General features: G+C 38.5%; 1 protein-coding gene across 1 annotated transcript; it reads left to right on the top strand.

The window, feature by feature from the left end:
* The first annotated feature begins 32,498 nt into the window (after positions 1-32,498).
* LOC140245454 (uncharacterized) lies at positions 32,499-47,501 on the top strand. Its single transcript, XM_072325031.1, has 5 exons — positions 32,499-32,539; positions 34,544-35,875; positions 36,913-36,985; positions 46,350-46,408; positions 47,088-47,501. Exons 2-3 carry the CDS (start codon positions 34,670-34,672, stop codon positions 36,919-36,921), a joined length of 1,215 nt encoding a protein of 404 aa, XP_072181132.1. The 5' UTR covers positions 32,499-32,539; positions 34,544-34,669; the 3' UTR covers positions 36,922-36,985; positions 46,350-46,408; positions 47,088-47,501.
* Positions 47,502-72,089: the final 24,588 nt, after the last annotated feature.

Genomic DNA, 72,089 nt, shown 5'->3' on the forward strand with positions numbered 1-72,089 from the left:
TTCCAGCGGGGTTACGTAGGGCGCTCATGAACTCGAACTGCGAATCAAATTCAAATTAAATAGCGAGCACGTACGTACGCGTGCAGTGATCACACGTGATCATGTATGTAAATATGTACAGTATGCGAGTCTGTTCATCCTGTACACATTGGCCAAGCTATAGAATTTTAGCGAAGTCAACGCGCTTGCGCACTTCAAAATTTCAGCTCAATTTATGAATAATTCATGTCCCATAGCGTTTCTATGTACGAAAAAAATATTCGCTGCCCGCGAACGGAAAGGTGTGACACGGCCTTAAGTAGCATGCATGCGTCTAGTAGGTAAGAAACAAGTGCGAAAGTCGCAAACATTCTTGTCCGCTCGCGGAAAATTCTCCTGCGTGCCAAAAATCCCTCCTCGGAACAAGCCCGCGTAGCTTGCCCGGAAAGGTGTGACACGGCCTAAAGCAAGAGGCATTTTGTGCATTAAATCATTGAATGTGACTTTCACACTCTATCTTTAATTCAATAAACGAGATCATAATCTTTTTTTTTTTTTAATCTGAACGTCATGGGCGTAAATCCCGGGGGGGATGGGGGGGGGGGGGATATATCCCCCCCTGAAATGGAGGAGGGGGGGATGGCCTGTACAATCATCCCCCCCTGAATTTTGAAAAAAAAAAAATGGAGGAAGCAGAAATGTGATTGTATCAATTTTGGCATATTGCATGACGTTTGTACGCCGGCCTTCAGACAGGTAACAGAGCTGAACAGTATTTTATATCTTGTAGGAAAATGTATACATAATTTTCTCAAGCGCTCGCTCGCTTCGCTCGCTCGCGAAGAAAGTAACATCGACATACAGTGTAAGGTATGGCTCAGACGTTGACAACGTCAAATAGTATAGGCCTATATGTAAACATGCTATGACGCGAGTAACTGGGGACCATCTGCAAGATATGTACGAAAACAAACAAACAAACAAACAAACAATAACAAAAACTATATTGCCATAATTGAACCCCCTCCATTTCCTGAATCATTCCTGAGAAACGACAGTGACTGGTGACTCAATCAGGATACATCTATGAGCATACCTTGAGCATTTAATCAAAGTGGAGAACGGCGCTATAGAAATTGTATGTATTATTATTATTATACCCAGGGAAGATCAGGGGCGTCGAATCTATCTCGGGGGGGGGGGGGGGGGGGGCAAAGGGGCATTTGCCCCGCCCCTACGGAAGTGTTTAGGCAGACAAATCATTTATCCCCCAAGCAATTCCCGAGATGAGGACAAATCTCGAACTTTCTTAATGGAAAATTGTCCAAATATCGCCAGAACTACGCACCAGATCGTTGTATTGCAATCATAAACATGCAAAAGCTCCGCTATATACAGGATCCCTTTCGATAGACTTTGTACACTTTGGAGATTGACGTTATATTTCCCTAATTTATCAAAGAGTGTGCAGCAGATCTTTCACTTAACAAAAGCACCCTCATATGCAGAGGCGTCGATGGGGGGGGGGGGATGGTTCCCCCATAAAAGTGGGACAAACAAAAGCGAAAAATGTAGCTACAAACGGCAGTGTTTGGAGTGTAAAATGTCAAAATTTTAAAGCTCGCTCGCTCCGCTTGCTCGCATTTAATCGCTATGCCATTCTCCTGATGCTGCTGCCAGTGAATGGCAGCAGTTGCGCCCGATGCGCCCCGGCCCCTTAATTTCCAAAGCGAAAAATATAGCTACAAACGGCAGTTTTTGGACTGTAAAATGTCAAAATTTTGAAGCTCGCTCGCTTCGCTCGCTCGCATTTAATCATTATGCCATTCTCCTGATGTTGCAGCTAGTAATTGCCAGCAGTTTTCGCCCGATGCGCCCCCCTTAATTTCCAAAGCGAAAAATATAGCTACAAACGGCAGTTCTGGGACTGTAAAATGTCAAAATTTTGAAGCTCGCTCGCTTCGCTCGCTCGCATTTAATCATTATGCCATTCTCCTGATGTTACTGCCAGTAATTGCCAGTAGTTTTCGCCCGGTGCGCCTCCTTAATTTCCAAAGCGAAAAAATACAGCCACAAACGACAGTTTTGGGGACTGTAAAATGTCAAAATTTTCAAGCTCACTCGCTTCGCTCGCTCGCATTTAATCATTATGCCATTCTCCTGATGTTGCTGCCAGTAACTGCCGGCAATTTTCGCCCGGTGCGCCCCATTAATTTCCAAAGCGAAAAAATACAGCCACAAAGGACAGTTTTTGGGACTGTAAAATATCACAATTTTCAAGCTCATTCGCTTCGTTCGCTCGCATTTAATCGTTATGCCATTCTCCTGATGTTACTGCCAGTAATTGCCGACAGTTGCGCCCGGTGTGTACCCCCCCCCTTTATTTCCAAAGCGAAAAAATACAGCCACAAACGACAGTATGGGGACTGTAAAATGTCAAAATTTTTAAACTCGCTCGCTTTCATTTAATCGTTATGCCATTCTCCTGATGTTGCATGCTGCCAGTAATTGCCAGCAGTTGTGCCCGGTGCGCCCCCACCCTTAATCTCCAAAGCGAAAAATATAGCTACAAACGACAGTTTTGGGACTGTAAAAAGTCAAAATTTTCAAGCTCACTCGCTTCGCTCGCTCGTATTCAATCGTTATGCCATTCCCCTGATGTTGCTGCCAGTAACTGCCAGTAGTTGCGCCCGGTGCGCCCCCTTAATTTCCAAAGCGAAGAAATACAGCCAAAAGCGGCAGTTTTGGGACTGTAAAATGTCAAAATTTTCAAGCTCGCTCGCTTCACTCGCTCGCATTATGCCATTCTTCTGATGTTGCTGCCAGTAATTGCCAGCAGTTGCACCCGGTGCGCCCCCCTTAATTTCCAAAGCAAAAAAATACAGCCACAAACGGCAGTTTTTGGACTGTAAAATGTCAAAATTTTCAAGCTCACTCGCTTCGCTCGCTCGCATTATTTTAATCGCTATACCATTCTCCTGATGTTGTTGCCAGTGATTGACAACAGTTGCGCCCGGTGCGGCCCCCTTGATTTCCAATTAAGCGAAGAAGTATAGCTACAAACGGCAATTTTTAGCATGTAAAAGCATTAGGGCCTATGTCAAAATTTTCAAGCTCGCTCGCTCCGCTCGCTCGCCTTTAATCGCTATGCCATTCTCCTGATGTTGCTGCCAGTGATTGACAGCAGTTGCGCACGGTGTGCCAAAGCAAAGAATATAGCTACAAACGGCAGTGTTTGGACTGTAAAATGTAAAAATTTTCAATGTAAAAAGATTTCACCGTTGGAGGGAGAAACCCCCCTACCATACCCTCCCCCCCCCCCTCGCTTGCTTCGCTCCCTCACGATCTCATGACCGCTCCCCCAATCCTGTCTACGCCGGTGATAGGCCCCACTATTTAGTAGGCCTTCGCAGTGATATCGCACAGGCGGAGCAAGAGCTGAAATACCACGATTTAGTAATTCAATAATATATTGTGAATATTTCATTTTCTATTGTTTTTTTAAAGAAAAAACAAACAAAAATTTCACCAAAAGTGTGCACCAGATCGCTGAATTTCAGGTCTGAAAATGCAAAATCTTCCTCGTGTGGGAGAGGGACACCCCCCCCCCCATACACACCCTCCCCCCGTTAACCCGGTCGCTCCGCTCTCTCTCACAGATATTTCAAAAACAAAAAATGTCTTCATACTTTTAAGGTCTGATTTTCCGCCGCAAGTCATCTGACAAGCAAAAAAAAAAAGCAACAACAAGAACAAAAAGTCTTCATATTTTTGCTACCACTTTCCTCTCACTTTATATTTCATGCAAAAGAGTGGGACATCCGATCCCTGTAAAGTGTGCGTGTGTGTGTGGGGGGGGGGGGGCACCAAGCTCCCCCCCCCCCCCCTCAAGGCTGCGCCGGTCCGGTTATGGGCTTGTAATCGTGGTGATGGTGACCATCCCCCCCCCCCACTCCTCAGTACGGATTTACGCCGTTGATCATTCTATAGCTCAACGCTTAACATGCTTAATGTCAATTCAATGTAAATCCTTCTTTTCATCATGATAATCATATTCTTTTATTTTATCTTTATATTCATGACACAATTTATAATACCTTGATTCTCTGTAAGGTAATGCTTAATTTTTCGTTGTCTGCACACATTGTTACGATATATGGTTGGACCTACTACTCATCGACCGCCTAATTTTTATTTGCTTGATAAGAATATTTAAACACTGAAATTCACGTAAAAACTTGACCTACGTGATTGAGAAAATCCAGCACAATCAAATGCTGTTGTTCCCTATTCAATTCGACGTTTCAGTGCAAAAATATTGCCGTCGAATTTGAGTGGCCTCTCTTCAGCTCCCCGCGGTGCCACTCCTTATTGAGATCGACCGCTGTTTTTGCATTGACTATGCACGCAAACCGAGTTGCATTGAACACCGTGTTGTACGAAGCTTTTTAGAAAATGCATTGACATAACGTGGCGATTCGGTTGAAATTTTCATTCGAAATTTTGTCCTTGATTAAAACCATTAATGAACAGTGAATTTTCGCGTTTTCCCACACATCCTCATCAACGGTCAAAGCCAATGTGCTCTGCGCGCAGTGCAGTGCGTACTTAGCGTTCTGTGCGCCAAAACTACGCGGTCGGTTTCAAAAAGGGTGGTCGATATATAGTAGGGCTACCATACTATCTTCTGATTTCACATCGATTTGTACAAACTCAATAGTAATGATCACACAATGCGCTTGTATTCAGTAATTTTTTTTTCGAGCAAATCTAGTCACACTTAATTCACACAACTTGGTAAAATTCATTTGATGACCGCGACCATCTCATAAATTAATCTTAATTATTGTTGTTTGATTAACAAAAAAAGTATAGTTCGTTTGTTTCATCTCTCATGAAGCGTGGTTTCTCCACTGCATAGCTTTACAGCGGACTAAGAGAGAAGTCAGTATGATATGGATAATAAATGAGAACGGGAATATCTTCACATTTTTTTTTATTTTCATTTTCATTCTTTACTTTAGCGCAAGTTGACCCCTGTCCAACAAGACATAAAAGTTAAATATTTTACCGATGATACTCTTATCGGAAAAATGAAAAAAAAAAAAAACCCTTACCATGCTGCATCTTCAAACGACTGAACAGCAGAGAAACACTTTTTTTTTTGATACTTGGATTTGAATTCAGTGCTCCATGTTATATGCAATGCTTTCGAAGTGACCTTTTTATATCCACTCTAAACTGTCAGTTGCAGATTTCTCCACAATACACTTGTGGCATTCAAGATAATGACCATTCACTTTCAGCGCAGAGTTAAATTCATATATTCAATATATCGACTGTATTAAGTGCGCTGGCTCAGGTGATTTTAATCTTGTTTTCTACCTTTTAGAGCCCTATTTCTCCAACGATATTCAGTTCAGTTCAGTTCAATTTAGTCTTGTTTATTCACAATATACTGCCATGGCAGCCAAAAAGCTGAATTGCGGAGTGATATACAATAAAAGATAAGATGCCATTATTGGATGAGAACAATACATAATAATCATATACATACACATAATCTTCATAATATTTGATAAGACTGTGAGAAAATAATAAGTTTACTTCACAATATGAAAAATACATACTAAGACGGCAACATCCAACATAAATAAAAATATTGATTGCTAATTCGTCATTAACCAAATCTATGGCGTTAAAATACTTGCATCTCTTGTGAGTATAGGACGCAGAGTTTACTATAACATGGTGAACTCGTATAACCTGAACCAAGTGGCATAGCAGCCCCTGTATGCCGTGTGCTTTGAATTGTGACATAGACTATCGGTGACTAGAGAAACACTAAGATGCACTCACATACACACACGACTCACACACACACAGACACACACTTACACGCACGCCACACACATGCACACACACACACACGCACGCACACACGCTCACAGGCACACACGCTCACACACACACACAGACGCACACTCCCACAAACACACACTCACACACACAGACGCGAGGATAAATAAAAAGTAAATAACTTTCGGTTGTGGGATCTGCAGTACGAAGAGGTACATAAAAAAGCAGAAAAAACAATCTATCATGTTAAATATATAAACAAAACTGTAACATCTTTTCTTTAAAAAACATATCAAATTCATCTCCAACATATCAATTTCAAATAACACACGTTTCATTGCAGCAGAACTTCAAATCCCTTTCAATAACCATTAAGAAAAAAAAAATGCAATCACAATAGTGAACATGGCAAGGTGAATCACCGTAATAATAATAGCACAAACATTGCAGCAGAACTGAAATCACTTTCAATAAATATTAAGAAAAAATGCAATCACATAATGAATATGGCATGGTGAATTACCGTAATAAGATCCATTCACTTCATGTTGAGGTAATAATAACACAGACAAACAAAGCTACGCAGGTCATGACTGTTTCAATACTGTAAATGTGAGTTATGAATGTAGTGGGCAACAATGACATTGTCATTAGAAACTTTAAAACAGAAAAAGTTTAGGTTTAACATGAAACACTAGTTGAATGTAGTAGAATGGCAAAATACATTTTAGATTTTTTTTTTAATTCTTTACTAGTGATACTATGATTGACGTAACTATTGCTCTCATGTTTTAAAGATGAATGGCTATAATACCCAAGCAACGGCAGTTAATAACGGCAAAATATATTACCGTCAGAGTAATTATACACATAAGAATAATAGGTTCTTCGTTATCCAGGGTAGCCTATTCGGTGTTGACACTACTCTACCAGAGGGTCCTGCCATAATTATTATTACCCCAGCGTTGCCAGGTACCCATTTATACACCTGGGTCGAGAGGGACATGACAAGAATCTTTACAATTATTATTGAATACGGTATTGTCTCGATAGATAGCCTGCCACACGATTTCTTCGACAAGAACTGACCCATGAAGACACGTGATCAAACCTACATGAGCGCACATAATCGTGCAATGTATTATTAACGCAATGTATAATATTGTTGTTGTTTTTTATACTGGCTTCAACATTCTACGAGCGATGCATGTACCACGAACCAAAGTGATTGCGGGCCAGACCATGTCTCGTAACACTGCCGCGGCACGCCGGTGCAAGTTTAGTGACATTCTTAAATCAATTGACATTGGCATTTGTCGAAAACTCAGCTGTACCAGAGGACCCATACATACGTCAGTTCGTATGTTTTGCGTAATCTCTTCGGGCTGAATACACAGATCTTGGCAATCAGTGCATAGCGATTTTACAATGTTTCTTTCAACACGTGGTAGAGCGTGGGGTTGGGGTGTGCATCCCCTCCCCATTTTCGCTCTTTCAAAAAAAAAAATGACAGAAATAACAAAACTTGTGACTTCAATAATGTAGTACTCAGTATATAAATCATGGGCAATACTTGATATTGCAAATAACTAACATTTTCTCGTTGATGTGTGAAAGCTGTCCATTCGGCCTTACATAATTAGAGAGTTCACTATAAAACATGGTCACTCGAGTACGAGTGTTCAACTCACTGGCAGAGAAATACTTGAAGTAAAATTACTTTCGAGAACGCTCGCACCAAATAACAGACAAACAATACCAACACAAAGATAATGCACAACAGAAGGACATGTGCTTTCGCAAAACTTCTTCATCAGATTTTTTGAAACTGCTTTTTGGTAATATGCGCTATGACTAGATTAGTTCTGTAAACACGGATTATCATTCCTGTCGTGTATACATGTGTGATTACCAAGCGCATGTCCGGAAACAAAATAAGCCTATTTTGGTGCGGTGATTAACAGTACAGTGATTGTGTATCAGCATTGCGATGCTAATTACAGTATTTTTCACTTTGTAGGTCTCTGGTACCATCACATATCAATAATGTTGTTGAAAATTTGCTCACAGTTATTTTTCTACTTTGGGGGATGGGGAGTACATTGATATTACAGATTCTGCACTAGTTTACACGGAAATAAACTGTTTGACTAAATCAGGACATCATAGGCTGCGTTTATCAACGTTCCCCTGTTTAAACGGCTTTCGATAGCCCTTTCGATAGCCCTTTCGAAAGCCCTTTCCATAGCCCTTTCGAGAGCCCTTTCCAAATCCCTGACTGCCTGTCTTATCAATGTGCCGCTTGTTTTCTAAGAAGGGACGGCGAAAAGCAATTACAAAGACATAATTTATCTTCCTTTGAGAGTGACGAGTCATGGTGCAATGTCACATGAATCAATTGTCTTCCTATCTGTGAGGCAGCTCCAGTTTAGCACATACTTCAAATATTTCTGAGTGGCGGCATGAGACTTTGGCTGCGTTTATCAACTTTCCCCTGTTTAAACGGCTTTCGATAGCCCTTTCTAAAGCCCTTTAGAAACGGCTTTCAAAATAGTTGCGTTTATCAACTCTCTTCGCGAACACGATCTTTTAACTGGCCTGTCACTGCACAGCTGCATTGCGCTATTCGACCCGAGGAGAAGTACAAGTACTGAAGTACAAGACCACAAAGCCGTTTCAAAACAGCTTTGCGTTTATCAACTTCCAAAAGGCTTATGATACAGGTTTCTGAAAACCTGTTTAGGAAACCTGTTTGGATAGCCACAAATTTGGGGCTTTCGAAAAGACTTTCCTAAAGGGCTTTCAAAACAGCTTTGCGTTTATCAACTCGTAAAAATTCCTTGAAAGCTGTTTGGATAACCTGTTTCTGTCGAGAAAAGGAGTTGATAAACGCACCCATAGTTATCACGATCCCTTCTCTTTGATGACTCGTATACTTTAGCCATCCAAATGCAATGACACAGTCTTGTTCCTGAATCCCCGCTTCAACATGGAAATACTAATCTGTCTTGCTTCTTTGAAAGTGACGAGATAGAGCAGAGGCTGTAGCCAGCAATGCGAAGAGCTGATGGCATCGAAGAAAGGAACCGAAGCAACGTCTCCGATAACGTAGAAGAAAAGCAAAGGAATCCAGCAAATGTAGAATGAGCCCGTCAGGATGATAATGGATGCAACCCCCTTAGATCTAGACGTGGTGTCGTTTCCAGTACGTTTCAGTGGTTTTTGGCGTTTTTTCATGTTTTTTCTTTGATCATGTCCAAATAGACTGATATCTTTTCTTCCCAGGCTTAGATCCGTCTCAGTACATCCGACCACCAAAGACTGACTTCTTCCATGGGCCTCCTTGTTGCATATATCACTCGAAACTTGACTTGCACTTTTGGTCAATGCAACCCGCGGGTGCAGCTTTGTACAGACAGTTACTTTACCCAACCCTTTCTCGTCTTCGGTAGACAGAGAAATCGCCCGAGTTCTCTCGTTTGTTCTATTGCTTGTCGCAGACGAGGTTTTATTACACTCGGGTTTAACAGCAACACGTCCTTCGAAGTGAGATATATTTGTATGGCTAGGAACACTGATCATGCTGCAAGGGGCAAAAGTCTTGAGAGTGCCTTGCAATAGCCGTTTATTCGGTGATTTATAACAGAGTAGCATCTTTTCGTTGGCGATTCGCCTCGATTGCCTTCGGGCAGTAACGACCAGTGCGATGTCGATGACCGTAGTGACTACGAGGACGAGGGACACTGGGATAGCTATGTATAGAGACTGTATGATCGTGATCCAAGACTGCAAGAAAGGCTGATTTCCAGTGTAGCAGTTTTCTTCGAAAAGCTGCACGAACGGATTCCCCGGGATGGGGACAAACACGGCAGAGTAGGCATAGATGAAGGCGTGGAGAATGAAAAGGAAGCGTTTGGTATGTCTGACGTGGGGTAAGGAGTGGTACCGCAGGGGCTTGGAAATAAGAGTATTTGTTGTAGGACACTAAACAATGATATATCGTGACTGAAACAATCGATGATCGGTATGGGAATGGAAATATATAGCTTTGGATTTTGCAGAACTTTGTGTCTTTCAGGGTGAACCACAACGGTGACCATATATTCCAGATGAGACCAAGAAACAGTGTATGGCGCATGGGAATTTGATAAAGTAACCGAGTGGGGTCAGTCAAGCTGCGTTGGGCGCGAATAACCACCAGAGCAAAATTACTGAAGATTACAGTCAAAACTAGATTTACGATGAAGTAAGCTGCGAATGAATTGAAAATGCTTAGCACATCCCAGCGACTGCTTATTTCAGATCTGTTAACCATCTTCGTCATCAACCAGTAACATATTTCTCATGCCGTCTGAAATTCACATAATTGTTGAAAGACAGTCAATGAAAACCAACTACGGTCAATGAAAAAGTGTGGCACCACGGCTGAAGAAACAAGAACGTCTCGCCTGAGTTGGGAACGTTTCTCAATGGAGATGTAGTGACGACCATGCAAGTATTGAATACGCACGTATTCGATCATGCAGTAAACCTTTCACATTATTGAGAAGAAATCATCAACTGTAATCAATTCTCCAAACTTGAGACCGAAAAACAAACAGGGTAAAATGAAAGCACAATCACGTACTGAGTAGAAATGAGTGTTATGCAAACAGCATTCGGACGTCTAGCGTGGTCATACCGTAGACCGCGGTCATTACAGGGTTTTTTTTTTATTTCTTTTTAATTCCCTGGAGTCTTTCTCTTCCATAACCACCAAAACAGTGTACCCAGAATAAAGTCTTGCATAACAGCGTCACTTATTTTTTTTAAATTCCGCTTCGAATGTACAAATCAGGCGCCATTACTTCCTGAAGTACAATATTCTCTTGATTATTCATAGACATGTTCGGACATCTTCGATACTGTCTTGACAGTATAGCAGATTCAAGTGCTGTAGGTTTAGTATCTACTTCGCTTTGGAAACACCACGTCTTACTTGGCATTTTAGACGTCCTTACTGGTTTCTGCCTATATGATAAGCAGTATTGTTTGTCAGCGTTGTGACAATAAAAGCTAAGAGAGATACTAGAATAACCAAGTAGAGTGCCTTAATGATCGAAACCAAAGACTGCATGAAGGATATGGCGCCTCTTAAGCAGCTCCTCTTGAAGAAGTACTCTACGCATCGGTTACATGGAAATTGCGTGAAAATGGCGGCAACAGGGTATAGAAGGATGCGTGAATGACGATTAATCTTCGGTTTGTATGCTTCCCGTGAACAACAACTGTACAGCAACCAGAAGTAACCTATATACAAGCGACCTTGACACGAGGTACTATGTGATAACTGGTTTCAACCTTTACGAGTAGGCAATGTGTTTGCGAGTGTTGTGACAACAACAACGAGAGGCATTGGAATAACCAGGAAGAGTGACATAAAAGCATTATTTACTTGCAGATGAAACAAATACCAAGCATCAGTGCTTCAAACTAGTTCTAAAATGTTAGTTAGGGATAGAAATACCCAATGTAAAAAAAAATTTAATCATTATAATCATTGTTAAGTATCGTTAATTATATACAAATGTGAACAATAGTTATAATAAAATTGTTTCTAGACTAAACCGTCTACAGTCTTGGTTTAGTGACAAAAATTGTGATATCTCCTTATATCTTATTCTTTATTGCGATTTATTATTATATGGTAGGATGCTTCGTGATACAGCTGACCTCGACATCTGCATCAAATGTAAAACTCGAACATTTTAAAATCACCGCTCCCGATGGTAAACAATACTTTTAATGAATGAAACCAAAGATTGCATGAAGGATATGGCGCCTTTTGAGCAGTTCCTCTTGAAGTACTCAAGGCATGGGTTACCTGGAAATTTCATGAAAATGACAGCATAGGCGTAAAAAGATGCTTGAATGATGATTAATGATCACTTCGTGTGCTTCATGGGTAAAAAAAAAAAAAAAAAAAAAAAAAGGTACCGGAGAGACCTTGACACGAGGTTCTGCTTGATGAATGAAACAAGACAGTGACAGATTGGAACTGATAACATGGACGAAGCATGGATGTACGGGGAAAAAATAAAACTTTGTCCAAAGTCACCCCACAGTGAATGAGAGCTGCTTCAGTGCTATGAGCTTGAAATGACATAAATGAGTACGATTCCTGACGTGTCTTATGTATGGCAGAACGAATCGCACGAATCGGAGATTGCTCTTAAAATCAAAGTCAGATTTTATATGATTCTGCTGGGAAAAAAACTAAGAACCTAATGTTCATAATAGTGTCCAAGACCAAAGTGAACCGACGACTACTTTTTCTACTTTGTCGACATTGTTATTGCACCTTTTAAATTCTGACAGCGTTCTTGGTCTTCTTCTATTGTCTCCATTGAAAAGATTATGCTTTTATTGTTAATATTAAAATCGACTTAAATTCTATTCTTCTGCTGAAGAGATATATTCATGCTAAAAAGCAAAGCAATCATGACACAGATGCAGTGATTACAAATAATCATTAGATCTGAAATACTGGAAGAAATGTAAGAAATTTGCCAATTTAAGAGTGGAACAAGAACTTTAATCTTCTGAGATGAAAAAGATTAGTACGTGATTAGTTAAGAGACTTTTGAAAATTCTGGAACCGAAGCAAATAATTACATATGAACAAAACGGGCTGAAATGTCAGCTTTTTTTTTTTTGTTTGTCTTCCTCATGTATCATAATTCGGGGCTTACCAAGCCAACTTTGACAAGCTTGGCCTTTGCTCCTTTGTTGGTTTGTTTGTGTGTGTATGTGTGTGTGTGTGTGTTTTTTTTTTTTCCAAATCTGTAGCACGTTCTTTAAAAAGCAAAATACCACAGGCAGACGGGCTGGAGGCCAGACTACAGAAAATGTTTTATATCTGGCACTTAACGGGTTAAATCTGTACATATATTATGTTTCTACCTCATGCATAGCTCTAATATTTCAGTCAATTCCACATTTCGTTGACACACGAGTTCATCTCAAGCAGAATTCACAACAAACAATCGTTACACGTGAATTCTATGATCATGTTAAAAAAAAAAAATATGGTACCGACTTATCGGACTGATTAAAAGCAAAAGATAGCAATGTTGATAGTATGTTGATAGTATGGAATTAACAGGCGATAAAAACCAGATTTGCAAGATATTCTCCGCAAAGTACACGTGTGATTGCAAAAAAGATGCTGTGTGTTATGATTTGATTTATGCTTACGCTACAGCGACTCTCGGTATGACACAAACGTATAGTTTTTTTGTGGTCATTTTAAAACGCTTTTATTTTCTTGTTGAGCAAAAGACACGTTGTCTCCACATATTTCACAGGATATACTATCTCTTGATTTTACATATACAGACTCAGTACACAACATGATCACGCAACATGCATACATGTTATTACATTTTTCCTATTTATTATTATCATTTGATTTTGTTACTTTTTTTTTGCAAATATCATCACACTTACATCTTTCAACCACATGTTTCTCTTGATTCATTATGAATTTCAGTGACACAATTTTATCTACTCATTCTACTTTTTACCTCACACAAAGATTGTTTTGTCCACTGCATAAATTAAGAGACGACTGAAAGAGAAATCAATATGATATTGCAAATACATGAGAAATAGAATACCCTCACATCTTTTACATAAACCTTCGTAAAAACCCAACATGACATCGAAGTAACAAACATATGTCATTCATGATAATCTTCGTGAGAAACTTATCTGCGTACCATGCTTCATCTTCAAACCATTTAAAGGAAAGTTCACCTTAAGATATAATGTGGATTGAGTGAATGCAGCAATATCAGTAAAACACATCAGTGAAAGCTTGAGAAAAATCAGACAATCCATTCAAAAGTTAGGAATGTTTAAAGTTCATGCATAGTCCTTGCTGGATGAGAAGATTACAACAATTTATGATTTCACTTGCGTTTAACGATATAATGAGGATTCCACAAAACGTAAATTTCTTTGGGGAAAAAAGTAGACACTTGCTTGTTACTTTTATATTATGTTAAGGGTAATATTACTCTTTTGCCTTCTGAAAGAGGCAAGATAAGCTCTCTTTCGTTATGCGAGAAAAGTGAAAATAATTATGTTGAGTTTTCTGAGCATTTTCTTTATATCGTTCTACCCATGTGACATCACAAGTTGTCGTAGTCTTCTCATCCAGAAGTGACTGCGCAGAATCTTTAAAAATTCATAAGTTTGGAACTGATTGTCCGATATTACTCAAACTTTCACTGATGTGTTCCACTGATATTGCTGCATTCACTCAATTCACAATTATATGAAAGGGGATGGCGCTAGTAACTGATCAGTGGGAATCAGTGGGAATGCTGGGGGATGATTGTCCCAATCCTTGTGGGATTCATTTAAGAGTACATCATATATCTACTGTTGTGTGAAAATTGTTTGCTTCAGAATGGTCTCATATTCAAGTAATGTACAGTCGTGCCGTTAACGATCGCCACGTCACTGTACAGGCATGCTAACCTGGAAACATTAAACTGTACATTACTTGAATATGAGACCATTCTGAAGAAAATTATTTTCACACAACAATAGATATGTAATATACTCTTAAATGAATCCCACAAGGATTGGAACAATCATCCCCCAGCATTCCCACTGATTCCCACTAATCAGTTGTCATTCCCTTAAGGCAAACTTCTCCTTTAACAGGAGAAAAACAGTTCTCCAACTTTAGTTTGAATACAAAACTCCCAAGTAGTGTGCTATGCTTTCGAAATGAAAAAAAAAAGTTCATCAGTGCTTTCAATCACAGAATTTTTCGAAATATACTTATGACATTCATGATAAAATCTTTTCGCTTTGAACGCAGAGTTTAATTCGGATGTTGAAAATCAATTGTATTTCAAAGTACACTGATGATGAATTAAGTCTTCTACTATGTATCCCTATCTATCCAATTAAAATGATTGCAATAGTCTTATTCAAAACAAAAATGGTTATACCAATGCAACAGCATGCAGTAATAGTATCACGGAATGTTGAAATAGATAAAAACATGTGTACTACATTTCTTGCTATTGATACTACGATCGAAATATAAACTTTTGTTTTCAGAAATTCAAATCAATGATTAGAGTAACTGCGGCAGTATGCGGTCGTGCAGCCGTTCGTGGCAGGTACAACATACACGGTAATATACCACTATAAAACACAGTACTGCACTGTTACATGCACACTACACATATACTAACACACTAGCAATCAACAAAAACCAACCGATAAAATGGGCATGATCTCTGACGAAAGCGAAATTTTCTCACCTAAATGACAACATATCGCATCCAAAATGAAATTTTCGGTACTTCTTAACATAACAGTTAAGAAACAATGGTCCAAGAAACTGGATTTTTGTCGTTTTCTCGATGTTCATGGATTTTGAAAACATATCCTCACGTAAAATAGAACTTTCGCGAGCCGATGTGGGCCGCCATTTTTTTTTTCGGAAAGTGGATGTCACCATCGAAAAAAAAAATGAGAAAAACACGAGAAAGACATCAACAACACCGCCAGAATTGCGATCTTGTTTGCGGCCAATGCATGTGCGCCCGCTATTTTCACATGCTTTCGCAATGGGAATTGGCGCTTACGCAATGTTCGCGAGACATGTGAAGGCGTTCAGCTAAAGATCGCGGAGCACGCGCGTATTGCATAGGGATTGTACATCGTGCCGCAAGCAGAAATACTACGTCGCATATCGCCCTTATCGGCGAAAATTGTGCCGGGTTTTGCCTTGGTAAATCATGAAAACTGCGTTGGTCAATGGTAAATTTCTTTTATGAAAACAATCGCGTTAATGAATAATCTTGTATATGATATATGAAATGGTTGAAAATAATTTGCCTGATTTGTTTACAAGTTGGAAAAACCCTTAACAATGCTTAAACTGCCGCAAACGGGATATTTTACTCTATATGATTAGAATCATATGTCAACGCAGAAGCATGAGATAGAGATTGACAAAAGAATAACATATACTTCTGAGTATCTATACGTCTGAAGTCACAACTTTTTTTCCCCATTATCACCAACATTATAACCATCACCAAGAAAAGTGCGTTATTTTTTTCCCCAATGATTAGGATTATGACAAGAATCTTTGCAAGTATAGAATACGATGTTGCCGCCTTAGACAGTCTGCGATAAAATTTCTTCGATAAGAACTGACTCGTGAATACACGCGATCAAACCTACCTAAGCACACGAAAATTTCACTACTTTCTCTACGACAGACTTGAAGGTCCGAATTAACGAAGGTCAAGAAGGTGGTACTATCTTTGTCCTTGGTTTAAACCATGGACAAACATATGGGTCGCCAAGTGTCGCATGGCCTATTTCGTTACAAAATCAGTCATTTCGTCGACGAAATAGGCCATGCGACACTTGGCGCCCCATACAAAAGTACGGTCTTCTTGCCCATGGTTTAAACCATGGGCAAAGTTTGTACCACCTTTGTGAATTCGGGCCATTCTGTCTATTCTGATTGACGATAGATGCGACGTGGAAATAATGTGGTTGCTAACTAGGCCATATTTTATGACACTGGTGATGCTACTTTTGTAACATTAAGTCTTTCGGTATTGACATAGTTGGCATCCGTAAAAAATGCCTACACAGTTGAAGCAGAGGACCTATTTTTCGTTTTATTTCTTCTAGTTGATATTCAGAACTCAACAATGAGTAATAAGTGATATCATGGCGTTTCCCTCCACGCGTGGAACACTCTGTTCTTTCAGAATTGGGACAAGTAACGTTACAAGCCTCCTTCATGAAGGACTTACAAATACATTCAGTGTGTAATGGTGATTATAAACTGTGAACACCGAGCGAAAACACTCGCATATTGCATTAATCGTATTTCTCGGCACGATTTGACTCGTTTCAATGTTGCATGACTGGTATTCTAATTCGGCCTAAGATTATGACAGAGTTTGAGCCTAACACAAGGTCAGTGCGAATGGTCATCTCACAGGTTGACAAACATGTTAGGAAAAATCACTTTCAAGAATAATGGCGCTGTGATTTTTGCGTCACGTTGTGACTCCCCTCCCATTAAAACCCAATAGCACGAAATAAATAACACCAACAGAATACGAAAAAAATATAGTTTCGTGAACCTCTTCCCTAAATTGTTTGAAATTGATTTCCCTTAGTAAGAGCCAGACGAACGTATTTCCGTATTTGAGTTACAACATTCTTGGGTGCAAGGCTAGTGACTAGCATTCCACCATGATTAGCAGATCCATTTCCTGGAAGTGCTTGTGCTAATAATCATTCTTATCGCATCTTATTTATTTATATCGCAGAGTCATCCCTATACACGGTAATAGACTATTTAATTGAGTCAATCTATAACCAATCAGTTATTCCTGTTCCCTTTTGATATAAAGGGGACTTGAGGATAATACTCCATCCGTCTATAAATGCTATGATTGAGCTTTGTTCCTAAATCCCCGCTTCAACATCGAAATACTAATGTGTCTTGCTTCTCTAAAAGTGGCGAGGTAAAGAACAGGTTGTAGCCAGCAATACGACGAGCTGATGGCATCGAGGAAAGGAACCGAAACAACGTCTCCGATAACATAGAAGAAAAGCAAAGGAATCCAGCAAATGTAGAAGGAGCCCGTCAGGATGACAACTGATGCAACCCCCTTAGAACCAGCTGTGTTGTCGTTTTTTATACGTTTCAGTGGTTTTGGACGTTCTCGCCTGTTCTTCCATTGACCATTTCGAACCAGGCCTATGTCTTTTCTTCCTAGCCTTAGATCCATCTCAATACATTTGACCATCGAAGGCTGATTTCTTGCATGTACCTGTTTCTTGTCTATGCCGTTCGAGACTTGACCTACAACATGAGATTCGCTTTTGGTCAATGCAACCCGTGGGCACATCTTTGCACAGACATTTAATGTGCCCGGCCCTTTCCCGTCTTCGGTAGACAGAGAAATCGCCCCAAGTCTTTCATAATCCCTATTGCTCGTCGCAGACAAGGTTTTTTTTTTTTGTTTTTTTTTTGTTTTTTGTTTTTTTTTTTTACAATCAGGTGCCATTTGTTTAACAGCAACACGTTTTTCGAAGTTAGATATATTTGTATGACCAGGGACACAGATCATACTACAAGGTGCGACTGCCTTTAGGGTACCTTGTAATAGCAGTCTATTCCTTGGTTTATAACAAAGTAGCATCTTTTCGTTGGCGATTCGCCTCGATTGCCTTCGAGCAGTGACGACCAGTGCGATGTCGATGACCGTCGTGATTACGAGGACCAGGGACACTGGGATAGCCATATATAGCGACTGTATGATGGCCACCCAAGATTGCACGAAGGGGTGTTCTCCAGTATAGCAGTTTTCTTCGAAATACTGCACGAACGGATTCCCCGGGATGGGGACAAACACGGCAGAGTAGGCATAGATAGAGGCATGGAGAATGCAAAGGGTGCGTTTGGTATGTCTGACGTGGGGTAAGGAGTGGTACCGCAGGGGTTTAGAAATAAGACAGTATTTGTTGTAGGACACTAGGCAGTGATAAATGGTGACTGTCACCATCGATGATCGGTATGGGAATGGAAATATATAGCTTTGGATTTTGCAGAACTTTGTGTCCTTCAGGGTGATCCACAACGGTGACCATATATTCCAGATGAGACCAAGAAATAGTGTATGCCGCATGAAAATTTGATAAAGTGATCGAGTGGCGTCAGTCAAGCTGCGTTGGGCGCGAATAATCACCAGAGCGAATGTACTGAAGATTACAGTCAAAACTAGATTTATGATGAAGTAAACTGCGAATGAATTGAAAATGTTTAGCATGTCCAAGCGACTGCCTGTTGCAGAGCTATTAACCCTTTTGTGAAAATCCATTTTCGATGACAACCAGTGACAGTAATACTGGCGCTATCGGAAATTCTTATGATAGTGGAGAAAGATTCACATTAACGCGGTATCAACTGCAGTCGAAAAAAAATTATGGCACTATAAAGATTATGGCCGAAGAAACAAGAACATCTCGACAAAGGAGTTAGCGTTCCGCGATTCGGAAGTATTATGCAGTGCGGACCATGCACGTAATACGCAAGTATTCGATTCCTATTCACCTAACCTTTCACATTATTGATAAGAAACCATCAACTAATCAATTTTCCTAACTTGAGACTGAAAAACAAACAGAGCAAATGAAAGCACAATCACGTACTGAGTAGAAAAGTGTGTTATGCAAACAGCATTATTGGACGTCCAGTGTTGTCATACACAATAGAGGGTGGTCATTCCAGTTTTCATAATTACATTTCTTGCAACCTTTCTCTTGTACGCTGATGAGAGAGTCTTAGATAACAGTCTCAGTTTCACAATTTCCCTTTGAATCTGCAGACCAGGCTCATTACTCTCTGAATGACGTACGTATTCTCATTAGTTACTAAGTAATCATTATATGCGTAGACATGTTCGTAAATATTCGGTGATAGGACGCATATTTTACATCTTTTTTATTTTTTTTATTTATTTATTTATTTATTTTTTTTTTGGGGGGGGGAAGGGGCTACGACATTGTAGTTAATGTGATGATTGATCACTGACTTAGGGTAAGTCCAAGAAACTCGTATCTCTGTTAGGCTTGCCGTTTGCTCTATATGGCTCATAGTTGTAAAGAAGTTCAGCTTGACATAAATGATCCACTTTTCCAACATGATTTTAAAGCCCATTTACTCTCTGAATTACTGTCTCCATGTTGCAGGGACAGTGGTTACATAATGATTACCTTCAGAAAAACAAGCTTTGGAACTTCTCTGTTCAATAAATTCATATCTTCTTAATCACAGATTTCTATGGAAATCTATTATTGTTGCAACAACACATTCATACGTACGCTTACATAATTTCTTGTCAATAACACGATATACATATGTATTCGGTAAAGTAAGAACATCACCTTTCGAATATCCTATGAATTTTACACTTGAATCCAATACAGTTCAACTTATTATAAATTTGTCAGTTGAATAGATGCACATGTCAATGTATGCATCACTCAGTGATACACACAGACGTACAGTCATGCTACAGAAGCTGCATAAGACGTTAACCTTGGCTTGTGATACTCATGTACGTGTTTACGTCATCATGGCACAAGTACAATTGTGGTAGAAACACGCTATGTGATCTACGAAGGGTAAAGCAATAAATATCCCAAAGTCACTGCCAAGACAGACATTAAAGGTATACTCGGACCCTGTTACATGGATCCATTTTTAAGAAAAATTATTCGAAAGTCCAAAATTAACCAATTCCTCCAACCAAAAAGGTAGGAGTGTCGAAAATGACGGAAATAAAATGAAGCTCCTTGGTCATAGTCATTTCGTCTTTTCATTGGACAGTTGTTCACGGTTGGGTCCTTCTCCTGCATACAAATCCGTCAAAGACAAAGTTTGCTTGCTAGATATATCTAACGAGCAAACTTTGTCTTGGACGGATTTGTATGTAGCCCCGCACAGCCCCGTAAGTACAAGACTAGGGTCCCGTTTATCAAAAGATAAAATCGACAATAAATTTCCTTCACACACAGGCTAACATACACTTATGACAGAAATCAACTGTATAATCAATTATAACTCTTCATAAAACAGGGCCCTGATCTCGATCTGCATTTGAGCGACATTATCAGTCAAATGCAACGTACACGTAATGAACTTCTGTTTTGCAACGAATTGTGAATGACCTCTGAAAAGACAGTACGCGCACGCAATACATTGTTAGACGTATATTACAAGCTTTACATCTTACGTCACTGAGATCGCGACGATCTTCACTCAAACCGATGGCACCTCAATGAATAAACAGTGAGGGGGAAGGAAAGATGGCAGTAAACTCCGGAATTGATAGCCAAATTTTCCTATATCATAAGACCCTATAGGATGATGTGATGGATTTTCTGTTGTCCAGCTCAATTAAACTTCAAGAGCTACGTCGCAGACTTGAATGGACGCAGACTAATCTCTCTAGGTCCTTAAATGTTACGACGTATATGATTGGCTGCAGCCAAAACTATACGGTGATGTCACCAAATGTTAAGTTACGGTACGGATTCTCCGTCTCTATCGACGTAAAATACTAGTGAAGGAATCCGGCTGATATTAACTGACTTGTCAGAAGCAAAACCAGCATTACCTCTTTCACTGGAGGTCTGCTGAGGATAAATGCGTGTGCTTCAAGTGCTGGCAAGGTGATTCCTTTGGAGCTCTAGGTTATCTCAAGTTGTTCTACGAGATCGCAAATCACGATATCGGTTTACTTAAAATCGAACATAAGACAAGCACAATGTTGAACCGAAGAAGAAACGAAAACTGCTCAGGACGGCAAAGTGTCAGTGCAGGGGCGGATCCAGGAATTTCGTAAAGGGGAGGCGCCTTTGTAAAATTAAAGGGTGGGGGGGGGGGGCGCACGCGACCCCATTTTTTTTCTTTTTTTTTTTAACCAAAAATAAAGACGGGGTGCGCACCCGGTGCGCCCCCTCTGGATCCGCCACTGCAGTGGTTACGTCATGCTTTCGAAGACCTTCAGTAGACACAGCTAAATTCAACCCAAATATCTTTGTTAATGCATAGCTTAATTCCTAATTGCATTAGTCACTAATAAGTGATTTACAAGTGTACCGGTGTGAACTATAACTGCGATTTATTGATGACCTCTGACAGCGTATGGCTTCTTATTTTGGTTCCTACCAAATCGTAATATGCTTTTCAGTTTTTGAACTACACTAACCTCCGAACCTTTGATTAGTTGTACTAACTACCCATTGTGAGAAGTTTTATTCCAGTTAAGCAAGGTTCCAAATAAATTTAAGTATCATACGCTTCTTCACAGATTGGCTTTTGTGGTGTGTGTGTGTGTGTGTGTGTGCGTGTGTGTGTGTGTGTGTGTGTGTGTGTCAATTTACCAGACAATGCTAAAGAAGAACAACCGTCTTTGGTGTTTCTTTCATCACTATGGACAAATTTGATTATTTTCTGTAGAAATATTTATGTCTCTCTTTTAGCTACGATGATTCCGGAAAATCTTGTGTGGGCACGACAAGATCATTTTGCCTTGATGATAGTCAACACGCGGATTGATCAGCCTTTGTTTGCACTTTGATTAATCGAAGGTCTCCTTTCATAGAGATATTGCCCAGTATCACGCTCGCTTTGTAGAAAAAAACCCCCAATAAAACAACCATTTCTTCTCCTGGACACGTTGAAATTGTATCCAGCGGCCGAAATTAATTCATGCGTCCACATACGATATCCTGCCCTTTTGAAAGGCAACTGCACTGCCGTGCAAATTGCATCATGTATTGTACCGTAATTTCTTAATGCAACATGATTGACGTGCCACTGCAATAATCAAATGTAACATATCGCGACAACACTGCAATACTTCACTCTTCCTGTTCCTCCATCTCCTCTCCTCTCTTCCCTATAGTGCCATGTCGCCTCATTTTTATGGTTGGTATCCCTCCCCATTTTCCTATCAGACAATGAGAGCAACATACAGCGTGTACGACTATCAGTCTTCTTCAAGAAAGTATCTTGGCCAGTTGACTGCAATTTTATAGAACCATTCCGTTTTTGCTTTCAGAAAGTTTTTTTTTTCTTCCTTTATTCTTATGTGGCGTTGTCTCAAATGAAATGCGCTCCATTTGAAATCTGCATAAATAATTTCTTAGTTAGTTCTAACCACCATCTCCCGAGATTAAGGCTGTAATTGTGAATTTCTGGAGAGTAGTTTTTTTTTTTTTCTTTCAGCTCATCAAATCTGATTAGGTCTTTGATATACTTAAGTTTCCAAAGGAAAGGTTGTTCAAATAACTATCAAAGTATCTTTCAAAATAATAATAATAATGATAATAATAATAATGACTAGACTTGGAATTTGTCACCACTGACAAATTAGGTGATCCGATCTGTTCGGAAATCAATGATTTGCGTCTCCTGGGGGGCGTTTCATCAACGAGTTCGTCGGAGATTTCACCGACAAATTTGCTATCAGCCAATCAGACCAAGGATTTCATTAGCTTTTAACAGTTGTCAGTGTAAATCCTTGCGTCTGATTGGCTGATAGCAAACTCATCGGTGAAAACCTCCGACGAACTCGTTGATGAAACGCCCCCCAGATCCCAGTAGGCATGACCATACCGGTCTATCTTTGTTTAGTGGACATTGGCCGTGTGATGTTTGGATTCTCATTTAGGAAAGACCGAGTCAGATTTGCCATCTATGGTACACATTTCCTTATACATTAATGAAGTCCTGTGGTATAAGTCAGTGATGTTTGGTACCATTTAGAAAAGGGAGTCAGGTCTTTAATTTCAACCACGTTTTTTGACGTGTTCCCCACATCTTATGAAAAACAAAGGACACACTAACGGTAGCCGAAAGTTTGTACACCATATTAAAACCTGGGAGGAATTAACCAAAGCGTAAGTGCGCTAGTGCTCGTTAAAGGGGATCATGTTAGTTTTCACATCTCGAAATATTCCGTCCCATATAAAGATACAGGATAAAACATTTATGACCTTTGACCCTACTTTACATACCCAAGATGTTGTCTGATCAAGTAGTTGTTGTTTTATGAAGTATTGTATGTGACATGAACTAAATATGTGGAAGATGTGGGGGTGATAGGGTATGTTCTTTTTTAGTTTTTGCAAAGTTTGTTGCAGAAAGAGAGAATATTCTCATTTCATCGAAGTTACGCTTTATTTTCAACCACGTTTTGTGTCGTGATCCCGACATCGTATGTATCTGACGTGTGTGTGTGTGTGTGTATGTTAGTTGGTGTGAATGAAGGGAGATTGTGAAAATGTGATAAGACAACTAAGGTTGAAGAATATACGGGAAATGTTAGGAAAAGGGGGAAAGGAAATAAAAGAAAAGTTAACTTAGCAGGCGAGTTTTTCAAAAAGTTAAACCCACAAAAGGTAAATTGTAAGGCACAAAATGGAAAGTTCATTAAAAGAATTAAAAGGGGAAAGCAATTACTACGGTACACAGAAATACAAATTGAAAGCAAAGATGAATCAAACCTGGATGAGAGCAAAGATGAATATATATGAAGACAAGAAGGAATTATACAGATTGAAAACGAAATAAAGGGGAAAAAGAATTATTAGAACGACATGTAAAAAAAAAAGATTGGAGGGGATAGAGAGGATAAGGCCCTCGTAGTCGGAGGGAAAATCAACCCATGAAGGAAACAGAAAACAGGCAGAAAGTAGATTTATACAGTTGAGTTAAAGTGGAAATTGAGCAATATAGAGAAGAGAAAAATCACAAAGAAGTGATTGCTAGGATGGAAGGGGGAATACATTCTACCTGAAATTAAAAGAAGAATTTAAAGAGAGAAGTGGAAGAGAAAGATATAAGTGACAGCATACACTCGCGCACGCGCTCTTTCAACCGCCGCCATGAAGCTGCAACCGAGGACAGGGGAAAAAAAATAGCTTTTCCACGACACCATAGAGGAAGTCGCTGTGTGGACGTCCACATTCAAACCAATTCGTATTGTGCCTGTGTACAGAGCGGAGCAGCAATTCCAGCGAATAGTGATCAAGATTTTCCACTGATTTTCCGACACTTGAAAACGCTGAAAGTGAAAGAGCTTAACGTATATCCGACTTTGGAGACTCAGATGGAAGTATTTTAGGTTAATGAATAACCAGGGTGAGTTTGTGCATGTTTGGGGTCGTTTGACAAACAGGTGCGAAAGTACAGTAGCGCGCGAGGATCCAATGTCAATGAGTATGTTGGGGTACCACCTATCGACAGGGCACCTTCCCATCGACACCCTGCGTATCATGGCTGTTTGCGTATAGAACGAAAAAGTACGCGCGGGATTAAGTGTCATTAGCTATAAAAACAATAAGAACGAAGAAACGAAAATCAAACTCAAACAAACCAAGCTAAAAATTACACATCCGATCAGTAACGACGCATGGCTGTGAAATTCACGTGTATTACCTATGGCCTGTGAAATTCACGTGTATTACCTATGCTGTGAAATTCACGTTTATACCTATGGAGGAGAGGGGGTGCCGATTGCAAGGTTCCCTTTTTAGCTGCGCGAAGAAAACGGAACGCACGCACTAAAATTGCGCTATTTTAAAACGGAGATTCATAATCAACGAGACGGTCACGACATTCAAAACTGCAGTATTTATGGCATATTTGAGGTCAGAATTAGGCGGATTTGTATTATATTTTTAGAATAAACAAGCTACAGATCCTTAGGGTGTCGATACGTGGTACCCCCAACCCTATAGCCTAGGCCCTAGATCCTAATTTATAAGGTAGGGTTGGACCTAGGCCTACTACTAATCGACCGCCTAATGTTTATTTGCTTGATAAGAATATTTAACACTGAAATTCACGTAAAAAACTTGACCTACGTGATTGAGAAAATCCAGCTCTATCAAATGCCGTTGTTCCCTTTTCGATTCGAAGTTTCAGTGCAAAAATATCGCCGACGAACTTGCGTGGCCTCGTTTCAGCTCCCCGCGGTAAATTGCGTTTTTAGGATCGACCGCAGATTTTGCATTGACAATGCACGTAAACCGAGTTGTATTGAACACCGTGTTGTACGAAGCTTTTTAGAAGCCTTTTAGAAACTTCCATAGACATTACATTGTGCTGTCATTACGATTCGGTGAAAATATTCATTCGAAATTTTGTCCTTGATTAAAACCATTAATGAACAGTGAATTATCGCGTTTCCCACACCATCCTAATCTACATTCAAAGCCAATCCATTTTTATGTGCTTTGCGCGCAGAGAAGTGCGTACCAAGTGTTCAGTGCGCGAATTATACGCGGTCGGTTTCAATAAGGGTGGTCGATATGTAGTAGGGCTACCATACACGCTAGAGTTGACTAGGGTCTATACCGTGAAGGCTGATCAGTCTTTAAAGGGAAGATAAACCCCAAGAGCAATGTGGATTGAGTGAAAGCAGCAACATTAGTAGAACACATCAGTGAAAGTTTGAAGAAAATCGGACAATCGATGCAAAAGTTATGAATTTTTAAAGTTTTGGTGTTGGAACCGCTGGACGAGGAGACTACTAGAGGTTATGACGTATGAGTGGACAACGATACCAAGAAAATATAAAGAAAATTCTACAAAAATCCATTTTTCATGAAAATTACAAATTCCATCAACTTGATATTGACATATATTAGGGGTAGCAATTATTCCCCCTGCTTTCTGAAAGAGGTTGGTCCATTGCTCTTTCATAATTCTAGAAAAGTGAATTTTTGTTGAATTTCCTTTATATTTTCTTTGAATTGTTGTCCACTCATACGTCATATCCTCTAGTAGAGTCCTCATCCAGCGGTTTCAACACCAAAACTTTAAAAATTCATAACTTTTGCATCGATTGTCCGATTTTCCTCAAACTTTCACTGATGTGTTCTACTAATGTTGCTGCTTTCACTCAATCCACATTGCTTTTTGGGTTTACCTTCCCTTTAAAGGCTCTAACAAAACAGTTAGTAAGTGGGCTTGGCCTTGGGCGTACTGGCGAAATTTCGGATCGGGTTAGTAGTAACGTAGGCTCATTGGCGAAATATGGACGCCATTATTATTTTAGTTAATACATAGACCGCTAGAGGGGGTATATTACGTGAGGCATAGACCTAGTCATATTATTATTAACATGATTAAAATACAGTGCACTCCCGTTATAACGAAGTGCTCGGGACCGGCAGTTTTCTTTCGCAGAGACTCCAACTCTCCCGTTTTCGACGGGAGATCTCCTGCCGAAAGCCCATTTTTGCAAAATCTCCCGTTCTCCCGCTTGTGATTTGATTTCTCCCGCCCTGGCTCTGTGTCTCCCGTTGGAAAGGATTTCTTACTTATTGCTATCGTATGTTGAAAAAATAAGCCTTAGGGACCTAGGCTTAGATAGCACCAGAGAACATTTAGAACCCTAGGAACTTCGCGCTTCGCATACATCAACTTGAGGTCTCCCGTTTGCTAGGGGTTTCGGGCGGGAGAATCTCCAGATCAGAAGGTGCTTAGGGTTGGAGTCTCTGCTTTCGTTGTAACGAAATTTCGTTATAACCGAACAAATACGATACATATCGAAAACAAGGAAACCACGTGTATATATATCATATTCTGTTTGCTGAATACTCATCATACAGTGGAAAGCTATGTTAAAACTGAAATGTGGTGGGATAACTGGGCAAAATCGTGAAATAGGCCCCATCGCAGTGTGCGTGTTCCCATGCGTTAGCAAGCAACGGTAGGTCTCAGGGTTAGGGCATAGGGTTAACAGGGTTAGGGTTAGGGGTTAGATAGGGTTGTACTTTATGTTTAAATTGGCCATTAAATTAGTCGAGGGACATTAGGAAGTCCTGGCTTTTGGGAAGAGAGGGAGGGCGAATGGTGCTACAACTGTAGTGTACATGTATGCTGTGGAAATCGGCCTCTCCAGTGCCCACCGCTGTATCAGTTTTGCGTAAATTGCGTTTGTTGGGGCCGCATTCACGAGTATACTATTATACTGTGGAAGGAAGCCCCACTGCTGTGCTTACCTACCAATGAACGCTACATGGGGGCTAAATTCACGAGTATAAATAAGGTTAGGTGAGCCGCCGTAGTATATATTACTTTAGTACGGACAAACAGTGGTGAGGCCTATTTCACGAGTATGTCGATAACTGTATTACAATAATAAACTAAGTAAAGTTTTCCTCAGAAACTGTGCGTGACACAAGGAGTGCGAATACACAGTGGTGTGTTGCGTTCACACATGCAGAGACGCTATAAATCATGCTTGTTTCGCTATGTAATTTCGAAAGGAATTCACATTTCGTTATAACGGAGCACATTTCTTTTGTTTTTCTTTGTCTGTGGCGCTTGGAAAAGACTTCGTTATAATGGAAATTTCACTATAACCGTGTTTGTTATAAACGAACTTTGTACCATAGACTTTGATGGTGATATTTTGGGGACCAGAAGGTTTACTTCGTTATAACGAAATTTTGTTGTATAACTGTGTTTGTTGTAGCGGCAGTGCACTGTACAAAATTTAGTATGATGATGGGGGGTGGGTTTCCGGACACGTAAGTTTGCGCATGAAAACTTACCTATTTTATATAGAATGTGCACCCTTTGCCTACAGACTTGTTATAGACTCCTCATATACTGACAACATACTCTGAAAACGTCGTGGGAATTAACCTGCTAAATCGTTGGATTTGCCCTTCAAAGTGATTCCATGTACGTGTCCGGTCCCACCTGCAACCCTTGGTCTAACTGTGACCATAAGTACCAGCAGCCCCATCGCTAGACTCTACGCATAGCCTATGGGGCTGGTCGCAGTAACCATGGTAACCCTTGGTCATACTTAGTAAGTTGGTTAAAAGTCTTAATCTATACTCCTAAATTTAATAAAGACCAACAGTTGACACTAATGTTAGTGATAACAGTGCTTTCTGTCTCCCTTTCATTTTTCTTTTTTACGGGGCATACAGGGGAACAGTTGTAGACTACTTATAACAACGACTGTAGGAGTAGGAGTTTGTTTTGACATACAGTTCAAGTATCATTCCTAATCATGAAATGTAATTGAAGAAGTGTCATTTACTAGTTTGTAACTTTATTTTGGAGTATGCAGTCGAACAATTAAAGTTTGAGCTAGGGTAGGTGCTAGTAAAGTTGGTCTAAAAGAGAAAGAGGTAGAACTTCTAACGTTAGACATAGTTTGTTGGCTGAAACACAAACTTCGAAGAAGTTAAGTTACTGTAAATTTTAAATGACGTTGCAGCTGTATTTCAAAAATGTTTAAACATATTGACAGATATTGTTTCTGCTGAAGCACAGTTTCATCTCTGTGTGCATGCCTTCTAAAGTTGAAGAAATTGAATCAGCTAGAGTGGAAGGTAGAGTTTGTTCTATTGGCATAGACTCGCGTGTTAAGAAGCTTGCGTTATTATTACTAAAATGAGCGCCACTGGGCTCCATGGCCATGTGGGGCTCCATGGTATACTACACCTGTTTGCCTGCGAAGTTGCAAGAGTATGCCCTCTTAGTCCAGTTTTAGCGGTAGCTTCTATAGTCTTTGTTAAGTTTTGTACATCTAGGACTGTTGAGTATTAGTGTTCATGATGTTTTGGGACTGTATTTTCCACCTCTTTTCCATTTTCAGTTTTGCTGTACTGGTAACTGTGACCATTGCCTGCGCTACATTATAATGAAACAGTAACAGTGTTTGTACGTATTTATTAAAGGAAGAAAGCTTGCATATATATTATATGATAAAATGATACTTTTTTTTTGCTTCAGAATCCCTGGTGTATCAACAGTGTACTAGTATTTTGGATCTGTGGTGGACCTTGGACAGAGGATATTGGTAACGTGTTGTTGGGGAAATTATTTCCTTTAGAAGGGTGACTTTATAGATAATATATAGTTTTGGTACCTTCAAAGTTTCCTGATTTTTTGTGTTTCAGGCTAAAGTACCAGTACCTTTCATATAATTGACACTGTGTGAGTTACTTGCCCCAAAGTGCTCTCATGTCTGAGTAATCATGTATTTAACTGTGACCAGCAGCCCCATATGCATAGGGTCCAGCAGCCCCATACGCATAGCGACCAGCAGCCCCATACGCATAGCATAGTGGGAATTCGCATTGTAGCATTCAGGATCATGACAGGTTTAGTATCGTGGGTAAATATCAACTTAAAACCCAAAAGTTTATTCAATTTGAAGATGTAGCAATTAAGTATTGGAATAGGCTTCGGGCATCGTGTGATTCTGCCAATAGTCTCTTTGTGTTTGAATTGATGATTGAATGTGACTCGGTCAAGAGGACCTTGGGAGAGTTACATACACTGAATTGATGGCTAGCACATGCACACACAAACATCTTATCCGTTTATGGATTTGAAATTTGTGTGCATATGATGTGTGTGTATGTGTGCATATGATGTGTGTGTATGCGCTGGCCGAGGTATTCAGTGTATGTACAGTAGCTCTTCCAAGGTCCTCTTGACCGAGTCACATTCAGTCATTAATTTGAACAGAAAGGGACTTTTGACAGAACCATATGTTGATCAAAGGCTGTTCTCAATACTTCAACTTCATTGGTAATTCTTCAAATTGAACAAATTTTAGGATTTTACGTTGATATTTATCCGCAATACTAAATCTGTCATGATCCTGGTTGCTTCATTGTGAAGCCCCATTACGCTATGTGTATGGGGCTGCTGGTTGTAGTTAGCTATGTGTACACGTGTTTTGTATGGGGCTGCATGGTGTTGGTCGGAGTTATGCAATAGTGGTTTTGTACAGTATGTGTACTACCTTGCTGCCGTACGGCGGCGGCTCTGGTACAAAACCATTATTGCATGGTTACTAAGACATGAGAGCACTTTGAGGCGATTAAGTCTCACAGTGTTAGTTATATGAAAGGTACTTTAACCTGAAATAGTAAGTAAGACACGGAAATTCAGGGAAACTTTTGTGGTACCAAAGCTTTATATTATCTTTAATCGCTTATTGCAGGGTGCCATTTAGTCTGATTGCTGTAGAGGCAGATTGTGTATTTTAGAAAGGGAAGGGAATGAGTACCAGTAAACTATTGTCAGGATATCAGTATCTGTGGGTGCTTTTCATTATTTTGGTGGTTTGTTATTCAGAGGCATTGTTATTGTGAAGGGTCGATAATCTGAAACACACAAATTCCTTGTAATTAGAGGTTTGTTAATCTGGGAATGAAAAAGGGTCAGTTAATCCAAACATTTGTGGCGTTATTCTGAAGGTTTGATATTCTGAAGGTTCATTAATCCAAAAATGGAAAAGGGCTTGCTGTTCTGAAGCGCTATTTACTTGAAAGTGAAATAGGGTTCGTTATTTGAAGGTTTGTTTATTCGAAACTGAAATATGGTTTGTTATTCCGAAGGTTTTTTTTTCCTTTTTTTGACATGGTATGCGGTCTGTAACAAATCTTTGGAATTAAGAGCATTGTTTCATTTTTCGTATTAACGAGCCTTCAGTTTATCGAACCTAATTTCATTTTTCGGATTAATGAACCTTTTTAGTAAGAAACCTCATCACTTTTTCGGATTAACGAGTTTTCGAAATTATGAACCTTTGGAATAGTGAGCTGTAATTATAATTTTAATGTACTGATAGTGCACAGGGGTGGTGGTGGATGGGTTAAATGACACAGTGATTTGGATTTTAATGGTGTGCATACTTTCGTGCATTTATCAGTTGTGCTTTATTTTACCAGTTATCAGGTTACACTGTAGTTGCAAGATGCATTAGGGTCCTATGGTTGGTTTGAAATACAATGTAATGGTAATGTATCGTGACTTGAGACTATACGATCTCTTGTTTAGCAGTAAAGGAATATGTGTGCCGAGTGTGTGATTGGTCTTAGTGTTAAGTGGCATTTTGCAACATTGTATCTTCCCAAAGGGAGTAATTGCCTATTGTTGGTTTTTGGTAATGGTATATACATTTATTGTTAGGTTGTTACACAATTTGCTGGATTTAGAAATATCTGCAGAGCTTATTTAAATGGTTATTGGAAGTGTTACTTGGTTGGAAACAGGTATAAATAGGAAGATAAAATTGTAAGTTATACTGGTGCATGGTCAAATTTGAAGGTTAGAGATTGCTGCATTTATTAGTTAAAGAGGATGGCTAGTGTGGGATTAATAGGAATCGGTGGGATTGCTTGGGGATGATTGTTTCAATTCTTGTGGGGTTCATTTATGAGTATGGTCTATTGTTGAGTAAAAATGTTTTGCTTCAGAACAGTGTCATATTAAAGTAATGTACAGTTTAATGCCCCGTCACTGTATGGGCATGTTATGGTATAAACATTAAACTGGACATTACTTGAATATGAGATTATTTTGAAGTAAACAGTTTTCACACAGTAATATAATGTTAAATGAATCCCACATGAATTGGAACAATCATCCCGAGCAATTCTGTTGATTTCCATTGATCAGTTACTTGCATCCCCTTTAAAGGTACTAGCCCACATTTGCAAACCCACGAAAATCAAAACTGCATAAAACAGGTCCAATATGACTTCAAGTACAAGTTATAACAGTATCATACCTCACCTGCTGCTCTTTGTCTATACCATTCGATAAAAGAGAGAAAATCATCGTTTTAAAATCAATTTTATGAAATGGGTCAACCAGACCCAAAATCGAATTACGAGCGCGGGCTATAGCTACGTACATTGTACATGTAACACATACGTGGACCGGAGCTAGCGAGCGTTATACGTATGCATACGGATTACGGTGCATTTTCATTTATTTTTATGAAAGTATTGGACTAATTGGAACGAAATTGTGCACAGGTGTTACTGCAATCATACCCAAACTCCATGCTAACTATGAGACCAATTGCTGCAGGTTTACAAATGTGGGCTAATTCCTTTAACAAGCAAGTTTAGAATGATATGTGATTAATGATCTTGAAGGGAAACATATGCATTACAAACTTCCAATTTCTCTGGGGGTTTTTTCTTGATCATTTTGTAAAATTTTGTTTGCGGTTACCATTTTCTTTTGTGTTTATTTTGACAGGTACTGGTTGCTCTGGAAGGAGATTTCTGTTTCTGTTTGTGAAAGGTGTGTTTGTACATGTGTTTGTCGTTTTCAGTACATGTCATCTGTTCAATCATCTTCATTTTACATACCATCTCATACCATTTCACCTTCACCCTCAATACTCAAGATCTTGAGTCTTTGAGAATTGCTTTCATTTGATTTTCCATCGAGAATCTCATTTATATTGTCATCCTAAAGTCTGTTTATTGGCATCTCATGACAATAAGCCTCTAGCACTTTGTAGCTAGTTGGTGAGTCAAGAAGAGTTGTGGTAAACAGCAAGAGAGTCAGAATCAGAATCAAAGAGTGTCAATCAAAGAGTGTCAATCAAAGAGTGTCAATCAAAGATTGTCAATGAGAATCAAAGAGACTCAGAATCAGAATCAAAGAGAATCAGAATCAGAATCAAAGTGAATCAGAATCAGAATCAAAGAGAGTCAGAATCATAATCAAAGAAAATCAGAAACAAATAGTCTATTTGTTGGCAGTTCAGGTCAGTTATTCCTAGCACTTTGAAGCTAGTTGGTGAGTCAAGCAGAGCTGTGACAGATAGGTTGGAAGACATTGAAAAAACTTGAATGAGATTGAATAAACTTGAAAGATATTGAAAAGACTTTGACAAAAGTTGAAAGAACTTGAAAGAGTCAGAATCAGAATCATAGAGAGTGAGAATCAGAGTCAAAGAGAATCGGAATCAGGATCAAAGAAAGACAGATTCAGAATCAAAGAGAGTCAGAATCAAGGAGAGTCACAATCAGAATCAAAGAGAATCAGAATCAAAGATAATTAGAATCAGAGTCAGGGAGAGTCAGAATCAGAATCAAAGATATTCACAATCGAAAAGTGTGTTGGCAGCTCATGTCAATAGTCCTAGCACTTTGAAGGTAGTTGGTAAGTTAAGCAGAGCTGTGGCAGATAGGTTGAAAGACATTGAAAAAAACTTGAAAGGCTTTGAAAAGATTTGAAAGACATTGAAAAAAGTTAAAAGAACTTGACAATTTTTGAAAGAACTTGAAAGAGTCAAAATCAGAATCAGAGAGTCAGAAACTTGAGATAACTTGGAAGAAAGTCCTTGAAAGAACTGGAAAGAATTACATTGTATATAGTCAATACTTGGAGAGCGCCATCTTGAAACAACAGTATTATAGTTTTCTGGTAAATGTTAAGGGGTAGTCAAAAATATTGCACCTTCAAAGGTTATCTAATATTTGAAATATTCCGCATTGAGAGTTGCAGCAAATAATTCAACTACAGTTGACAAGAGTAATAGCTAGGACTTTAAATTTTGGAGGAATTGTCAAATGTGTGAGTAGCAGCTGTGTGAGGTGAGACGAGAGGTATACTCAAATTTTTAAGTAAAAATATAATAATTTAAAAAGCGTGAAAGTGAGTCATATATTTTAGTTAATTGTTAATTCTGTAAAAAATATTTGAAGAGTGCCATCTACAGACAAAAGCATCATACTTATGTAGTTAACGCCGAAGGGAGGGACAATAATATTGCACCTTCAGGGGATTTTTGAATTTGTTGGGCTGTGAATGCAAAAGCACAATTGGTGAAAGACATACTTTTATTGCAAAGGGAGCCATCTCAAGACAGAAACATTACAGTTGTATTTACAGGGTTTAAATAATTGTCAGTGAGGACAGAGAATAATTGGTGAAATAGAAGTCTTTGTTGCAAAAAGCCTTATCTTAAGAGAAACACATTTATTGTGCAATAAAGGTAAAAGTATAATTGGTAAAATACAAACCTTTATTGCAAAAAGCATAATCTCAAGATAAAGGCATAGTTTGCTGAAATTAAACAACACACACATTGCACAGATATTTTTTCTTTGTAGACAAAAAGCGCCACCTGTTGGTAGAAACATTATAAGGATCAGTGTCACAGCCTTATTGGAAGTACATTTATTTGTACATTTAATTGTACAGTGAAATACAGTACACAGTTATATATTAGTAGAACTTTCAAGGCAGTACAAATTGACAGTTTTGCTATCAATCGTAATACTAGTGGAGTAGACGTGATTCATATAAGTATAGTGATCAATTCAAGGAATATATCTGTATTGATTGAATAGTTGATTGATATACATTTATTTGGTAATAGGTACCTACTTTTAAAGATTCGAACCCTGTAGTTTGACAATGGAAGTAAGTGAATTCAAGACTGTTATTGGTGATATCCTAGATATCCTCCATAGTTGTGACTTGATGAGAAATGTAGAGGTCAGTGAATGTGATGCATGTTGCAATGTGATCAATGAAGATGAAAGCAAAGTACTATGTGAGGGTTGTGGCAAGCAGTTTCATGTGATGTGTACAGGAACCATTTCTGATGCTAGACTGTGTGTTGTAAGGTTGATTTGGATATGTTCTGCATGTGGAAGCAATAATGTTGCCCATCGCATCTTTGACAGAATTGGCATTCCCTGTCATTTCAATAGATATGAGCTTCTTGAAGACCTTGGTGTTGAAGATTTTGGTGTTGATGTTTCACATTCATCGTGCAAGAGCAATCAGAAAAAGAAACCAACCAAGAGACTGAAAAAGAGGTATGTGAAAAGAAAGAACAAAGTTGGAATTCCAGAAATGTCAAATTTGTCTGTTAAGAAAAGAGCAGTTTGTGAAAGAGTTGAATCAGATTCGACATTCGTGACAAATCTGACCAAGAGTGAATTTCAGCCATTAGAAACTGCAGTTGATGATGGTTGGACAACTGTGAAATCAAGGAAGGCAAAAGTGATTGAGAAGGCAAAAGTGACGACATCCCAAACAATGACTGACAATCCCAAGACCAAGACCAATAGCAAGAGCTCAGTGAGGTCAGTAAATGGTGTGATTCTTGAACCTGGTGTGACATACATTGGCAGAGCAATGAAAGCTTACTATCTTGAGAAACAGAAAAGAGCCAAGACCAGCAAGGGCAGGAAATCAAAAGTAGAAACAAAGGAAAAAGAACCTGGTAAACTCGTGAAGCAAAATGTGATTTCAAACTTGGACACAGAACGAAATGATAGTCTGCAGGTATATACTGAATCTGTATTGAATGTATATTCAAAGTGTGTTCAGTCACCTCATGTTATGGCAAAATACACTGAGCAAATCTATGCAAAAGCACAGAGAAGTTGGGCTGATGTGGCTAAAAGCACTGCGAATATGACTAATGAATGTTGCGTATCGCATGGTGATCAGACTACATGTGTCTCTGTCTCTTCCACAGACATTGAAAAAGAAGTTTGGAATGTGAACAGGCTCTATGGAGGTGGAATTGCACGGCAAGCAAGAAAGAAAGGTCGTTTCACGAAGATCAACAGACAAAGTGTGCTACCGGTACAAAATGCTGACTCACAGGTGCGTGATAGTGGAAAGGACAAACCTGACATTCCTGAAAGTGAACATGTAGCAAAGAATGAAAAGTTGTGTATGAATGCATTTGACCACATGGACAGTGAATCCACAAGTAGAGACATAACAGGCTCAAATGATATACCCAAAGTGAAATGTGACAGAATCCACAATGTGCATGAACTGAACCCATGTTACAGTGAAACAAAAGATGTTGAAAGTGACAGAAAAGTACTAGTGAAGAAATTCTTTTCTGTGAATTCGAGTACAGATGTAAGTGTTCACTCTCCATGTCACAGACCTGTTTCAGCTACACATAACACGTGCGCTCAAGTTTGTAGTGAATCAATATTCGTGCCTGAACGTGGTAAAACTACTAATCCATCTGACTGCATAGTAATGAATGTTGATTCTGCTGAAAGTGCTGACCACCATAATTCATATGATGTACAGGAATTGACAGTACATGTATTAGATGATGAACCAGCTGCAAGTGATCTAGAGACTGAAGAACATGTCTGTAAGCCTGTTTCTCTTTCATGTTCTGGTTGTGGTAGAAGGGAATCATATCCTATGACCAAAACAATTGCACAGGGAAGTTTTAATCAAGGTGATCAACGATTTGGTTATACTGCTGGCAAACAATGTGCATGTAATTCCCTTGTGGCAGTTCTCTACATCCAAACAAAGAATGGAATCGAAATGAGACCTCGTGATCTTGATCAGATTCTGACACTTGGCAATGAGTTGTATTATTACATAAAGAAGGATTCACCACTGAATGAAGAGCTTGTATTGATAGATGAATTACCCAAGGAACTTCATATTCAGGATGAAAACTTTCAAATAACCTATGCTGAATCAAAATATGGTGTGTTGGATGGAAATCAAAACAATTTGTCCAGTTTTGGTGCTTTGTCATTGAGCCAAGCATTAGAACAAGAACTGTGCAGATATGATGCATGTCTTATGAATTTTGCTGAGAGTACATTTGCAATCATTAGACATGACAACGGTTATTATGTATTTGATTCTCATTCCAGAAGTCATGATGGATACTTGGTACAAGATGGATGCAGTGTCTTGCTTAGCATTTCATCATGGGAAGGTATACAGGTACACTGTTTGAATTTGGCAAAATCAATGGCATGTGATTTACGTACTACTCAGTTTGAACTAACCGGTCTGGCATTAGAATCCAATTCTAAGAAAAATGCACTGATAACTAGTGGCTCCAAGAAATCAAACTCAGTAAATACTGCATTTAGGAGTACAAATGATCAAAATAGCAACATTTCAAAACATTGTGATCATGTTAAAGGAATTAACAGTGATAGCTGTAAGGCTCAAAATGAAACAGAGGAAAACAGAGTAAATGTAAACAGTGATGACTATGGAAATGAGAATGAAGTTGAATTTGTTTCAGTTGAGAAGACAACAGAGAGAAGAGATCGAAATTTCAAATTTGTGCCGATTACATACGTAGACAAGCAGTGTTTGTGCAATAATTTGAATGTCAGTTACAGTGGTACTGCCAATGAATCAATGGAGGATAGAAATGAAGGTTTGTATATTGGGAAACCTGTAAATATCAAGAGAGTTATGGGTGATGGCAACTGCTTTTACAGAAGTATTGCTCATGTAGTTACTGGCAGCGAAAGAAACCATTTCATGCTCAGGAAATCGAATGTCGCACATTTACTGGAAACGGGTGATTTATTTGAAAGTGTAATAGACACAGTGAAATATCAGAGTGTCAGGGACTTTGTACTTCAAGAGAAATTGATGGATTTAGGAACATGGGCTGGTCATACTGATATTAGTTCAATGGCACATATGCTAGATCATGATATATATGTGTATGATGATCGAACAGAAAAATGGCAAATACTGTCTGCAAGGAAACCTGGATACTACAACAAAGTAACAACTGAGAGAGGCATATATATTCTGTTCACTGGAGGCAATCATTTTGATGCAGTGGAAAGTGTAGCTACTGTTCTGTCTAGTACTTTGGATGAGAAATTACCTGTATTTCATGTGACTTCAGATACAAGTGTAGGAAACAAGAAGGAAAGTCATGATTTATCATCTAAGATTACTAAAACCCTAACATTAAAGAAATGCAGTGTTAAAATGAGGAAAATGACATCAAAAGAAATAATGGTATCAAACCGGCAAGAGACACAAATTCCATTACAAAACACATGTGAAGAGATAGTAAATGCCGACATGGATGTATTTGAGGTGAAACAAGTGGGAAAAATAAAAAAGAATAATCTCATGTACAGTCCTGTGAATAGATCTGATGGAGAAAAGCTTTGTTGCAAATTAGGAATAAAGGTTAATGACAATTGTAGCAGTAATGATATGCAAAAAGATGTGGTAGAAAACGGTGATATTACTATTCTGTCACAACCATTGACTATCTATAGAATTACAGGTGATGGAAATTGCTTTTACAGAGCTATATCATATGTCATATGTGGCAAGGAAGATTCGCACCGTGATGTTCGAAAAGCAATAGTTAAGCATATTTTACAAAACAAGGGAGATTATGTAAGCCTTTTAAGATCAGGATACACAGATATTGTAAAATACATTGCAAGGGAAAGAGTATTTGACAATGGCACATGGGCTACAGAATTGGAAATAATGGCCTTATCAAATTTACTAGATACTGATATTTATATATATGAAGATAATGGTTCAAAATGGAAATTATTTGGTGCGAGCAAACTTCAATTTGGAATTGTTACATCACAAAGAGGTATTTACTTGCAACACACAAATGGCAATCATTACGATGTTGTAGAATCTGTCTGTCCAAGGATTCAAAAATCAAGTTCATGTCAAAAGCTGTCAAGATCACAAAATATTTCTGATATGAAAACATCTGTGACAAGAAAGAGAAAACTCACAATAGAGAGGAAAGTTACAAAACAAGTTGTTGATTGTGATGTCAATGTATTGAACAATGAAGAATTAGAGGATGACGTAGAACGTGCAGTTAAATTGAGTAGGCACCCTAAAGAATCTGAAGAAGTTAATAGTACTATGCAAACTACAAAAAGGAAAAAACGAAGAAAAAAACATAATACTAATATTGCCAGAAAAAAAAATAGAGATCAAATGAGAGCACAAAGAGAGAAGAGAAAAAATGAAGGAAAGCAGTTAGAAATAGAATTTTTTTCAAATGATCAGTCTTTTCCATTGCGCAAAGTTAAAAAAGCAGCTGCAGAGAAAGTAAAATATCAAACAGATGTACCTTACAGGGTAGAAAAGAAAAACAAAATTAAGATGAGACAAAAAGACAAGTACTCCTTGGATCCCACTTACAGAGAAAATGTGAAGAAAGCGATGAGCACAAAGATGAAAGCTAGATATCAAAACAATGCTACATTCAGGGAAAGGCTGAAGAAAATGAGAAAAGTTAACTATGGAAGCAATATTCTATATAGAGAGAGGCTTAAGAAACTGAGGAAAGCTAGATATCACAGCAATGCTTCATTCAGAGAAAGGCTCAAGAAACTGAGGAAAGTTAAATATCACAGCAATGCCTCATTCAGAGAGAGGCTTAAGAAACTGAGGAAAGCTAGATATCACAGCAATGCTTTATTCAGAGAGAGGCTTAAGAAACTGAGGAAAGCTAGATATCACAGCAATGCTTTATTCAGAGAGAGGCTTAAGAAACTGAGGAAAGCTAGATATCACAGCAATGCTTTATTCAGAGAGAGGCTTAAGAAACTGAGGAGAGCTAGATATCAAAACGATGCTTCATTCAGAGAAAGGCGTAAGAAACTGAGGAAAGGTAGATATCAGAGCAATGCTTCATTCAGAGAGAGGCTAAAGGAAATTAAGAAAGCTAATTATCAAAACAATATTATATTCAGGGAAAGATATAAGAAAATTATGAGAAAAGTTGCTAACATTAAGTACAAGACAAATTCTGTGTACAGACAGCAAGTTGCAATGAGAAACGTGAAACGAAAAAAGCAGGAGAAAATTAATATGAGAAATTGTGATCATGTTTTGAAAAAATTTAGGGAAATTGTTTCTCATGGCCCTGAATATGTATGTTGTGTATGTTTGAAATTATTATTCAAAAATCAAGTATTGAAGTGCACAAAAGCAAAATATAATGATACAAAATGCTTAAAAGAGGAGTACTTGCATACTTGCAGTGATGACTGTGATATTGACTGTCAAATAGTAAAGTCACCAAGAAATTCCTTATGGATTTGTTACACTTGCCACAGGAAATTATTAGCTGGTAATATGCCTGCTGAAGCTAGCAGAAATAATTTAGAATTACATGCTATTCCTGCAGAACTTGGAAATCTGAATCAGTTGGAAACGCATTTGATTGCACTAAACATTCCATTTATGAAAATTTTGAACCTGCCTAAAGGAGGACAATATGGAGTACATGGCCCAACAGTTTGTGTACCTTCACGCACTGATGAAACTGTAAAGATATTACCTCGACCAGAGACTGATGATCAATTTATTCGTGTAAAATTGAAGAGGAAACTGTCATATAAAGGATATTATGAATATCAATTTGTCAAGAAAAAGAATGTGCTAGCTGCATTGAAATATTTGAAGAAAAATAATAAGTGGTATTCTGATATTGCTATAGATAATGAATGGAGCTCTGATTTATCAGAGAAAAATAGTCAAGCAGCTTGTGTTAAACCATTGGATTCAAATGAAACTAATGATGATGACGATGATGACGATGATATAGAGGATGATCAAGATGGACGATTACAAGGCATTCAGTTGAACACATGTTTGCAGAAGGTTGATATGAGGCAAGAAGTGCTTGATCAGTTTTTTGATGATATTATATGCTGTGCACCTTGTGAAAAGAATAGTCCTGTATCGCTGTTGATGGATAAGAGTAATGAGGCAAAATGTTTTCCTGCTCTGTTTCCAACTGGCCAGCCAACATTTCATGATACCAGGTACACTGAAGTAACACTTGGTCGTTATTTACATAATCGCCTGATGCATGTAGACAACAGATTTGCAAGAAATACAGAATATATATTTTATGCTCAGTGTATATATGAACTGCAACAAATACTTTCTAATGTTTCTATAGCTCTCAGAAAAAGCTCAGAGGAAATAGATAATCCCATATCAGTGCAATGTTCAGATCTGAAAGATATAAGAAAACTTCATGAGATACTGGATTCGAATAAAGGATACAAATTTCTGAAACAAATACGGGGAACACCTCCATACTGGCAATCTACGCAGAAAGATGTATTAGCAATGGTTAGACAACTTGGAAAGCCGACATGGTTTGCATCATTTTCATCAGCTGAGATGAGATGGCCTGAAGTTATTAATACACTGCTTAATCAACAAGGTGATAGAAGAAAAGCAAATGATCTAGATTGGACAGATAAGTGTAATTTATTAAAGTCAAATCCAGTGACAGTAGCTCGTATGTTTGACAAACGCTTTCATGCATTTTTGAACAAAGTGATTCTTTCTCCGGCAGAACCTATTGGCAAAATAATTGACTACTTCTACAGAATTGAATTTCAACAGAGAGGATCTCCACACACACACTGTTTATTCTGGGTTGAAAACGCACCTAACTTGGGTATTGACAAAGATGAAAATGTCACAGATTTTGTTGATAAGTACATTTCATGCAACATTCCATGTGAGGATGAAGATGAAGAACTATATGAAATAGTGAAGAATGTTCAACTTCATTCAAAGAAACATTCAAAATCATGCAAGAAAAAGGGAACTACCTGTAGATTTAATTTTCCAAGACCACCTTCTGAGAAAACATTTGTTGTGAAGCCTGATGATAATCCGGAAGTTACAGATGAAGCTCAAGATATTCTGTCTACAGTAAAGAATTCATCATGTATGGAACGGACATATGATAATGTTAGACAGCTCTTTGAAGTTCTTGGGATGTGTCAAAAGGATTTTGAAGATGCCTATAAATCTGTAGCTACAAAAGAAGATATAGTCATGAGAAGAGATCCAAAAGATATATGGGTGAATCAATACAATCCATTCTTACTCAGAGCTTGGAATGCCAATATGGATTTGCAGTATATAACAAATGAGTATGCCTGCATTGTTTATGTCGTGTCATACATGTCAAAAGCAGAAAGAGAGATGGGTTTGCTCTTGAAAAATGCAGAAAGTGAAATGAAAGAGGGCAATGAAGATGCTCGGAAAAGTATGAAAGAAATAGGACATGTATATATGCAAAACCGTGAAGTTTCAGCGCAAGAAAGTGTGTATCGTGTTTGTAGCCTGAGACTGAAAGAGTGCTCAAGAAAAGTAGAGTTTATACCTGTTGGACCAAACCCTGTGAGAATGAGTTTACCATTGAGTGTTATTCAAAGCAGACGAGACGATGATGATAGGTGTCCATGGATGCCAAACAGAATTGATAAATATAAAGCTCGACCTGATAATTTTGAATTTGAAAATATGTGTTTAGCCACATTTTGTTCAAAGTATAGACTACTCAGTGAATCTGATATAAAGGGTAAGAAACCGAAACAGAAAGTGTTCAAACTGAGAGATCAGCTGGGCTATGTTCAAAAACGATCAAGAACCAATGATGCTGTATTAAGATATCCTCGTTTTTCACCGACAGTAACCCCAGAAAAATATTATCAGAGTATACTGCAACTATATTTGCCATTCCGCATTGATAAACAGTTAAAACCTAATCAATTTTTGACATATCAGGAATTTTACCAAACTGGATCTGTACAAATGTATAATAAGAACCTGGAAAGTGTCAAAAGTATTGTCAATGAAAATCTCAGAAAGTTTGAAAAAAATGCTGATATAATTGATCAAGCTCAAGAATATCTAGAGAAATTTGGTCCACAAGAAGATGCATGGGGATTACTCTGCCCAGAAACAGAAATTGAAAGACATGAAACAGCTAAAATCCATGAAGAAGTTGAAGATGCTGACAATGAATTTAGAATCCCAGATCTTGAGTCCAAATCTCAGGAGAAAGACTCATATGGCATAGAATTTCGATCATGTAGCATTTCGAGAGAAGACAGTAATGTCTTACTAAGAACTTTAAATAGCAAGCAGCAAAAGGTATTCTACAAAATACGTCAATGGTGTCTTGACAGAGTTAACGGAAAAGAACCAACAACATTTCAGATATTTGTGACAGGTGGTGCTGGAACAGGAAAAAGTCATCTAGTGAAATGCATATGTAATGAAGGGACAAGAATTCTTAGCAGAATGATGCATAATCCAGATGATATTTCAATTATGAAAGTAGCTCCAACTGGAATTGCAGCTTACAACATTGGTGGTAGTACTATTCATAATGCTCTCTCCATACCCATTTCTGCTACACTACCTTACCAACCTCTTGGAGAAGAAAAGATAAGTCATTTACGTAATCAGCTGGGTCAACTACAGATACTAATAATTGATGAAATATCCATGGTTGATCAGAAGCTGTTGTGGTATATACATGGACGTCTAAGGCAAATAAAGCAGACACGTGATAATACTCCATTTGGAAAGGTTTCAGTTATTGCAGTTGGAGATTTCTATCAGTTACCCCCAGTAAGAGGTACTCCTTTGTATAAAGATACACTGCAAAGTTCTTTATGGACAGACAACTTCTCTATAATTAACTTGGATGAAATAATGAGACAAAAGGATGATGCAAAGTTTGCTGTTCTTTTGAACAAATTAAGGATAAAAGGAAAGAAAGATGAATTATCTAGTGATGATATAGCAGTTCTTCAATCATGCCAAACTGGAGAACAATGTGAGGATGGATTGCATATATATTCTTCAAACAAACAAGTAAATGACTGGAATAAAATAATGCTTCACAAGAAATGCACAAATATCATATGTATTGATGCAGAAGATTCTGAACTTGATAACGAGGGTAAAAACAAAAGATGTGACAAGCCACGTAGATGTACTAAAGCCTCCCTGCCAGCGTATCTTTGGATTGCTGAAAATTCTAGAGTGATGCTTATCAAAAATGTGAACGTGACCAAAGGCTTATCAAATGGCTGCATCGGCACTGTAACTGACATAGTAAGAGTAAATGAAAACGGAAGACCAACAAATGTGGTGGTAAAATTTGACAATGAAAGGGTAGGAATTCAGTCAATAGAAATGCAACAAGAATCAATCGGAAAAAAATATACTAGGAAACAATTTCCCTTGAAATTAGCATATGCATGCACAATACATAAAGTACAAGGCATGACAGTGGAAAAAGCTGTTGTTTCTCTGAAAAATATATTTTTGCCCGGGCAAGCATATGTAGCTCTGAGCCGTGTTAGATCATTAGGTGGACTAACGATTGAAGATTTTGATCCAAAAGTTATGTATTGCAATCCAGCGGTTCAAGAAAGTTTAGAGAACATGCCAACATTTATTGATGACACAAACATTGGCAATGATGTCTCCATTGCAACTATGAGTATAATGTTACATAATATTCAAGGTCTTAAAGCACATTTCAAAGATATCCAATCAAATTTCTTGTTAAAAAATTCTGATATTATTTGTTTAACTGAAACTTGGCTTGATGATGACATTTTTGATGTGAATTTAGATCAGTTTAAAATGTACAATCAGCCTCGGTCAAAGTCTTATTCTGATGAAAGTCCCTTATTTTCTGCACTGAAAAAACAAGCACATGGTGGAGTTGCAGTGTATAGTAAAGTCAAATCTATTAGTAGGCTGGATTTACATGTCAATAATCTAGAATATATTACATTTGCAGTAACTTGTTCTTCATGTCTCATTTCAGTGATATATAGACCTCCTAGATATGACAAGAAACAATTTTGTAAGAAGCTAAAGAGGTTACTTATAGAATTGCAGCAAAGAAGTACAAAATGCATAGTTATTGGTGACTTTAATGAAAATCTCAGACAAAATTCAAGTGATTCATGTGTGCATAAATTGATGTGTTCTTATGGATATCAACAACATGTACTTGATGCTACAACAGAAGGTGATACATTGATTGATCATGTATATAGCACAGGTATCGATACACTTCATGCTGAAGTTATTCCCCTTTACTACAGTTACCATGAAGCTATTAGAATACAGTTTTGATGAGTGGTATCGTGAGTTTATGCAAAGTAATGTGGTATATTTTCAAATCAATAAAGATTTACTTTCTTTTGTCATATTTCCTTTTGTAATGCAGAATTAGGTAAACAGAATATATCATTACAAATGTAGGAGAGAGTATACAACAATAAGAAAAAAAGACTCGGTAGTAGTGATACATTATATTTAATACTGAAGTGATTGAAGTTAAAAGAAAAAAAAGTATGCAGTGAGCAAAACTTGCAAACCATGGAGGGATCCAGTGAAAAGATCATGCTTGTGAATGTGAAACAAATCTTCAACAAAACTAAGATTACTACAGAAAGAACTCATAGAGCAAGACAAAAAGTGACAAGACGACTGTAGTATCAAGACATCAGAGTAGACAAAAACATGACAAAAGTACTGATCTCTGTTTGCTGAAAGAAATATTGTCATCCATGACAATGTGAAACGAAAAGATGAGTACTATATCATTCAGAAATTACTTAATGAGAGACTAATCCTGGCTGTAAGTGTATTTTGGCAATAGTGCTATTAATAAGACATTAAGTGGCAATTGGTGTAGATAGCAGGTGAGATTTACCAATTTTGTTTCAAAGCAGTTGCTAATGACAGTTCATTAAAGCTCAGAAATGTCATCATTGAGGCATATAATCAATACAATGTAGAACAGAATCAAAATGAAATAGAGCAGATATAGAATTGAAGTAAAGCAAAGCACAGACATGACACAGGCATAGAACAGCAATAAAACATAGCCTAGAAGATTATTGTGTTTACTATGGGAACTAGATTTTGCAAACTGATAATTTGAGGAAATGTACTGTGTATTAATGCAGAAAGTTGAATGCTAAGGAAAAGTATTTTTGATTGTGTGATAAGTGTCAAGAGCAGTAGCAAAGCCAGGCAGGGGGGCACAAGGCTCGTGCCCCTTTATGGAATTTCTGGTCTGCCTCTGATGAGAAAAAGAAAATCAAGGGAAAGCAGGTAATAAAATTGTTTAAATGACCCTGAACAAAGTAAGAGTTGTATATGTATGCAAGATTCTAATTTACATTCATGTGTTGTAATTCATATCAATTAATACTTCATGATAAAACACAGAGTGACGTCTATGACTAATCATGTTTTTATCACAAGATTCGACTTGGTCATGTATGTGGTATATACCACAAGTTTTGAATCCTTTCACCCAAATCATGTTAACTAGTGCTCAAACCCCTGTTTCGTCAACAGTTCATATTGTTGATTGCTATTATTTATTAGCGTTTGGCAGACATTGAGCAAGCAAAGTAACACATCAGTCTTGGATTATATCCATATAATCAATATTCAATGGCTTTTCTTTTGCCTGTTGAAGGTTGAGGTGGCCTGTGTTTGTGCCTGACATCTCCATCCTTTTATCCAAGTGTTGCAGAGGTAAGTTTATTATTCTCTCCTTTTCATCACACTCGAGCCAAAGGCTCAAGTAAGCTATTGTGATCACACTTCATCTGACAATTGTCGTGCATTGTCCGTCGACATCATGCATAAACTTTTTACATTTTCATCTTCTTGAAAATACTACGACTAATTTTCACCGAACTTGGCTGAAACCATGCTTTAAACCATAGACAATTTATATTGAGCATCAAGTGTCATATAGCCTAATTTGTAACAAAATACTGTAAAACATGACATATTCGCAGCACAATATTTTCACAAATTTGGGCTGATAGCATTTTTTGTGGCATGAAATTTTGCGCTAATTGCCAGTGGCGTTTAGCTCATATAAAAAAAAATAATATTCGTGAAAGTAAGGTGCACGTGAACATTCCTCTTTTTACGGTAGACCATGTGACACGTGGCGCTCCATACAAATTCTCCATAAGTTTAAAGCATGATTTCAATTGCACCATCTTCGTGAATTCGGGCCAATATGTCTGAAATATACACAAAAAAGCCTTTTGATGTTAAAAGTCCATATCATTAACAGTTATCACAGTTAATTTTTCTCCCGGCACACAGCAGATATCATATTTATACTAATATTTCAATGATATTGAAACAGGAAATTCTTGCATCGGTAACAGTAAGTCTTTCATGTCTTTTTCGCCAGGTCTTGCTCAATAGAGAGAACATGCCAGCTTTGGAGTATTCTCTTGATGTGATACCGAGACTAGGAGTCTACTATTGAAGGCCCAAATGATCGGACCATCTGTGGATCACATCTATCTCTACTGTGTAGATGTCTGTCAACCCTACATCAAACTGCATGGCATGCAAGACACTCTCACTCACTTTCCGTCACCATGCCCTAAATGTAGCTGGGAAAGCATCTGCTAGAGTGTGCCTTCTAAGCAGACAATTTGGCCTAACTGGGGAGGCGATTTTACCACTCTCCGCTCCACCGCTCTCGCCCTTGTCTACGCTTCACTTGAATACTGTGTCTCTGCCTGAGGGCATACATGTAGGTGCCATACTAAGAAGGTGGACGCCCAACTCAACTCTGCTCTCTTCACCATCACAGGCTGCCTGAAATCAATCCCTACCCACCAGCTCCCTGTGCTAATAGTCATTCCACGCCATCACCTTAGACATGAAGCCGCTACTAGACAGGGAGCACTGAAGGCTGCCATGAAGAATACCACCCCTTCCATAGCAAGATACACGCTGTCTTCCCTAGACAGCGTCTTAAAAAGCAGGGAACCTTTTGTTAGCTCGTAATCGACATCAATACATTGTATGTAGTAAACACAAAACACTCACTCATTGATATTCCATTTACAAAGTTGAAATGGTTGACAACAAAAACATGATATTTCCCTGAAAACAATACTCTTGACCTGGATATTTGGTGTGTACGTAGCTTATTGATCTCAACTTGGAGTGCTAAATTGAATTCTGGTACAAAAACTGGTGATGTAGATGTTACTGCCAACAGCCATGTTGTGATCTGAGAAGTATTGCAGAACAAAGAATTACTTTTCTAAAGGATAATGAATGAAACTGTGACATTAGTGGATGTGTAGAAAATAAAATACATGTAGTTTGTCTATATGGACGATTTTAGTGAATATTCTCATTTTGCTAAATTGCACATACTATCACTCGTATATATATATATACAGGCAAATATTTGCTAGGTTTACATGCAACATGCAGTAAGTTTATCATGAGTCTGTATTGTTTTTTGGTTTTTTGTTTTGTTTTTTGTTTTGCCTGAGCATGACATACCTTTTTGGGTGTGGAAATTCTGAGAATACGCACTACTGTAAAAGTGGATATTTTTGCGCGACTAATTTTTCGCGCCTGGCCCGGTAAGAAGAGTTTCACGTGTTTTTAATTCCGTGGAATCAAGATAGTAATTACGGGAATACATGGCAAGCAAAAATATTTGTGTGCTCTTATTTTCGCGCTAGTTTCGGATTGCACGAAATATGCGAAAATCTCAACACCGTGAAAATTTCCACTTTTACATTAAGTGTATGCACAGTTCTAAGAAATATTTCATGATCATAAAGGCATACATAAAAGAGCATAATACATGGTAGTTTGCTGATTTTATCAGAGTGAGTTGAATAACAGGAAAGAGATAGTTTGCTCTAAGAGTTGTACTCATCTGTAGTTTGATATACATGTGTATTTATAATAGAGGTGCTGTGTATACTGCGAACTGAATCAAGCAAAGAAAGGTTTTAACCCGTTGAGGACGGTTTGATTTTGCTACAACACGCATTTCCCATAGACACCTGCCCGAGTATACTCGGGACTCGTCCTCAAAGGGTTAATAGCCATAAGAGATACTCACATGTGTATATCATGTTTTATATGAAATAAGGAGTTGCTATTAGGCTATTACTGCTATTTAGCAGTGACTTATATTGTAAAAAAAATGACATGTGTGCTTGTGCAAGTGCCATAGATAGTGTCACATACCTGTTCTGTGGCAGGTCCAGAAGGAGGGGGGGGGGGGGGGGGGGGCGTAGGGGGAGTGTAGGAGCACATACTTTGTTAGTTTGAAATACCGACTAATCCGCCCGCTGCAAAGTTGGATCCACTGGTTCGACAATCTAGATTGAGGTGCCACTTCAGATGGCCAGCTTGTTATGTAGTATCGTTGTTTAAGAAAACATTATTTCGTTAAGTTACAAGGCGTCTCCTATTACTCTTGACAATGTCAAGGCTTTGATGTAGATTTCAACACAACGACAACCCAATTAATGTGTGTACTATATGAATGTCATAGGTATTCAGACTGTATTGTTATTATATATGTGCCTTGGCTATATGCAGTTTGTACAGATTTTTTTTTTTGTGTGTGTGTGTGATGATTTGTTATAATCTTTATTTTTTTTTGCATGGTCATGATGTTACCCGTGTAGAAGAAAACTTACCACGGGGGTATTCACAGCAACCAGATAAGTTAAGCCCATATTTCTATTGAATATGACTTTATATGTTTTATGCAATACAGCTTGCTCTAAATGTAGTATAACGCTTAGAGGCTGCCATCACATAACCACATAAGCAACAAGACATGCAATTTTTGTGTCATACTTTGCAGATATGCTTTATTTCTACCTTTCATTACAGATGTTTATTTGTCTGTGTTATATCAAGTCTATGGTATGATGCATGATTTTTGCTTGAAGCCGTTGAACCAACACAGTTCAGTCAGATCAACCTCAAGTGTATTTTACAATCAGTTTTATTTGCTTTTTACAACCTGCACATCAATTATGTACATGCATTGATAATGTTTTTTTGGCAGGTAGTAAGACGGTGTACATACGGTTATTTTTCCTTTTTTGTCGTACGTCAGTGCTGGTCAGGACTTGCGTACTGGGGGGAGGGGGGGGGGGGAGATACCTTGTAGCAGCACGTACCCCGTTAGTTTGACAATAAGTCCCCGGCTGAAAGAGGGAGCTATTTCAATTGGTATTATTATAATGTTACTGTCTCTGGACGCTCCTTTTGTTAGCTCGTAATCGACATCAATACATTGTATGTAGTAAACACAAAACACTCACTCATTGATATTCCATTTACAAAGTTGAAATGGTTGACAACAAAAACATGATATTTCCCTGAAAACAATACTCTTGACCTGGATATTTGGTGTGTACGTAGCTTATTGATCTCAACTTGGAGTGCTAAATTGAATTCTGGTACAAAAACTGGTGATGTAGATGTTACTGCCAACAGCCATGTTGTGATCTGAGAAGTATTGCAGAACAAAGAATTATTTTTCCAAAGGATAATGAATGAAACTGTGACATTAGTGGATGTGTAGAAAATAAAATACATGTAGTTTGTCTATATGGACGATTTTAGTGAATATTCTCATTTTGCTAAATTGCACATACTATCACTCGTATATATATATATATATACAGGCAAATATTTGCTAGGTTTACATGCAACATGCAGTAAGTTTATCATGAGTCTGTATTGTTTTTTGGTTTTTTGTTTTGTTTTTTGTTTTGCCTGAGCATGACATACCTTTTTGGGTGTGGAAATTCTGAGAATACGCACTACTGTAAAAGTGGATATTTTTGCGCGACTAATTTTTCGCGCCTGGCCCGGTAAGAAGAGTTTCACGTGTTTTTAATTCCGTGGAATCAAGATAGTAATTACGGGAATACATGGCAAGCAAAAATATTTGTGTGCTCTTATTTTCGCGCTAGTTTCGGATTGCACGAAATGCGCGAAAATCTCAACACCGTGAAAATTTCCACTTTTACATTAAGTGTATGCACAGTTCTAAGAAATATTTCATGATCATAAAGGCATACATAAAAGAGCATAATACATGGTAGTTTGCTGATTTTATCAGAGTGAGTTGAATAACAGGAAAGAGATAGTTTGCTCTAAGAGTTGTACTCATCTGTAGTTTGATATACATGTGTATTTATAATAGAGGTGCTGTGTATACTGCGAACTGAATCAAGCAAAGAAAGGTTTTAACCCGTTGAGGACGGTTTGATTTTGCTACAACACGCATTTCCCATAGACACCTGCCCGAGTATACTCGGGACTCGTCCTCAAAGGGTTAATAGCCATAAGAGATACTCACATGTGTATATCATGTTTTATATGAAATAAGGAGTTGCTATTAAGCTATTACTGCTATTTAGCAGTGACTTATATTGTAAAAAAAATGACATGTGTGCTTGTGCAAGTGCCATAGATAGTGTCACATACCTGTTCTGTGGCAGGTCCAGAAGGGGGGGGGGGGGGCGTAGGGGGAGTGTAGGAGCACATACTTTGTTAGTTTGAAATACCGACTAATCCGCCCGCTGCAAAGTTGGATCCACTGGTTCGACAATCTAGATTGAGGTGCCACTTCAGATGGCCAGCTTGTTATGTAGTATCGTTGTTTAAGAAAACATTATTTCGTTAAGTTACAAGGCGTATGCTATTGCTCTTGACAATGTCAAGGCTTTGATGTAGATTTCAACACAAAGACAACCCAATTAATGTGTGTACTATATGAATGTCATAGGTATTCAGACTGTATTGTTATTATATATGTGCCTTGGCTATATGCAGTTTGTACAGATTTTTTTTTGTGTGTGTGTGTGTGATGATTTGTTATAATCTTTATTTTTTTTTGCATGGTCATGATGTTACCCGTGTAGAAGAAAACTTACCACGGGGGTATTCACAGCAACCAGATAAGTTAAGCCCATATTTCTATTGAATATGACTTTATATGTTTTATGCAATACAGCTTGCTCTAAATGTAGTATAACGCTTAGAGGCTGCCATCACATAACCACATAAGCAACAAGACATGCAATTTTTGTGTCATACTTTGCAGATATGCTTTATTTCTACCTTTCATTACAGATGTTTATTTGTCTGTGTTATATCAAGTCTATGGTATGATGCATGATTTTTGCTTGAAGCCGTTGAACCAACACAGTTCAGTCAGATCAACCTCAAGTGTATTTTACAATCAGTTTTATTTGCTTTTTACAACCTGCACATCAATTATGTACATGCATTGATAATGTTTTTTTGGCAGGTAGTAAGACGGTGTACATACGGTTATTTTTCCTTTTTTGTCGTACGTCAGTGCTGGTCAGGACTTGCGTACTGGGGGGGGGGGGGGGAGATACCTTGTAGCAGCACGTACCCCGTTAGTTTGACAATAAGTCCCCGGCTGAAAGAGGGAGCTATTTCAATTGGTATTATTATAATGTTACTGTCTCTGGACGCTCCTTTTGTTAGCTCGTAATCGACATCAATACATTGTATGTAGTAAACACAAAACACTCACTCACTGATATTCCATTTACAAAGTTGAAATGGTTGACAACAAAAACATGATATTTCCCTGAAAACAATACTCTTGACCTGGATATTTGGTGTGTACGTAGCTTATTGATCTCAACTTGGAGTGCTAAATTGAATTCTGGTACAAAAACTGGTGATGTAGATGTTACTGCCAACAGCCATGTTGTGATCTGAGAAGTATTGCAGAACAAAGAATTATTTTTCCAAAGGATAATGAATGAAACTGTGACATTAGTGGATGTGTAGAAAATAAAATACATGTAGTTTGTCTATATGGACGATTTTAGTGAATATTCTCATTTTGCTAAATTGCACATACTATCACTCGTATATATATATATACAGGCAAATATTTGCTAGGTTTACATGCAACATGCAGTAAGTTTATCATGAGTCTGTATTGTTTTTTGGTTTTCTGTTTTGTTTTTTGTTTTGCCTGAGCATGACATACCTTTTTGGGTGTGGAAATTCTGAGAATACGCACTACTGTAAAAGTGGATATTTTTGCGCGACTAATTTTTCGCGCCTGGCCCGGTAAGAAGAGTTTCACGTGTTTTTAATTCCGTGGAATCAAGATAGTAATTACGGGAATACATGGCAAGCAAAAATATTTGTGTGCTCTTATTTTCGCGCTAGTTTCGGATTGCACGAAATGCGCGAAAATCTCAACACCGTGAAAATTTCCACTTTTACATTAAGTGTATGCACAGTTCTAAGAAATATTTCATGATCATAAAGGCATACATAAAAGAGCATAATACATGGTAGTTTGCTGATTTTATCAGAGTGAGTTGAATAACAGGAAAGAGATAGTTTGCTCTAAGAGTTGTACTCATCTGTAGTTTGATATACATGTGTATTTATAATAGAGGTGCTGTGTATACTGCGAACTGAATCAAGCAAAGAAAGGTTTTAACCCGTTGAGGACGGTTTGATTTTGCTACAACACGCATTTCCCATAGACACCTGCCCGAGTATACTCGGGACTCGTCCTCAAAGGGTTAATAGCCATAAGAGATACTCACATGTGTATATCATGTTTTATATGAAATAAGGAGTTGCTATTAAGCTATTACTGCTATTTAGCAGTGACTTATATTGTAAAAAAAATGACATGTGTGCTTGTGCAAGTGCCATAGATAGTGTCACATACCTGTTCTGTGGCAGGTCCAGAAGGAGGGGGGGGGGGGGGGGGCGTAGGGGGAGTGTAGGAGCACATACTTTGTTAGTTTGAAATACCGACTAATCCGCCCGCTGCAAAGTTGGATCCACTGGTTCGACAATCTAGATTGAGGTGCCACTTCAGATGGCCAGCTTGTTATGTAGTATCGTTGTTTAAGAAAACATTATTTCGTTAAGTTACAAGGCGTATGCTATTGCTCTTGACAATGTCAAGGCTTTGATGTAGATTTCAACACAACGACAACCCAATTAATGTGTGTACTATATGAATGTCATAGGTATTCAGACTGTATTGTTATTATATATGTGCCTTGGCTATATGCAGTTTGTACAGATTTTTTTTTGTGTGTGTGTGTGTGATGATTTGTTATAATCTTTATTTTTTTTTGCATGGTCATGATGTTACCCGTGTAGAAGAAAACTTACCACGGGGGTATTCACAGCAACCAGATAAGTTAAGCCCATATTTCTATTGAATATGACTTTATATGTTTTATGCAATACAGCTTGCTCTAAATGTAGTATAACGCTTAGAGGCTGCCATCACATAACCACATAAGCAACAAGACATGCAATTTTTGTGTCATACTTTGCAGATATGCTTTATTTCTACCTTTCATTACAGATGTTTATTTGTCTGTGTTATATCAAGTCTATGGTATGATGCATGATTTTTGCTTGAAGCCGTTGAACCAACACAGTTCAGTCAGATCAACCTCAAGTGTATTTTACAATCAGTTTTATTTGCTTTTTACAACCTGCACATCAATTATGTACATGCATTGATAATGTTTTTTTGGCAGGTAGTAAGACGGTGTACATACGGTTATTTTTCCTTTTTTGTCGTACGTCAGTGCTGGTCAGGACTTGCGTACTGGGGGGAGGGGGGGGGGGGGGAGATACCTTGTAGCAGCACGTACCCCGTTAGTTTGACAATAAGTCCCCGGCTGAAAGAGGGAGCTATTTCAATTGGTATTATTATAATGTTACTGTCTCTGGACACTCCCCCGTTGGCAAAATGAAACAAAAGAGGTAATTTTTGCTGACCAGGTCTTTGACCACGGTTATGTAAAATGGTACACGTAGGCTTATCCCATAATACTTGCTACGTAGTCCCCTTTTCCCATCATTAACCGCAGTTCACGATCACGATCATGGCCTCTTTGGAGAGTGACGTGGCCAATGTATTTCAGCAACGCAACCTGGGATTCTACTCGGACTGTCGCAATGGCTCGTACCTTTCAAATACACCTATCTGTAATTGCCGCACCTTCACTATTATGTCCCCTCAAGCTTAAAACCTTTGTTTGAGCAGATGCAGGTGATGCTGTCATATTCTCATTGAGAGTTGTATAATCTAACTCACTGATTAATCAATAATTCTGCTGAAAACACTCCATATTTATCACCTGCGTGTGATACATAATGTACATGATAATAAAACGTGCATATTCATAATTGAACGTAATATTCAGTTGCCAACGACTGTTATTAGTAAAATCGAGTGGAGTCATAGCTCAGGAAGTTGGATTATGGCTGTATACTATGATGAGAGTGTGTTTGGTGTGCATTCCAATTACATCACGATAAAAGCATCTTGTCATATATAAGACGTCACGATGCCTACCTTCCAACAAGTGCATCAGGCATGTGATCCCTCTTTATTATTTGATGAAATCTTTGAAGGCTTCCATGCTGGTAGAACGTTGGGTGGTAGAAGGTTTCGCAGTCCATCACATACTTTTTCTAGGGTAAGTGTGTGGCCCTGAAAAGGACCTACCCAATCTCGACGTTTAGGCAAGCATGTTCTCGCCATTCTCAAGGGAAAGTTATTACTTGTTGATAAAACAAAAAAAAAGTGAACATTCCCCATTTTGTTTTCGAAACGGCCCCCCTTTTATGGAATTCCTGGATCCGCCCCTGCTGTTAGTGTGCACCCCTAGACCAGAGGTCTTCAAATTTGTATGTATCTAAGCAAAGAGGAATAAATTCTGTGTAACCAGTGACCTAAAACAAATGACTGGTTTTACCTCATTTCTGTGACAGCAAGTAAAACACCTAATGATTATCACATGATGGCTACACAAAGAGGTGAACCTTTGTTACAAAATATACTCAAAACGACACGCAAATGGAACACACTGCTATACATGTACAGGCATTTTGCTTTGTTTTGTCACACCAAATGAGTAGGAGTAAGAAGCAGTCTCTTATCATAATTGAGGTTCTGTGTGCAGTGAGTGCATTGCATTCTGACACTGATAAGCTGCACACGTCAGCTCTCACTTTACCAATGTCAACACTTTATCATGAAACGAAGAACAATGAAAACAAAAAAACCACCAGTATGAAAGGTTTTATACTTGTGGATCGATAAAGCTGTTTGTTATGTTTTTCAAACACTTTTTGTATGTGTGTGTGTGTGTGTGTGTTCCATGTACCGTCCACAGCTAAACATGATTTTAATTAAGACCAAATTACAAAAGTAGACTTGCTTAGAATGAAATATACTGGGTAAAAAAATCTACGAATTAATTTTTACTATATAGTAAGGGTACTAGGTCTCGCGCAGGGACCTAATGATCGCGCATAGCGTAACTGCGTATAGCAAGCGATATTACGCGTAGGACTAAGCGCAAAATTTGCCGATACGCCCATGGAATAAACATACCTGACTTACCGCTCAACATGAGAAGGAAGCAGGTAAGAAATTTTGATTTCCAACAAATTTTCCACTAAATTTCCAATTTGTTACCTTGTACAAACCTACCTTCCCTTAAAATCTGTTCTAAGGATGTTGTAGCCTAGACGTGTCGTCTCGCTTGTCTCGTTCGTAGTCGATAGAATTCGTAATTTGTTCGATCGATCGTTTACCACGTGACGTCATCATACACAAGAACAATGTATGCTGCCAGCTACACTGAAATACTGTTAATAAATGCTGTTTTAAGTCAAATTTTAACACAACGATTATAATATTACAAAGGAATAAATATTTCAGTCTATCGAAGTTGAAGTGTGATTTCAATTTGAATTTGCTTGTGATTTCTTGCGCTAACTTGTGATATATTTGTGACAGGGGAGGGCCATAATGATACTGAAGAAAACAAATTAGATGAGAGTGTGACAAATGGGTGACGAAAATGAGAGGGTGACGAATGGGTAAGCACACACACAAACACACACACACACACACACACACACAAAGTATATGTTCATATTTTACTTTTTTCCATTTTATATTACGTGTATATTATTGGTTAAAGTGATTAGAAATATTGTAAGAAAACTGTATAAATGAAAATCATTAACGATTATGAAAATATCAATGATAGAAATAATGATAATAAGAATAATAAAATGATGATGGTGGAAGTGATAATAATAATAATGAAAATGATAATGATGATTATGATGATCGATGATGGTGATGGTGATAATAGTAATAATGGTGATAATAATAATAACAATAATAATAATAATAATGACATTGATAATAACACATATAATAATAATAATAACAATAATATACACAAGTTAGGTAAGACTGCTGTTGCTTATAACAGGGACAAATTTAATATCAAGTGAAAAAATATTCTACGAAAGCCGGAGCACGTTACAGCCGCAGAGGGGCAGACACTTTCACGCATGAAACTACAGAGGGCAGCTGCGCGATCTTTACATACCCCGAGAAATTGAACGCATAAAAGAAAGTCCGACATACAAACGGCGACAGCGCACTATTCCGTCATCGTATCATCAGGAGATTCTGGGAGGTGATTTTTCTGCTTTTTCGTGATATTCATTGAGAAATTCAGGTACGATTATAGAATAACTTCTATTATGAGAGCATTTCAAATTTACGTGCGCGATATCTAGACCCCTCAACCATACATGTGAAAGGCTTCAGTTGAGGGGACATTGGGCTTTTGATATTTGGATTCTCATTTAGAAAAGGGAGTCAGACCTGCCATCTTTGGCACTGATTTCCGCATACACACTAACGAAGATACAGAATGAAGTGTATTTGACTTTTGACCCCACTTTGCACACCCAAGATGGCGTCTGAGCAAAAAGTGGTTATTTTGTGAAATGATTCTTGTTACATGGTCTTTGCGTGTACAAAATATGGGAAAGATAGGACATGTATTCACCAAGATACAGGATAAAACATTTATGACCTTTGACCTTAATTTACATACCCAAGACGGTGTTCGATCAAGTAGTTGTTACTTTATGAAATAATGTACGTGACATGAATTAAACATGTGCAAAATATGGTGCTGATAGGCCCTGTTTTTCTTGAGTTATTGCAAAGAAAGTTGCAGGAAGAAAGAAATATCTCAATACATCGAAGATAAGCATTAATTTCAACCAAGTATTTTACCATGATCCCGACATCGTATGAAAACAACAAAAGGCACACACCCGATAGCGCAAAGTCTCAGCTACAACATATTAAAATCTCGTAAAAATTCACCGAAGGGTAAGTGAGCTAGTGCTCGATAAAGACAATCATGTCAATTTTCACATCTAGAAAAATTCCCTCCCATAGAGATAACACGTCATAACGAAGAAAGAGAAAGAAGTACATAATATGCAGAGATTCCAACCCAAAGTACCTTCTGATCTGGAGATTCTCCCGCCTGAAACCCCTAGCAAACGGGAGACTCCAACTTGATGTGTGCGAAGCGCGAAGTTCCTAGGGTTCTAGATGCTCTCTTGTGCTATCTAAGGCTTATTTTTTCAACATACGATAGAAATAAGTAAGAAATCCCTTCCAACGGGAGACAAAGAGCCAGGGCGGGAGAAATTAAATCTCAAACGGGAGAACGGGAGATTTTGCAATAATGGGTTTTCGGCGGGAGATCTCCCGTCGAAAACGGGAGAGTTGGAGTCTCTGAATATGACCTTTGACCCCACTTTGCACAGACATGATGGCATCTGAGCAAAAATAGTTATTTTGTGAAATGATTCTTGTAACATGGTCTTTGCGTGTGCAAAATATGGGAAAGATAGGACATGTATTCACCAAGATACAGGTTGAAACATTTATGACCTTTGACCCTAATTTACATACCCAAGATGGTGTCTGATCAAGTAGTTGTTATTTTATGAAATAATGTACGTGACATAAACTAAACATGTGCAAAATATGGGGGTGATAGGGGCTGTTTTTCTAGAGTTATTGCAAAGAAAGTTGCAGAAAGAAAGAAATATCTCAATACATCGAAGATAAGTTTGATTTCAACCAAGTTTTTTGACGTGATCTCGGCGTCGTATGAAAAGATGGAGCGAATACCGACGATAGCCCAAAGTCTCAGCTACAACATAGTAAAATCTGGGAGAAATTCACCGAGGAGTAAGTGAGCTAGTGCTCGATAAAGACCGTCATGTCAATTTTCATTTCCAGAAAAATTCCCTCCCATAGAGATAACACGTAAACTGGTTAAATTTGACAAGGTTACATTATATCCATTTTCACGAGGTGAAGACATCATCCGATTAAGATGTTGATGAACACAACTTAAAGAGTATTAAATTGGCTACAACATACTAAAATCTGGAAGAAATTCACCGAAGGGTAAGTGAGCTAGTCGTCGATAAAGACAATCATGTCAATTTTCACATCTAGAAAAATTCCCTCCCATACAGATAACACGTCATAACGAAGATACAGGAAGAAGTACATATGACCTTTGACCCCACTTTGCACAGCGAAGATGGCATCTGAGCAAAAAGTGGTTATTTTGTGAAATGATCCTTGTAACATGGTCTTTACGTGTGCAAAATATGGTAAAGATAGGACATGTATTCACCAAGATACAGGATGAAACATTTATGACCTTTGACCCTAATTTACATACCCAAGATGGTGTCCGATCAAGAAGTTGTTATTTTATGAAATAATGTACGTGACATGAACTAAACATGTGCAAAATATGGGATTGATAACCATTGTTGTTCTTCATCTATTGCACAGAATGTAGTAGAAAGAAAGAAAAATAAAGAAAAAATTATGTTATTTTATAGAAATTTGAAGGAGAAGCATTAAAAAATCAGAAAAAGATAAAGTTAGGAAGGGAGATTAAGACTAAATAAAGAAAAAGAAGAAAAAAGAGTTTGGAAAAAAAAATAAAAAAATATTGGCAAGGGTGAGGCTCGAACCAGGGACCTTAGGATTACGAGTCGGATGCGCTATGCAATGACCTATTTCATGCTCCATAGGCCCTGTGTATTAAGCAAAATGACGCTGCATCGAAGCCACGTGCCATTTTCAACCAAGTTTTTCGACGTGATGCCGGCCTCGTATGAAAAAATGGAGGGCACACTTACGATAGCCCAAAGTCTCAGCTACAACATACTAAAATCTGGGAAAAATTCACCGAAGCATAAGTGATCTAATGCTCGAAAAAGATAGTCATGTCAATTTTCACTGCCAGAAAAACTGCTCTCCCATAGAGATAACACGTAAACTGGTCAAATTTGACAAGATTACTTTTAATCCATTTTTACGAGGTGATGCCGCCATCCAATCAAAATGTTGTTATTACATTAATGAAAGAACATTTAATAAGCTACAACATACTGAAATCTGAGTGAAAATTGGCAGAGGATAAGTGAGATACGCCCAAGTAAACTTGAAAATTGATGACGTCATTTTGAAAATTTACTTTTTTTACTTTATTAAGAAATTTGATATCTTTTAATCACTTTTTCAGTATCGCCAACCCATAAACTGACATATACAACTCATCAGCTTTCAGAATATGTAAAGAAAATGGGGGGTCACCGTCCATCCTGACGAGTAAAATCGGATTTAAAATTGGCGGTTTTTGGGCATTGTTGTACTGTATATCGCCATTGACGCGCGCGCGGAATTTCAACTTTGACAGTCCCGTATGACGTCATATTGAGTCGGATTGACTTGAAACTTGCTAGAAATGTTCCTTGACTTTTCAGACATCCGATAAATGTAAAAAATCGGGAAATTTCTGTTGCATATGAGCTGTACGTGCGTATATGTGCGCGCGCGTACGCGTCCGTCCAATTTTTTCAATTTTTCAAAAAATGCTGCAAATGGTCTGAAACGTGTGCAAAAAAAATTTGAGCTCGATTTGAGCATACAAATATTTCAACGCGCGCGTACGCGCACGTTTTAAGAGAAAATATGAATTTTGAGAATATGAGTAGAATGCGCATAACTTGAAATATATGTGACGTAAATTTCATTGAAAAACTCTATTCCATTAGTGAGATATGATGGAGAATGTGTTTTCATATAATGACGTCACAGTGACGTCACGGTCAACTGATCACTATTATACATTAGATCTGTCGTCTTTGGGACATGATACATATATGGTATAATTTTGAAATTGATAGGAAGAGGACTTTCTGAGCTAACCTCTACACAAATTTTGTCCAGAAATAAAGAAGAAGAAGAAGAAGAAGAAGAACCAACAAAGAATCCGTACAGATACAGAAGGTGATCCGAGAGGATTCTCGGATCACCTAATAATGATAATTACAACAATAACAATGATAGAAATAAGGTTTTATTCATCCAGGGTACCCTCTTCTGTGTTGCCACTGCTGTACCAGAAGGGCCTTGCCATCATTATTACCCTGTAACGTTGCCAGGTTCCCATTTATACACTTGGGTCGAGAGGGACATGGTGGGTAAAAGCATCTTGTCCAGGGACGTGAGCGCTTGGCGGGAATCGAACTCGGGTCCTCCGATTTGGATTCGGGAGTCGTATCCACTACGCCGCAGCGCCCCCACAAGAGTAGGATTTATTGCATACTAATCCCTCGTATTCGTATGCAACATTAATAACTTTAACGATTTCCTTGGACTGACGACAGCATACATTTCCTTCATTCTTGCCGACATTTTGATACGTATCAATGAAGTCTACTCCATGGACTATCAAGACAAAAGTACTTGCAGTTCAAAGATTTAACAATTGTTTTCTTGAATAAAGTCCTCTCAACTCCATTTATCTGCATGTTTCAAATGCTGTCGTATTTCTTGTGTCCTTCTTCCAATTTTTAAATTTTCTTTTCAAAATAAGACATGAGATCTTTCGTGCTTCCCTGAAAGTGACAAGGTACATCAACGGTTGCACCCAACAGTACACCGAGCCCATAGAATCTAGATACATATCACAGTTGTCGTTGAGTAGGTATGTCAAACATTTTGGGATCCAACAGACGTAAAACGTAGCATTCAAAAGTATTACGAAGACAACCCCTTTCACTCCCGACCGGGATTCACGATTGGCCCCAACGTTGTTGACAATTTTCTGTTCGCGCACCTTCCCCTCTTGGTAAATTATAGCTACATCAAAAATTGACTGGTTGCTGTTAATCACGCAGGGTTCATCAACAGAAAACTTGATCTCATTTTGCTGTTGACTCCCGAAGAACTTTCCTTGCTGGCACACACGTGACCCTTCTTTCCCACATTTTGCATTGATTTTGTGTTGATATTTGTCGGTAACGTTCATGTCCTTTAACTCAGAGTGAAAATTTACATTTTCAATGACGCAAGTGGGAGAATTCATGTTATTTTCATGTCTAATATTGTACGATTCCACAGACGGAAGTGCGTCACACTTCAGTACGGCGGGTCGGGTCTTGCTGTTCAAAAGCTCCTTGTGCGAGGCTTTATCTCTCTGTGCGGAACCCGAAACTTGTTGCAGCCTCGCACCAAAGACCGGAGGATTATATGCTACAGTCCGGGCATCAGCAAGCACGCGTTTCGACTGCTTTCTGGCGATTGCAATAAGCATAGCGTCAATAACGGTAGTAATTACCAGGACGAGAAAGATTGGTAGAGTCATGTATAGGGATTGAGTAATCCACACCCAGGAGTGCACTAATGTTGATTCACTCTGCGCACAATCATACACAAAATAGTCAAGGAACGGGTTGCCCGGTATCGGGAAATTGATCGCTGAGTATGCATTCATGGCAACGTGCAGGACTAGAAGTACCCACCTTGTAGCTCTAACGTGAAGGAGAGAATGGTATCGGAGCGGCTTAGAGATGAGACAATATTTGTCGTAGGAAATCAAACAGTGGTACACTGTGACAGTCATCACGCTTGATCGGAATGGAAATAAAAATACTAGGCTTTGTATGTAGCAGGAGCGGACACTGTTGAGCTTGTGCCACAGTGGTGTCCACAAGTTCCAAGTGATGCCAAGAGCCAGCGAATAACACATCAAAACTTTGTAAAGTATTCTCGTGGTGTCCTTCAGACCACGTTGAGCACGTAAAACCATCAGAGCGAATGTATTGAAGCTTATTGCCAAGAAGATATTCAGAGAACAGTAAACGGTAATGCCATCAAGGAATATAGAAAATTCAGTGCCAATTTCGAAGATAGTTTGATTTGTCTCACGTGGAAAATCCATTTCCAGAAGATGAGTAAACTTCCTAAAAACGTTCCAGTTCTATGTAGAAGTGTGCATAACGGAATGTCAACTTAACTGAAACGTAGACGGGAAGCCAATATTTTCTAATTTTCGCCGACAGTCTTAATAATTCTGTTGATTTTTCGAAGGTAGGCGACGGGATCAGCATGCATGAAGGTGTAAACCCTTCATCTTCACTCCAACACAGTGTTATGACAGGAAAAAGGATTCAATCCACGCTTAACACCTGTTGTAGGTGTACGCTCTTCTTCCAGATCTAACTTTGATCATTAATTTTCTTCATACACGGCCAGAATCAGAACATTGCGTCCTTGGCAATAGATCTTCCTTCTCATGGATTCGTTATTATCTCTTTCTGAGCCAATGGCTTTCTTGTTTGTGCACAGATGTCACACACTATTACCAATGGACAGGAAATTATTGTCGCATGGGGAGGCTAAATTGCTGGTATGCACATCAAAGCATTGCTACGACTGTACCATTGAGAGAAGATAGCACGACTAAACAGCCTTAGACTTGGACTGTCGATGACAGCCTCACTCACTATAAATCGCAATTGAATTTCATGCTGTTTTATGAAGTACAGTGGAGCACAGTGTCTGTTGACACGAATGATATTAATTTTTGTCAGGCAATTTGGTGGAGCAAGGTACATTATCATGACTAAATTAACTGAGACGAGGAGAAATGAACGGTATTACGTGTATTTATGCACTTAAAAGAGACGACTCCTTTTCAATCCACTATACACGGCTTCCTCGAAATGTCTATATCTAGGGATGACAAACGCAAGATTGATAGTTATATTTGCTATTAGTGTGATGGGCTACGATCGACTCAATCAAGCTCGACCATGTACTAGTAATAGTTCGATGTTGATAGGTATTATGATATTCAAGTGTAAAGCACATTGCCATCTGTTTGTTGCTGTTGCTATTTTGCTTTGTTCCCCTTTGTGGCTTTAATTATTCCTACCTTAGACTCCGCCCTGTACACAGGGCAACTGACTATTTGACTTAAGTCAACTTATAATGTCCGATTAGTTATCACGTCCCCTTCTCCTGTAAAGGGAAATTGAGGTAAACTCTTCACCCAATCAAACTCGATGACATCGCCTTGTTAATCAATCTTTGCCTGAATATGAAAACAGTTTCCAGTCTCGCTTCTCTGAAAGAGACACCCCTCTTCTACAATACAATACAATACAATATAATACAATACAACACAATACAATACAATACAATACAATACAATACAATACAACACAATACAATACAATATTGGTTCTTATGTAGCGCTCTTACAATGAGTGGACATGTATCACAGCGCTTCACCTTACATTAAAGGGGATGGCTAGTAACTGATCAGTGGGAATCAGTGAAAATGCTGGGGGATGATTGTTCCAATTCTTGTGGGATTCATTTAAGAGTACATTATTATATCTATTGTTGTGTGAAAATCATTTGCTTCAGAACGGTCTCATATTCAAGTAATGTGCAGTTTAATGCCCCGTCACTGTACAGGCATGCTAACCTGGAAACATTAAACTGCACATTACTTGAATATGAAATCATTCTGAAGCAAACAATTCTCACACAACAATAGATATATAATGTACTCTTAAATGAATCCCACAAGGATTGGAACAATCATCCCCCAGCATTCCCACTGATTCCCATTGATCACTTACTAGCCATCCCCTTTAAGGAGTGAAAAAGTGAAAATAAAGTTTGAATTTGAATTTAGGAGAACAAATACAACAGACAAGGAAAAACAAAATGTACATAATTAATCAATCAGTTATTGAAAAGGAAAGTCGTCAACGATTTCCGGAACACTGAGGGAGATGGTGATTATCTGATACTTTCTTGGAACTGATTTCACAGGCGTGGGGCAGCTGCCGAGAAGAATGCACAGAAAGGACAACCGTCTTTTGCATTTTTTCATCACTATGGACAAATTTGAGTACGTTTTGTAGGAGATATTGGTGCCTCACTTTTAGCTACGATATCTCCAGAAAATCATGCGTGGGCACGACAAGAGCATTTCCCCCTGACGAAAATCAACACGCGGATTGAAAAACCTTTCTTTACGTGTTGACGAATCTGTGGCCTTTTCATGGGGATGTTACCCACTTTTACGTTTCCTGTTAAAGGAATCACAAAGGAACAAAAACTAAACACTTCTTCTCCTGAATACATCAACGTAACCTTCAGCTGAAATTGTATTCGTCCATGGCCTTATTTAGCCCTTGTCAAAGGCAACTTCATCGACGTGCAATATGCATCATGTATTGTACCGTATTTCCCGAGTATCACATGATTGACATGCCACTGTAATGGTAAAATGTAACATATCCTGATAACTCTTGAATACGTCACTCTCTTTTTCTGTCCATCTTCTCCCCTTTCTCTGTTCCCTCGTGCCAACTCGTCTCAGTTTTTGTGGTATACCTTCTAGTGGGGTAGATATGTGAAAAAGATGCTCACAGCCGGCGATAAATATGAAATTTTGCATATAGGGGTATTATGGCCCTAGGCCTATAATTCTGAATGACATTTCGTCGAGGCGGCCATATTGGAATTCAAAATTCGGCCATTAGATGTTTGTCAGACCTTTCAAATTCATCTGCCATCAAATTCAATATGTCAAAATGCTCTTGTGTACCAAATTATGGTGTTACAGGTCATTCAGAACTAAAGTTAGGGATCTTTAAATTTGTTTCGTGATGGCGGCCATATCGGAATTCAAAATGGCGGCGGATACTGTGTGCAGATCTCTTGGATCCGGTAATTCTTAAAATCAGCACCCCAAAATACCCCTTTATGCAAAATTAATTCATACTTTCCGCCGGATGAGAGCATCTCGACCGTTTTTTTTTTTTTTTTTGCTACATATCTGCCCTACTATTCCTATTTTCTTATCACACAACGCAAACAACATATACGACAATCCCTCTTCTTCAAGTAAAGAATCTTGGTTAGGTGTCTGAACGTACAACCATCCCATGTTTGTTTTCGGAATGTTAAACTCACAACTTTTTTCATTCCTTCACCCTTAAAATGATAAAAAGTTACTGAGTCAGTTTTTATCATCATCTTCGGAGATTAAGACTGTAATTGTGAAATGTTCTCAAGAGTAAGCCTTTCCCTTTCAGCTGATCAAATAATTCAGATAAGTGATAAGGTCATTGATATCAGGCCCCAATGGAATGATTGTCCACATAACTATGTAAGCATCTCTCAAAAGATAAAGATTTATTCATACTAAATTCTCTTGTGTATAACGTTAATAATTTAATTATCTCCTAGAAGTGACGGCAGTTCATTAATTTTCTGCGTTCTTGTCGACATTTTGATACGTATGTGAATGAGGCCTACTCCATGGACTATCAAAACAAAAATTCGTGCAGTTCAAAGATTTCACAACTGTTTTATTGAATAAATGCCCTCGTAGTTGCATCTATCTGCATATTTGAAATGCAATGGTATTTCTTGTGTTCCTATTCTAATTCTTAAATTTTCTTGTCAAAATAAGCCACGATATCTGCCGCGCCTCCCTGATAGTAATAAGGTACATGAGAGGTTGCAGCCAACAGCACAACGAGCCAATCGCATCTAGGTACGAAACACAACTGTTTTTGAGTAGGTATGACAGAGTTTTTGGGATCCAACAGACGTAAAACGAAGCAGTCAAAATTATTATGAAGGCAATGCCTTTCACACCTGACCGTGATTCACGATTGGTCCTAGGGATATTTATAACCTTTTCTTCGCGAATCTTCCTCTGTGTGTAGATTATTTTTATACCGTAATCTGACTGGTTGCTGTTTATCTCACAAGATTTATCAACAGAAAACTTGACCTCATTTTGCTGCTGACACGAGATGAACTTCCCTTGTTGATACACATGTGACCCTTTCCCCTCAGAAATTGCATGAGTCATGTCCGTCTCATCTCTAACACTGCACGACTCCACAGTCCCAACTGCTTCGCAATTTAGTATGGCGGATCGGGTCTTGCTGTGCAGAAGATCTTTAAGTGAGGCTTTATCAGTCTCTATGGAATCCGAAACTTGCTCCAGCCTCAAACTGAAATACTGAGAATTATACGCTGCAATCTGGGGCTTTGGCTTGAAATGTACATTTTCAGCAAACACTCGTCTTGACTGCTTTCTGGCGATTGCAATAAGCATAACGTCAATCACCGTAGCTATTACTAGAACAAGAGAAACCGGTACAGTTATGTGCAGAGATTGAATGATCGACAGCCAGGACTCTGCTAACAATGGTTCACCAGATACACATTCATGCACAACAAAATCAAGTAACGGGTTGCCCGGTATCGGGAAATTGATCGCTGAGTAGGCATTCAAGGCAACGTGCAGGACTAGGAGTACCGACTTCGCGGATCTAACGTGAAGGAGAGAGTGGTAGCGGAGTGGCCTAGAGATGAGACAATATTTGTCGTAGGAAATCAAACAGTGGTACAATGTGACGGTGAGCATGCCTGATCGGTAGGGAAATGGAAATACTAGGCTTTGTATGTAGCAGGAACGGATGCTGTTGAGTTTGTACCACAGCGGTGTCCACAAGTTCCAAGTGATACCAAGAATCAGTGAATAACACATCAGAACTTTGTAGAGTATTCTCGTGGTGTCATTCAGACCACGTTGAGCACGTAAAACAATTAGAGCGAATGTATTCAAACTTATTGCCAAGAAGATATTCAGAGAACAGTAAACAGTAATGAAATCAGAAAATATAGACAACTCAGTGCCAACGTTGAAGATGGATTGATTTGTTTCACGTGGAAAATCCATTTCCCCAAGACGAGTAAACTTCCTGAACACTTTGCAGTTCTATTTAAAAGTTTACATATCGGAATTTCAACTTATTGAAACGTAGACGGGAAGCTAATATTTTGTAATTTTCGCCAACAGCTATAATTATTCCTGAAGATGTGAAACCTGAATCTTGATTCAAACACAATGTCCTGGCACGCGAAGGGGATCGATTCATGCTCAACACCTCTTCCAAGAATAAGACTTCCTTCGAGATCTAGCTTTGGTCTTTTTGTTCATGGTCAGAATCATCACTTTCCTTCAGATTTCCAATAGATCTCTCCTCTAATGGGTTCGTCATTAACCCTTTCTCAGCCAATGACTTTCTTGTGCACAAATTTACATACGTATGGACAGGTAATTATTGTGGCATGCAAAGGGCTAATTGCTAGTAAGCACATCGAAGCGTTCTTTACGACTGTATCCTTGAGAGAAGACAGCATGACTAAAATAGTCTTCAACGTGGACCTGCGATGACAACCTACAGTCTGTAACTTACTACTAATCGCGTTTGTCTTTCATGCAATTGTATGAAGTATAGTGGAGCACAGTGTTTGTTGACGTGAATGATATTAGTGTTTGACAAGATCGTTTTTGTAAGGCAATTTGGTGGAGCAAGATACATTATCATGACTAAAATCAATCGAGACGAAGAGAAATGAAGGGTATTATGTGAATTCGTGCACTTAAAAGAGACGGCTGCATTTCAATTCACTATACACGGCTTCCTCGAAATGTTTATATTTAGGGATGACAAAAGCAAGATTGATAGTTGTGTTTACTGTGTGATGGGCTATGATCCACTCAATCAAGCTCGACCACGTAATAGTTCGATATAATAGGCATTATGGTATCCACGTCTAAAGCACATTGCCAACAGCGGTCTGTTTTGTTGCTTTTGCTTTTTTGCTTTGTTCTCCTTCATGGCCTGAATCATTCCTACCTTAGACTCCGCCCTATACACACGGTAACGGACTGTTTGACTTAAGTCAACTTAGTCCCCTTCTCCTGTAAAGGGAAATTGAGGAAAACTCTTCACCAAATCAAACGCGATGACATCACCTTGTTCCTGAATCTTTGTCTGAACATGAAAATGGCAACGAGTCTTGCTTCTCTGAAAGAGATGAGGTAAAGAATAGGCTGCAGCCAGCAATGCGAAGAAATGATGGCATAGAAGAAAGGAACCGAAGCAACGTCTCCGATAACAATGCAAAGGGACAGATTAATCCAGCAAATGTAGGAGTCCGTCAGGATGATAACTACAAGACCCCTTTCAGATTAATGCGCGTTGTCGCTTCCAATACGTTTCAATTGTTCTCGCCCATTCTATCTTTGACTATCTAATGATATACTGATATCTGACTGATGACTGATAATCTTTTCTGCCCACCCATAGATTCGTTTCAGTACGATCGACTACCAAGGACTAAATTCTTGCATGGTGGTGTGTGTAATGGTCAATATGTGTCATGTGTATTGTCGATGCCTATTTATACGTCACGAGATTTCTCAATAACAAACACATGGTTCTTAAGTAATACTATACGGGATTACGTATACGAAGAGTCATCACTTTGCACACATTCATAAGAGTGGGGAAACATTTGTTTTATCGGTACCCAAGAAATAGAACTGGAAAACGGGATGTATTGATTGAACGATTTACTACAGTATTTCAATCCAGTACATCTGAAGGACACGATATGCTATAAGGAAAGTATGATTACTCTTCTCATTGGAATGTTGATTTGCACAGATAGGTATCGGACTTGCCTCAGTACAACAGCGAGCCTTTAACCAGGCTTCTATCAATACACTAAATGGCGTATCAAAAGGATACACTGTAAGAGGTATATGGGGGGGGGGGGGGGGGACAACAGCAAAGCGTGGCAACTTACTAGCGCTGATATAAAGCAGTCTAACACAGAAATATATCATGAAAATTGGTTCAAAGATTCTGATGAACAGATGTGTTCCTCTGATACGTTCGTGGGATTGGGCTCGACACCTTAGAAACCGCATACATCTTTCTGGCGTCCGTGAAGGTTACGATGTACACGACCGGCTGCAGCCAGCAATATGATGCTGCTGCCATATCGAGATAAGGTACGGATGCAACGTCTCCAATAAAATGAAATACCAGCGAAGGAATCCAGCAGATTTAGAACGATCCTGTCAAAACCGTCACCGATATCACCCCTTTTACAGGAGGTCTGGTGTGAAGGGTACTGTTCGTTATTCCGAAGGTTCGTTAATCTAAAACACACACATTCCCTATACCTAGAGGTTCGTTAATCCGAAAATGAAAACGGGTTCGTTATTTTGAAAGTTCGTTAATCCGAAAATGAAATAGGGTTCGTTATTCCGAAGGTTCGTTGATTCGAAAATGAAAAAGGGTCCGTAACGAACTTTCGGAACAAGGAGCTTTGTTTCATTTACGGATCAACGAACCTTCGGAATAATGAACCTTATTTCATTTGCGGATTAATGAACCTTCGGAATAACAAACCTTATCACATTTTCGGATTAACGAACCTTCGGAATAACGGATCTTCGGAATAACGAATCTTCGGAATAACGAACCTTCGGAATAACAAACTTTCTGACTAAAGAAGCTTCGGAGTAACGAACTGTAACCGGTGTGATGACCAGTACTGGGAATCAATTTCCGATGAGATGATTCCTTTTATAGGACCTCTTTGACACGTCGAGCAGTTTCCAGGCAACCGTGCGTCATCAGTGGCCGAGGAGACACGGTTTGGCTGTCCCATCGACTTTGTAGGAGCTTTATTAAAATCATATTACAACGTTCCCATCCAACATCGAATCGCTAATTACAGCAGTAACTTGATCCCTCTCTTTCGGGTTGTCACTGTATCTTCTAATCTGGGAGGTGTCGCTCAGGGCGAATGTCGAACTAAGCTAACCTAGTAGATGCTTAAATTCATTATCTCAGACGATATTTGGTCAGTAATTGTCTTCGGTCGCTTACGTAGACAATAGGATTTTTAGGGTTGAAATTAGCTCACGAAAGCTGATACACTGTATGGTATGCTACCACAAAATGTAGAACACTCTCTAATGTGGCTGATTCAAGTCCTCGTGTTAGTGGGTTTAGTAAATACAATACAATACAATGCAATACAATATTTGTATAATATTGACTAGCCTTGAGGGAGATACCAGAAAATATTCTTTCAGTGCGGGCAATATTTTCTGGTATGTCCCTCAAGGCTAGTCAATATTATAATATTAATAATAATAATAATAATAATAATAATTATTATTATTATTATTACTATCATTATTATTATTACTATTACTATTTCTAGTGCGCTTTTCCCACAAGGCCCAAAGCGCTTACAATCAATTCAAAGCATATACGACAGTATGTGTAAATGGATAAATGTTACAGCTACGAACTAGTTGCTACTAAAAAGACGTGTTTTCAAGGCTTTTTTGAAAACACTGACTGATGGAGATTGTCTAACATCTAACGGTAAGTGGTAAATTGTTCCAGTGCTTTGAAGCAGACACAGTAAATGTGCTATCACCGGCTAAGGTGCGAGTAACAGAGTATGTGAGACGAAGTGGATCACTGGATGACCTCAAATTTCTGGTAGGTGTATATTAAGTCAAACAGGCGCCTAAATATTTCGGAGCTTGATTGTTGAGGATTTTATAGACAAACAAAACTAGTTTGAAGATTATCCGTTGCTTCAAAGGAAGCCAGTGCAACGACTTCAGAAGTGGCTGAGATGGGTAGTCCCTAGAAACCTGAGGAATGGAAGAGAGAAGCCCGTTACAATAATCTTTACGAGATAGAACTAAAGAACGCACTGCGTTATGACATGCAGATTGATCAATAAATCTCCTAATTCTAGCAATATTTCTTAAATAAAACGTAACAGTACTACAAATTTGAGAAATATGTTGAGACATTGACATTCGACGATCAAAAATAACACCAAGATTTATTATTGTTTCTGAGGGGCTAATTAGTGTACAACCAACATTGAGCTGAATGTTTGGAAGACCGCGCAGATTGTGGGCTGAAGCTGCAACAAAAAACTCAGTCTTCGAATCATTCAGTATCAACTTATTTGCTACCATCCATTTCTTAATATCTAAAATACACGTTTGAAGTTTAGTAATGGCATTAAAAGAAGCTCCAAGAGTCTTCGGGTCATAAGAAATATATAACTGTATGTCATCAGCATAAAGATGGTAATTAACGTCGTAATGTTGGGCTCCAACTGGAACAGTATAAATTGAGTATCCTATGGGTCCTACTATTGATCCCTGGGAAAGTCCAAACTCTAACATCGTGGGGTTTGTCAAATTGC

This window comes from Diadema setosum, chromosome 22 (assembly GCF_964275005.1).
Source record: "Diadema setosum chromosome 22, eeDiaSeto1, whole genome shotgun sequence".
Classification (NCBI taxonomy): Eukaryota; Metazoa; Echinodermata; class Echinoidea; order Diadematoida; family Diadematidae; genus Diadema; species Diadema setosum.

Bases quoted from the DNA above. Each gene is read 5' to 3' on its own strand.
- LOC140245454 (XM_072325031.1), top strand. From the start codon at position 34,670: ATGGAAGTAAGTGAATTCAAGACTGTTATTGGTGATATCCTAGATATC.